The sequence below is a fragment of the Euphorbia lathyris genome, chromosome 4 (genome assembly GCF_963576675.1).
Source record: "Euphorbia lathyris chromosome 4, ddEupLath1.1, whole genome shotgun sequence".
Taxonomy (NCBI): Eukaryota; Viridiplantae; Streptophyta; class Magnoliopsida; order Malpighiales; family Euphorbiaceae; genus Euphorbia; species Euphorbia lathyris.
In genome coordinates this window covers 84420750-84492838 of record NC_088913.1, presented here as the reverse complement: position 1 = coordinate 84492838, position 72089 = coordinate 84420750, and the positions used below count along the sequence as shown (strand labels likewise).

The 72089-nt window shown below is 33.9% G+C and overlaps 2 protein-coding genes and 2 non-coding genes across 8 annotated transcripts; 2 read left to right on the top strand and 2 right to left on the bottom strand.

Annotated features, from left to right (window-relative positions):
* Nucleotides 1–14807: 14807 nt before the first annotated feature.
* LOC136228212 (small nucleolar RNA R71) lies at nt 14808–14914 on the top strand. Its single transcript, XR_010688544.1, has one exon. It is a non-coding gene; the product is annotated as a small nucleolar RNA R71 (small nucleolar RNA).
* Nucleotides 14915–24221: 9307 nt separating this feature from the next.
* On the bottom strand, nt 24222–24328 carry LOC136228400 (small nucleolar RNA R71). Its single transcript, XR_010688716.1, has one exon. It is a non-coding gene; the product is annotated as a small nucleolar RNA R71 (small nucleolar RNA).
* A 19597-nt stretch (nt 24329–43925) lies between these two features.
* LOC136225678 (putative pentatricopeptide repeat-containing protein At3g47840) lies at nt 43926–57605 on the top strand. Of its 5 annotated transcripts, none has more exons than XM_066013784.1 (8): nt 43926–44156; nt 48197–49485; nt 49735–50386; nt 51938–52045; nt 52144–52248; nt 53116–53214; nt 56536–56644; nt 57498–57605. In XM_066013784.1, exons 2-3 carry the CDS (start codon nt 48255–48257, stop codon nt 50379–50381), a joined length of 1878 nt encoding a protein of 625 aa, XP_065869856.1. In that variant the 5' UTR covers nt 43926–44156; nt 48197–48254; the 3' UTR covers nt 50382–50386; nt 51938–52045; nt 52144–52248; nt 53116–53214; nt 56536–56644; nt 57498–57605. The 5 variants fall into 5 exon arrangements, with proteins under 5 accessions (XP_065869856.1, XP_065869852.1, XP_065869855.1 ...); XM_066013780.1 differs by adding an exon at nt 51723–51801 and having other exon boundaries at nt 43927–44156; nt 48197–50386; XM_066013779.1 differs by having other exon boundaries at nt 43928–44156; nt 48197–50386.
* A 1059-nt stretch (nt 57606–58664) lies between these two features.
* LOC136225679 (protein trichome birefringence-like 33) lies at nt 58665–71726 on the bottom strand. The gene is made up of 6 exons (XM_066013785.1): nt 71521–71726; nt 71195–71411; nt 64822–64993; nt 62411–62610; nt 60742–60900; nt 58665–59106 (listed from the first exon to the last, which is right to left on the bottom strand). The coding sequence occupies exons 1-6, from the start codon at nt 71696–71698 to the stop codon at nt 58767–58769; spliced, it is 1266 nt and encodes a 421-aa protein (XP_065869857.1). The 5' UTR covers nt 71699–71726; the 3' UTR covers nt 58665–58766.
* Between the last annotated feature and the right edge of the window lie 363 nt (nt 71727–72089).

Sequence of the window (72089 nt, the reverse complement as noted above, 5' to 3'; positions counted from 1 at the left end):
TTTTAAATACAAACATATTAAATATATTAAGTTCGAGCCCACTAACAGGATATTAAGTTCGAGCTTGTCAATTTTCTGAAACCGGAGCATAAACAGGCCAAAATCCAAATCAACTTGGTTCAATTACAGCTCCAAATATTTACTAATTTTCTTTTGAAAATAATAATCAATCAAGAGATGTTTATGGGTTGTAATCAAATATTTTATATACTATTTACAATAAAAATAAAATCAAACAGTCACTTTATGAGCATTTTAAACAAAACTTTTTAAAAGAAAAGAATTCAATCAATAAATTCTCACATGATTTATAATTCTATCAATTAACTTATTTTCTAAAGGAAATGAGTGAATTGCAACAATTTTATTAATTTTCAAACAAAAAATTTAAGAAAACAGAATTCTAACCCCAACAATGAAAGACAACATTTATAAATTTAAGTTAATTTGATATACTTTATTAATTTTTATGCATAATAAATAAGGAGAAACATAAATTAACTAATTTATATTAGAAAAATTATCCATAATTTGAGATAAATGTAATATTTTACTTCTTTCCGAACTAAAAATAAAATAAAATATTTCAAAATTCATCAAAACAAAAGTTTTGAAATAAAGAATAAACCTAGGATTGGTTTACTGCTGTAGGATTGTAGGGTTATTCTAGCTAATAATCCTTATTTTAAAATTTCATTTGTTTCTCGTTTAGCGAATGAGACTGCTCATTTAGTAGGTAGACATAGCCATTCTAATGCTAGCGATTATTTTTCTTCTGAGTTGCCTCATTGGCTTAGGGGATGTAATCTTTGAGGAGGCTTCCTCCATTATTTAATCTACAGGTTAATTGCTTCAAGAAAAAATAATAATAATAAAACCTAGGTATAACTACACACACGATAATAAAAATTAGAGATGTTATTAATCAAAACAAAATTCATCAAAGCTGATAATGGTATTAATCAACGTGTCTTATGCTCGTACACATAGCATTCGATTTTAATGCAATTCCTCTCTTCCTATCACTTCATATCACTAGTTATGCCGATATGGATTGGGAAATGATCTTGATGACCATAAATTCACATCTAGGTGTTGCCGTTTTTGTTGCGAGTAATTTAGTTTCTTGGCGATTAAGGAAGCAATGCATTGTTTCTCAATCATCCAGTGAAGCAAATTCCTACTTTGGCTTCTCTTACATTTGAGATTATTCGACTTCAAATGCTATTGTCTGGAATTGGGACACAACCATCTATTTCTATTTTGTGGTGTGGCAACTTAGGTACCAATTATTTTACAGCAAATTCAATATTTATGATTGTACCAAACATTTGGGATTTGATTTTCATTTTGTTCGTGACAAGGTTGCCAAGAAACAACTCTGTGTGTGTTGCATCACTACTTTCAACCAAACAACCGATATTTTCACTAAGCTGTTGCCCAAGTCGCGCGCTTTTAACATCTTCAAAACAACTTGATGATTTACTCACTATTAACTTGGAGGGGAATAATAAGGACAATTTCAATTTGCGTGTTATAACTGTTATAGTTTGAACTAGTCTTTGTATAGTTTCTAAATTCAAAATACAATTTGTTGTAATCCTATCTCGTGTACAACTATAAATTTATAGCTTTCTCAATGAAACAATTTTATTGACTCATCATGACTTCAATAGCATGAATTGATATATTACATCTTTAATGATGGTATGCGCATTCATCTTCAATTTCCACAATTTCCACACTGTGCAGAAATTAATATTGTGAAAACACAATTAGTTAACATTTAAAGTTATATACAGGAACTTCAGAGAACATAAGTCTTAAATTGATCACACCGATACTTTTTAACATACACAAACAAATTAAATATATTTTTAAAAAAAATCACAAAGAGATGTTTTGGGTACATGGACAATAATAATAACTCAATATGGCAAAAAGTAGAAAATCGAGGAAAATTGAAAACCGTTATCGTATTGGATTCTTTCATCGGATTTTTCCAGTTGGAGGTTGTGGGTTCAAAGTAAGGACTGAATTTAAAAAATAATAAAATATTAAATTCATTTGACAAAATACAAAAATAAATTCCATTAGTCATTATTTTGCTTGGGTCATCAAATACATAGACGAGTTCTAACATTTGCAATTTCAACAATATAGTTAATATATTCCAATTTTTCACATCTAACTCTCTAAAATTGAACTTTAGAGCCACATTATTAAAAAAATCTTAATGTTTAAGGGCCATGAATATATTTGACCCACTATCATATTAGTTTCCTTCTAAATTTTATGGCATAATCAATCAATAAAAAAAGAGATAGAAAAGGGAAATTCTTTGATTAGGAAACAAATTGTTTATATCTTACAATATTTAGGGAAGCGCAAGCAAGGAATGATGTATTATTATTGTTATTTATTATTAAAACTAAAATTTAGAAAAGGCCAAATTTGATGCATAATATATTTAAAATGCTTATTTCAAATAGGTAAAAATCAGCTTGAAATCCTTAATAATTATGATTATGGTGGATTGATGTTTAATTTCAACATATTAAATCAATCATATTTTTCCAACGCATGTTTTTTGAGACTGTCGATTCAACTTGTACCTCTTATAGCCAATGAGGGTTGGTCTGAGTGGTATAAGGTGTTGAACCTCTGCTTGAAAGGTTTGAGGTTCGATTCCTCACTCTGTCAAAATTTAGCCCTCATTTGTAGGTGATCTGTAAATCCTCATCGAGGTCTGTGATTTGCCCTGAACTTGGGAGTGGGTAGATCCATCCTTACCTAAACTTTATTTCTACCAAAAAAAACTTTTACCTCCTATAAAACAAGTCCAAAACAAGTTAGGAAGAATATAATAAAGGCGTAATACACAAATAACCCCATGAACTTGTTCAAATATTGCAACTGTCCTCTCCAACTTTCAATTGTAACAACTTACCCCTCAAACTTGTTCAATTGTAAAACAGAACCTCAAATTGCTGACACGGACTGCAATTGAAGAAACACGTGAAATACAAAAGCTGCAAACGCTCGTGGAATGTGATAATCAGATCTTTAGATCCAAAAAAATCAGTATTTAAGTAACCAAATCCTCAATTCTTCAACTCCTTTTTCTTTTTCTTTTTGTTATAGCTATTTGATTCAAAGTTTTGAGATATTATATGGGTGAAAATGTGTTTATGTGGAGAGGTTTAATTTTTTATTTTCTGTACGTCGTCCCATGATTCAGAGGTTTAATTTTTTATTTTCTGTACGTAGGCATATAATTTAACCATTCACTCTCTTTCCACTCAATTTGATAGTGGCGACCATTCACTTTTTTCCACACAATTTGACAAATCAGTCGAGCTCACTCTTTACAAATTATATATTATTGAGTTACATGTTATGTTATATATAGGCTAATCATATGGTTCTAACCCTAGCTAAATAGGGCAAAATTGTAAAAGAAATATCATTTTAAAACATTAATTATAATTACAACCGTTTTTTAAATAATGTTCTTACATAAATGTAATTTTTAATTTAATTTATTTTTAAAAATATAATTTTCAAAAATATTCTTATATTGAAAAAATGTAATTTTTTAATTTAATTTATTTCTAAATAATAGCTTTTTTTTAAATCCTCTTCACAGTTTAGTGGTTACCACTGTAAAGGGATTCCACCGAGTCCTTGATTCGTCGTTAAAGCTCACAAAGTGTTGAACGATTTCCGCAAGTGCACGGTATACGCTTGTAGTAATAAAAGATATCGAACCCACAGGGAACGCTTTTTAACTAAAACTTTATTTAACTCGGTTTTAATCACGTGTTTAGGTTTAATAAAAGAAATACGTTTAATTGATGGAATTGGTTTTGGTAAATTAGGATTAGATAGAAGCATTATATCGAGTTTAGAGAACAGTTCTGTCTTGGGATTTTGATTACAAGACAGATACTTCCGTAATTGGAATAAATAGAAGGTGTAAAACTTATTTTCATAAAGCAAAGAAAACAACTTTAACTTTGTAAAGATTATGGACATGTAACAATATAGCGATTTATTCAATTAAATGGCTTTGAACCGTAGAAATCCCTCTGATGTTGAGGTGATTCCTACCTTAATCAAACTAGTATTTTATGTCTGATAAGCCGCGATCAGCGATCATGTCATCCATAAAAACTAAATCTGTCAAGTGTTCAATAAAGTTCTTATATGAATAAGATGGAATAGAACGTTTTAATAAAAACACCAATTTATCATTTTGAAAATCATTTTGTCAGAACAATATCAAAATAATCAATAGTAAGAATATATTGAATAAATAAGTATATCATTAATGAAATGTGAATTTTCACAAGTTAACAGAGAAGTAGAAACTTGGATAGCATTGTAACGAAAACTTTGAGATCCGGGTTGACAATCTTTCTCTCAAACTCCGTAGGTGCGTCAAACCTCATGCGCTTCAGCCGTCAATTCTTCTCGCTGGATCTTCGGAATAGAGACTGATCTCGTCTACTACCAGAATGAAAACTAAACTAATACTGTTTTTATAACTAATCTAATAACAATTCGTGTACATCACGATTGTTTACACAGAAATGAAATCTAACTTTCTGATTCTTTTCTGAATCAGAAACTCGACATAACAACTTTCTTCTCTAATTTCTCTAACTTTTTCCAACCTTTTCAATTCTGAAATGGATCACTTATTTATAGTTGTTGAAGGGTTGTAAATGATGGGTCGTGTCCGCTGGTGAAGGGTCGCTTTTATCCGAACGAACAGACGCGTTTTTCCGATTTAAAACATATGTTTTGTGTGCAGAACAGTTCGCTGTCGCGACTGAGATTCCGAAAATCTCAGTCGCGACAGGGGATACAAGGGCGAGTTGAAGACTTCGTCTTTCTCCCGAGCTGGCTTCCGTAAGTCGCGACTGAGATTATGAAAATCTCAGTCGCGACAGAGAGAATTTTCCCTGTCTCTCGACTGCTTTTCGTCCTTCTTGAGCGTTCTTCTGGCTGTTATGCGTTCTCGGTACATTTTTAGGTTTTTCCTCCATTTTAGCTCCGTTTTAGCTCCGTTTTCGCTCCTATTTGGATTTAACCAAATAATTAAGTACCTTGCATCAAAGAAGTAAATAAAGACGTAAAAGTATTCCAAATGAATATAATTAACACGATTTTAATGTAATTTTAACGTATTTATGTATGATATTTTAGGTATATTTTGTGCTTAACAAACTCCCACACTTAAGCTTTTGCTAGTCCCGAGCAAAATTTCACTGAATTTATCCTTTAATCGATCTCTTTATAAAATAGAACATATATCCATATATTCCTCTTTGAATTAGTTAAACCGAAAGATAAACTTTCCATGGTAAATTTATACGCAAAGCATCAAACTAGCTAGTGTAAAAGAGATATATTACTTGTCTTGTATTTCAATTTTTATATTGAAGTATTCGGGACGGTGTAAGCACGCATGTTTTCGAATCTTTCGTCTCAAGGCATTTCTAAGCACAAAATTTTCTTTCCCAAACCTAAACTATTACAAATATAGATTTAAGGACTTTAGGTTTAATATATTTGCTTAGTTACGCCCAAGATAAGGGTGGTCTCGATCGTAACTTTATACGCATTAATTTGCTTTCGTGTTCGTTTAAGAGGTACCGACCATGCCATGGGTGGACGCAATCGTTACTTAAAACTTTAAACACGTTTAATTTTTGCTTTAATTTTTTTTAACGTTCCTTTCATACCTCGACCGTGATAAGGGTGGTCGCAATCGTGGCCAAAAGTAACGGTACTTAATGTTCTTCTCTTTCATACCTCGATTGTGATAAGGTTGGTCTCAATCGTGGCCAAAAGTTAAGAATACGACTACTTGATTTAATTAACATGAAAATAAAATTGGGAAAGAAAAATAGCACATTCATCCTATATTGACTTGAAATTCAACATGTATTATGGCTAAAGTTTCCTTAAAAACTTCAATTGGTTTTTAATGTAAGACGAAAAATCATATCGAGCGAAAAAGCTAAAGTTGTTAGTTTGATTTATGCCTATAAACCTAATTGAAAATTGAAAATAAGATTTATATTTATCATGAATTCATGATATAAAGTAGAGATTTGAAACTAAAGAAATATTACTTATATACATTTACTCGAGACGTTTTTGATAAAATCGTATCGGAGATTTGTAAAAATATTGCCCGTATATAAATATTATTTCTAACAATAATAATAACCTTAAAATATGTTTAACATTATTTTGAAAAGTAGAATTTATTTGAAACATATGAAATATATACTTTAACAAAAATTATATGTGTATGAAAAATTGCTATTATTAAAATGTTGCATTTGGTTTTGAAAAATGTTGCATATAAAATTGAATAACAATATGCAAAATAAATAGCATTCATTCTTGTTAGTTGCATTCATTCGTACTTAAAAAATAAAATGAATATGAAATACCTCCTCCCACACTTAATTTGGACCATGTCCTCATTGGTGCAAAAAGCGATAAAACACAAAAAAATAGTACGAAATAAACCATACGAATTAGAAATGAAAAAAAAATAGTACGATAACATTCAAACATAATAATAATAATGAAAATTGTATCAAACATAATTAAAAATATTGTACCAAATTGAACAAGACAGAATAAAAAGAACGAAAATGAGTTAAAGATAGAAAGGATAAAACCTATCAAGGCGAAGGTGGTGGAGAAGGCGTAGTCTCAACTCCTTGGCGTCGGAAGAAAGAGAGCAACCGGCGAAGAGTAGATTTGTGCTCACGACTCAACGTAGTGATCCTTGAACTCATTTCGTCATTGTTGGCAACGACTTCATCTAACCGCAAATTCATGTTACGGTTATGCTCGTTCATTTGTGTCAAAACACGTTGCCAACCAACTTGTTCATCAACATTCGGTTCCACATTTGCTTGCTCGGTGGCATTAACATCAACATTCTCCTCCTCCTCTTCTTCTTCATCAAATTCCTCTTCATCGTCCTCATCATCATCTTGGGCACCTAAACCTTGAGAACCCGAGGCTTCACTACCCATGGTAGCAAAAACATGTCTTGTGCGATCCGCATAAGATATAAAAGCGGGCGGTCCCATTTTCTTTAATAAATTGGCCCTTTGAAGTTCCGTGAGATCCAAGAAAGGTAAACCAACATGAGGCATATTTTGATAATCCGCTAATTCACCTCGAGCGTCCAAAACAATGCCGGTAATTAAATTACCCATAGGCACTTGCTTATTGCGGGACTTGGAAGCTCGAACTAAATTAGTAAATATCATCTCAATACTATCAATTGTCAAACCCTTAAAAATAGCATCTAACACAACCAAATCACGAACTTGCACTTTTGAACTTTCAACCCGACCAAATAAGGAGAATAATAAAAACTTGTGAAAGAAGAATATACAATCATCCTTAAGTAGCTTACTAGATGTATTCTTTGGACTAAAAACATCTAAACCGGTTAAGGTATTCCAAACCGTGTGTGAATCAAAAGGCTTTGGCTTTGAATAAAAATTCCGAGTAGGAAAACCAAACCAACGGTTCATGCCCGCATACCCAACATCATAACGGACTCCATCATTCCGAAAAGAGATAACTCCTTTCTTTTTGTCATAGGTTAGAGTAACCAAAAACTCAATAATATGCGATTTAAGACTAGGAAAACGCATACTAGCAAATCGTTTCCAACCAAGAACGGTAAGAAATTCATCAATACGCTCGGTAAAAGAAAGTGTGTTTACCGTGTCGGTGTCAAGAAAAAGCATGTCGACGAACTCTATTAGGCTATTAGAAAATCGGCGATATTTGCGTCCTTCGGCTTCCGTCGTAATATCGAACGGTGCTCCATATTGAACCCGTAATCTAGTGATCTCGGTGGCCTTAGCTTTATTTGCAACGGTCTTTTGTCTAGGCATAGTTTTTTAGTGAAAGGTGGTGAATGGAAAAAAGAAAATATGAAAGGATGAAAGTTAGAATAAAAGATAATGGTGGTGAATTGGGAAAGAAGAAGATGAATATGGTAAATATTTATGGGGAAGGTGAGTGAATCTTGGTATTGGGAAGAGAAAAGATGAGTGAGTGGTGTAAAAAAAAGGTGATTTAAATAGGTGTAAGTAATAGGTATTGATTAGGATAGGTGAATAGAGTAGTAAATAGAGTAGGAATAGGAAAAGAACCAAAATTCGCCCCCAATCCCGTCCCTGTAGGTCGCAAGTCGCGACTGAGATTTTCAAAATCTCAGTCGCGACAGCAAGTAGGTAGGGGGACGAATTTTTGCTGAAAATTTTTTTTCTCTGCTGTCTCAACTGAGAATTCGTAATCTCAACTGAGAATTTGAAAAATCTGGGTAAAATTGGGACTATTTTTGGTGATTTTAACACTTCTAAACCAATTCCTCTTAGAAGTAAGTGACATTAATGTGAATATTAATCCCTGAAACTGAGATAAACAAAACTGAAATATTAAATTAAAGGAAAACCAAAGGTTGTTCCTTAAATAAAAGAAATAAACTAATGAATTAATGCACTTTTATTTATTATAATCTAAAATAGAAACAATACCATAATATATATATTTACATAGAAACATTATAAAAACATAAATTACAAACAAACACTCATATATATTAAAACAACAGACACGCAAATTATATCCCTAAGTAGATGACAGACGACGTGCATTGGCCCTGTTAGCCTTCGTTTGAATGAAGACTTGCCTCTCTGGTGCAGAAAGGAATGTTGGACCAGAACGGAAAACTCGTTTGACAAGTCCCTCGTTCTCCAAGAACTCGTAGTCTAGAATAGGGAATGGTTCCGTATCAGTCCAAGGGATAGAAATAGTTCCCTTGGCTCCTAATATGATTCCACAAATGATGTTGGCGAACCCAATCTTCCGTTTCTTCGAACGGGAAGCAGCAACTAACCCCTCCATTAGAATCTTTGAGGAGTTCACTGAGTTGCCTTGGAAAATGTCGCCCAACACATAGAGATCAGTATCTTCCACAATATTGCTACTGACTCTACTAAAAAGGCTGTGACAGAGGAACTTATGCAGATACAGCATGGAATTAGAATTAATGGATTTGTTGAAGGCAAGACGTGGATTGAATCGCCAAAATCCTGTTAACATCCTCCATATATCTCTAGAAGTCATATCCCTTCCAGGATGGTGTTGAGTTATGTCTCGGGGTGGAAAACCAAACCAATTATGTAGTTATGGATATCCAAAAGTGAATACCTCCCCCTCACAACGAAAACTGAGACGAACACGTCTCTTGTTGACGAACCTAACGGTGGAGAAAAATTCCAGAACCCAATTTCCAATTATAGGAAATTTCATAGAAACAAATTTGGACCAACCCAAATTAGTCAGATAGCGATCAATGTCTTCGCTTATCCCGAGTTCCTCGTTCAGAAACTCGTCCAGATACAACATACCAAAGAATTGAGCATATCTGAATTGTAGAAAGTGTTTCCCCTCGTCATGGTTATAAATGGGAAACCATGCACCATATCGATCGGAGATATCAACTTTCCCTTTTTGAGAAGAAGTGTGTTTTTGAACATTTTTCAAAGACTTAGTCATGTCTGTGAGAGAAAAGAAAATGAAGTCTGTAGGATTTGAGAATTTGAGAAAGAAATTCAGAAAGATGAAATGAAATGGAAGAAGTCTGATCCTACAGGAATATATAAATCCTATAAGTGAAAGGTTGTGTCTGTCAGAAAGAAAAAGGTGCTAAAGTGATACCTCTTTGATTCAACTAATAGAAATTTTAAAGAAGGAAGACTGTAATCCCTTACAGTTATTTCAATTGTAAAAAGACAGAAAATCTCAAATGAGATTTTCGGAATCTCAACTGAGATTTCCAAATCCTGGAATATGAAAAATCTCAACTGAGATTTTGGAATATTTAATTTCTCAATAACACTTAATACTTAATGAAATCATTTTCAAAACATGACTAAATTAAAATTTTAATGCGAACAAAACTCATTTGTACACAAAAATAAATATATAAAAATAAATAAAAATTAAAGTAAATAAAATTAAAAAATAAATAAATTAATTAAAATTACGAACATAAAATAATTAAAAAAAACTATAAATTAAAACATGAAAACTAAAGAAATTAATTTTCATAAAATTTATCCACGGATTCAATTGCTTGAATTGGAGCTCCGTCGAAATAAATCTTGCAACGATTACCATTGACCTTAAATCGTTCGCCATTAGACTTTTCTAGCTCTAATGTTCCGTAATCAAATGTTTTAATAACCAAAAATGGTCCAGCCCATCTAGATTTTAGCTTACCTGGAAATAATTTTAATCTCGAATTAAAAAGTAAGACTTTATCCCCAACATTAAAGTTTTTAATTTTGATTTTTGCATCATGCCACTTTTTAATTTTTTCCTTATAAATTCTTGCATTTTCGTAGGACAAGTAGCGTAATTCATCCAACTCGTTTAAGTCAAACAAACGCTTTTTCCCTGCGCTTTGCAAATCATAATTAAGGGTTTTTATAGCCCAATATGCTTTATGTTCTAATTCAACCGGCAAATGACAAGCTTTACCATAGACTAATCTATAAGGTGTCATTCCGATAGGTATTTTAAATGCAGTACGGTATGCCCATAATGCATCGTTAAGTTTATGTGCCCAGTCTCTTCTAGAAGACGAAACTGTTTTCTCAAGTATCCATTTGAGTTCTCTATTTGAAATTTCTGCTTGACCATTCGTTTGAGGATGGTACGGTGTAGAGATACGGTGGTGTACTCCGTATTTTTTCATAAGTGACTCAAAAGCTCTATTTACGAAATGAGTACCACTGTCGCTTACCATAACTCGAGGAACTCCAAATCGACAGAATATTGAATTTAAAAACTTAACAACTACTTTAGAATCATTTGTCGGGGTTGCAATTGCTTCAACCCACTTTGAAACATAATCTACGGCTACTAATATATAATTTTTGCCAAAAGAAGGAGGAAAAGGACCCATGAAATCAATTCCCCATACGTCGAAGATTTCAACTTCCAATATGTTTGTAAGAGGCATCTCATCTTTCCTTCCTATATTCCCTGTTCTTTGACATTTATCACAGCGGATAATAAATGAACGGACATCTTTAAACAGAGTAGGCCAAAAGAATCCGCATTCAAGTATTCTAGCTGCTGTTTTGCTTACGCTATTATGACCTCCGTAAGCGCTAGCATGACATTCTAACATTATAGAGTCATGTTCAAAGTCACTAACACATCTCCTAAGTATTCCATCGCCGCATGTTTTGAACAAGAATGGATCTTCCCAAAAATATTTCTTAGCTTCTGAAAAGAATTTCTTCTTTTGCTGAGAAGTCAATCCATCTGGCACAACATATGCAGCTAAGTAATTGGCTATATCCGCATACCATGGAGCTATGACACTTTGTACTTGCATGAGATGTTCATCGGGGAAATCATCTCGAATGCCTGATGTTTCACCGATGGGACCGTTTTCATCCTCAAGTCTTAATAGATGATCGGCGACCAGGTTTTCAACTCCCTTTTTGTCTTTAATCTCAATGTCAAATTCTTGCAAAAGTAAAACCCATCTAATAAGACGTGGTTTCGCATCTTTCTTAGCAAATAAATATCGTAAAGCTGCATGATCAGTATAAATGATGACTTTAGATCCTAACAAATAAGATCGGAATTTATCACATGCAAAAACTACTGCTAACATTTCTTTTTCAGTTGTGGTGTAATTTAGCTGTGCACCGGACAAAGTGTGACTCGCATAATATATAACATGAAGTTTCTTATCCTTCCTTTGACCTAATACACATCCTACAGCTAAGTCACTCGCATCACACATAATTTCGAAAGGTAGATTACAATCGGGTTTTGATATTATAGGTGTACTTACTAAAGCCGTTTTCAAGGTATTGAAAGCTTGTAAACAATCCTTATTAAAATCAAAAGTTCAATCCTTCATAAGCAAATTAGTAAGTGGTTTGGAGATTACAGAAAAGTTCTTTATAAACCGTCTGTAAAAACCTGCATGACCCAAAAATGATCTCACTCCCTTAACAGTGGTTGGTGGGGGTAATTTTTCTATAACTGAAGTCTTTGCTCTGTCCACCTCTAAACCTTTTTCAGATATCTTATGACCTAAAACAATTCCTTCGTCTACCATGAAATGACATTTTTACCAATTTAATACTAAATTCGTTTCCTCACATCTAGACAATACTTTATCTAAGTTCTGTAAACATGCATCAAAAGAATCTCCATAAACTGAAAAATCATCCATGAAAACTTCCATTATGTCTTTAATGAAGTCATTAAATATTGCTGTCATACATCGTTGAAATGTTGCTGGTGCATTACATAGACCAAAAGGCATTCTCCTATATGCAAATGTTCCGTAAGGACATGTGAATGTTGTTTTATCTTGGTCATCCGGGTAAATGTAAATTTGAAAGAATCCGGAGTAACCATCTAGGAAACAATAAAATGCATGCCCGGCTATCCTTTCGATCATTTGATCAATGAAAGGTAGAGGAAAATGATCTTTCCTAGTAGCTTTATTTAGGTTCCTATAGTCTATACAAACCCTCCAACCGGTGGTGGTTCGTGTAGGTATCATTTCACCTTCATCATTTCTTACAACAGTTATGCCTCCCTTTTTAGGTACACAATGGATTGGACTAACCCACTCACTATCCGAGATCGGATAAATGATTCCATTGTCTAAAAGTTTAGTAATCTCATTTTTTACTACTTCTTTCATGTTCGGATTTAAGCGTCTTTGCCTATCCGCTTTAGGTGGCTTGTCCTCTTCTAAGTGAATTTTGTGCATTACTATACTAGGATTAATTCATTTTAAGTCTGAAATTTGCCATCCCATACTTCCTATCCTATTTCTAACAACTTCTTTCAATTTTTCTTCTTGATCGTTTGTTAATTTGTTAGAAATAATTATAGGTAGAGAATCGCCTTCGCCTAAGAAAGCGTACCTCAAATGACTGGGTAACTCTTTAAGTTCTAATTTAGGGGGTGTTACAATTGAAGGCGGAACTGGTCCATCTTCTCTAATCAAAGGCTCTGGGTCCTTATCATCTAATTCCTCGCCTATTATAGGTTCAATTATTTCTTCACTTTGAATTACATCATTGACACATTCCTCGACTAAATCAAGTTTCATACAAGCGAATTCCTCCATAGGGTATTTCATCGCTTTGTTCATATTAAACTCGACCTTATCTTCTCCTATCCTTAAAACTACTTTCCCTTCCGACACATCTACTAGAGCGCGTCCCGTGTTCATAAACGGTCTACCAAAAATTAAAGGGCAGTTTACATCATATGCAAAGTCTAATATAACAAAATCGGTAGGAAAAATAAATTTATCGACTTTGACTAAAACATCTTCAATTATACCATATGGCCTTTTAGTGGTTTGATCCGCTAATTGCAAAACCATATTGGTACGTTTGATATCTTCTTCTAAACCTAACTTGTTAAAAATAGACAACGGCATTAAGTTTATACTTGCTCCTAAATCACAAAGACAACTTGGGAATTCAATATCTCCCAATTTACACGGAATGGTAAAACATCCGGGATCCTTGAGTTTTGTGGGCAAATTACTTGATACTATTGAACTACAGTCTTCAGTTAACGAAATGGATGAAATTCCTTCCCAACTGATTTTCTTCGAAATCAAATCCTTTAAAAACTTACCATAGTTAGGAATTTGTGTGACTGCATCCATAAATGTCAAATTGATGTGCAAATTTTTGAGTTTATCCAAAAACGTTAGAAGTTGTTTATCATAGTCCTTATTTCGGACTTTGTGCGGAAAAGGTGGCTTGGGTACAAAAGTTTTGGTACCTGCGTCAAATGGTGAACTATTTGTGTTTAAGATATCTTCTTTGGACTTTGGTAAATCAGTTCCTGGTAATGTTGCATCTTTGGGCATTTCAGGCCCTTGATAATTTTTTCCTGAACGAAGAGTAATAGCTTTCACCTGCTCTTTCGGATTTTCTTCCGTATGGCTGGGAAGACTTCCCTCTTTTCGGGATGGAATTGATTTAGCAAGTTGACCAATTTGAACCTCCAAATTATGGATGCTAGATGAGTGGTTTTTAATAAGCTGATCGAATCTATTTTCGATCCGTTTAAAATCATCGTCGTGATTACTTATTTTTCCACTGATAGCATCTATAAACTTGTCGATTTTAGAAGATAAAGTGCTAATCGTATCTCTTGACTGATTTTGATAATTAGTGGTACGATTTTGATTAGCACTTGTATTATTGTTATTGTTATCTTTCCAGTTAAAGTTAGGATGATTCCTCCATCCAGCATTATAGGTATTAGAATAAGGATTATTAGTTTGGTTTTGCCTTTGGACAAAATTTACCTGTTCGATCTCACTCATATTTTCGTAGTCCACATCCGTTTGGAATGGATTACCATTGGTATCGCGTGGTGCCATAAATTTGTCAATTTTGTGTGATAAAGCAGAAAATTGGGCTTGTAGCATCGCGACTAGATCAAGTTCAACTATACCTTTAACTGATGGTGTGGTTGAGGATGATGGTTTTGCCACCGGCATATGTCCACGTTCCGCGGGCCACATACTGCTGTTGATTGCCATTTCCTCCAAAAGTTCTCTCGCTTGGGCTGATGTTTTCTTCATAAATAGCCCTCCCGACATTGCATCTAATGAACCCCTAGTTGTAGGATTTAGTCCATTGTAAAATGTTTGCATTAAAAGTTCAGCGGGTAATTGGTGGTGTGGGCATAAACGTTGAAGTTCTTTAAAACGTTCCCAAGTTTCATAAAGAGTCTCATTATCATTTTGAGAAAAAGATGTTAACTCCTTTATGACTCTTGCGGTTTTTGCTAAAGGAAAATATTTAGATAAAAACGCTTGGGCTAATTGTTCCCAAGTGGCAAAAGTTGCGGCTGGCATAGAAGTTAACCATTCTTTGGCTCTATCCTTCAAAGTGAAAGGAAAGAGGCGAAGTTTGATTGCTTCTGCAGTCACATCTGGAATTTTAAAAGTATCACAAATTTCAAGGAAATTTGTTAAGTGGGTGTTAGGATTTTCGTTAGGTAACCCGTAAAATGTTACATTATTTTGCAACATATTAAGCAAAGCTGGCTTAATTTCAAATTGATTTGCGGTGATTCTGGGTCTAACGATACTATTGGTCACACCGGCCACACCTGGCCTAGCGTAATCCATAAGTGTTGGTGGGTCTGCCATTTTTTCTGGCTCGGTATATGTTTTTACTGGGGTCTTATTTTTGTTTTTCTTGTTTTTCTTGTTCTTCCTAATGGTTTTCTCAATTTCTGGGTCTATAGGGTCTGGTACAATGCCTGAACTTCGAGAACTGCGCATGAACCTGAAATCTTGCACGAACCGAAACTACCTACAAAACAGAATTTGAAAAATAGATAATTTAGTAAATGAAAATTATTAAATTATAAAAGTTAAAATAAGTATGTTTAAACCTAGATTCGAAATAAAACACGAAAAATTTAAAATTTTGTCAAAAATTTTGGCTTTCCCCGGCAACGGCGCCAAAAACTTGTTGAGCGATTTCCGCAAGTGCACGGTATACGCTTGTAGTAATAAAAGATATCGAACCCACATGGAACGCTTTTTAACTAAAACTTTATTTAACTCGGTTTTAATCACGTGTTTAGGTTTAATAAAAGAAATACGTTTAATTGATGGAATTGGTTTTGGTAAATTAGGATTAGATAGAAGCATTATATCGAGTTTAGAGAACAGTTCTGTCTTGAGATTTTGATTACAAGACAGATACTTCCGTAATTGGAATAAATAGAAGGTGTAAAACTTATTTTCATAAAGCAAAGAAAACAACTTTAACTTTGTAAAGATTATGGACATGTAACAATATAGCGATTTATTCAATTAAATGGCTTTGAACCGTAGAAATCCCCCTGATGTTGAGGTGATTCCTACCTTAATCAAACTAGTATTTTATGTCTGATAAGCCGCGATCAGCGATCATGTCATCCATAAAAACTAAATCTGTCAAGTGTTCAATAAAGTTCTTATATGAATAAGATGGAATAGAACGTTTTAATAAAAACACCAATTTATCATTTTGAAAATCATTTTGTCAGAACAATATCAAAATAATCAATAGTAAGAATATATTGAATAAATAAGTATATCATTAATGAAATGTGAATTTTCACAAGTTAACAGAGAAGTGGAAACTTGGATAGCATTGTAACGAAAACTTTGAGATCCGGGTTGACAATCTTTCTCTCAAACTCCGTAGGTGCGTCAAACCTCATGCGCTTCAGCCGTCAATTCTTCTCGCTGGATCTTCGGAATAGAGACTGATCTCGTCTACTACCAGAATGAAAACTAAATGAATACTGTTTTTATAACTAATCTAATAACAATTCGTGTACAGCACGATTGTTTACACAGAAATGAAATCTAACTTTCTGATTCTTTTCTGAATCAGAAACTCGACATAACAACTTTCTTCTCTAATTTCTCTAACTTTTTCCAACCTTTTCAATTCTGAAATGGATCACTTATTTATAGTTGTTGAAGGGTTGTAAATGATGGGTCGTGTCCGCTGGTGAAGGGTCGCTTTTATCCGAACGAACAGACGCGTTTTTCCGATTTAAAACATATGTTTTGTGTGCAGAACAGTTCGCTGTCGCGACTGAGATTCCGAAAATCTCAGTCGCGACAGGGGATACAAGGGCGAGTTGAAGACTTCGTCTTTCTCCCGAGCTGGCTTCCGTAAGTCGCGACTGAGATTATGAAAATCTCAGTCGCGACAGAGAGAATTTTCCCTGTCTCTCGACTGCTTTTCGTCCTTCTTGAGCGTTCTTCTGGCTGTTATGCGTTCTCGGTACGTTTTTAGGTTTTTCCTCCATTTTAGCTCCGTTTTAGCTCCGTTTTCGCTCCTATTTGGATTTAACCAAATAATTAAGTACCTTGCATCAAAGAAGTAAATAAAGACGTAAAAGTATTCCAAATGAATATAATTAACACGATTTTAATGTAATTTTAACGTATTTATGTATGATATTTTAGGTATATTTTGGGCTTAACACAAAGACAGAATTGTTATTGTTGATTCACCCGAACGAGTTGGTAGACGACAACCGAAGGTGAAGGAGAGTGAATCTCCATTGAAAGATGAGGTTTATAATCTCATTAGGAGTTGAGACTAATGAGCAACATATCCAGTATCCTCCAAAGATGAAAGCATCTGGCTGAAGACACAATAGTCAATATTGTGAGTTCCACAAAAGTGAGGGATATGATACGGAGGACTGCAAGCAACTGGGGGAAGAATTAAACAAAATGGCAAAAGCATAGAAGTTGGACAAGTTCTTAAAGAACGCGGTCAGGTTAAGAGAACCAAAACGAAAGCAACATGAGGAAAAAGCTCCTCGGGGAGTAATCAATGCCATTATTGGATTCCCAAAAGAGGACCGTTCAGCGAAAAAAGAAGAATACAACGAGACCAGGAAAGAATTACTGAATCAAAATCAGAATTTTCTTTTAGAAGTTTTGTTCGACAGGCTCATAACAATGCCTTCGTCATTGAAGTCATGTTGGAGGAATTTAAGGTGAAAAAGGGTCTTTGTAGACACAGAAAGTTCGGTTAATATCATTACACGCAAGGCCTACGAGGCTTTGGGGCTTGAGCACGACAGGTTAATCCCAACATTGTCGCCATTAGTGGGAATTTTGGGACACTCTGTCCATCTCTTAGGCAGTGCTTTATTAAGCATCGTGATTGGTGATGGACTTGTTAAATGGCAGTCAATGGCCGAATTTCTTATAATTGACTCAATCCAACCATTTAACATGATCCTCGGACGATCACTCTTGGCTAAATTGGCATGAGCCTTATCAATTCATCATTTGGCTTGGCAAATTCCTACGAAGTCAGGTATGGCCGTAGCTTAGGGAAATCACGTTGTAGCACAGGAGACTTATTTGGCTTCTTTAAACATGAAACTAATGTAGGGTCCTATGGAGGAGCTGAAGGAGTGTGCTGGGCCTGTGGGAGCATTGTAGAGTGTGTGGCTAGCCGAAGGCAAATCGTTTTAGATTACAGCAGAGCTACCAGCTCAGCCAAAGGAAGACATTATTTCTACTTTAAAATCCAACATCAAGGCTTTCGGTTGGAGTCCTATGGATATTACAGGGATATCTCCCAACTTGATAATGCACTCACTAAACATTCAAAAGGATGCTTCTCCAATTAAGCAAAAGCTCAGGAATCACGGATTGGAGAAGCAGAAAACCATAAAAGCAGAAGCGAAAAACTTGTTTGATTGTAATCACATTAAAGAGGTGGTACATGCAGACTAGATAGCCAATGTTGTCCTCGTCAAAAAGGCTAATGTTAAATGGTGCATGTGTGTGGACTTTACGGATTTGAATAAAGCTTGTCCGAAGGGCTCTTACCCACTACCATGTATTGACATGCTAATTGATTCCATGGTTGGCTTTGCCATATATTCTCTCCTTGATGCGACAACTGGTTATCATCTAAAGGCAAAATTGTAATTTTTTTAGTCAGTTTAGTGTTTTGCCGGTTGATCCCAACACGACCCAAAAATTCTAAAAAATGATAAGGTACAAATTTAGTTCTATGATTATTGGAGATACTGAATTTAGCCTATACATAGAAAACAGTGGATTCTTAACTCTAACATTCACCAGTTTGTGCAATTTCAAACCTAATTGACGAAACATAAGTTTTTCCATTAGCACAAGTTGTAGTGCTGGAGATTGATGGATAATCAGAACATAAAATAGCATATGAAAAGAAACTATTTTCCGTCAATTAGGCTTGAAATTGTACCAAATCATAAATGTTATGCATTAGATTGCATTGTTTTTTACATGAAAACTAAATTCGTTCTACCCAATAACCATAGGGCTAAATTTGTACTTTATCTCTTATAAAAATAAAACTATTACTTGTGGATCGACTGCACCCCCTGCGCGTGAGAAAGTCTTTCCCCTAGTAATTATTTAAAGGCTTGTGAAGACCATTTACTTATAAACTAGTTAATATTCTCATTTCTTTTCTACGTGGGATAAGAATGCTTAGTTTATTTTTATCTTCTAAACCATTTCAAGTGGTTCACTTTAAGCGTCAATTTCTCATTCATTGCTTGTCCGTTTTGAGTTTATAATATACCATTAAAAAGATTGCATGTCATAGAATATGTTTACATATTTCAAATTATTCTAAATTCTATTTATCCGTTATATATTTAAGTCTCAAATTGACAAAAAAAATTGTTTTGGATATATATAATTTATAAAAGTAATTTTAAATTAATTATATATATTTAATATATATATATATTATTTATTACGTCATCTGGTTCTACCAATCCAAACCATCCGGTCCGGTTCTGATAACATTGATTAAATGTGACATACTCAGGGACAAATTTATAGTGGAGGTAATTGAGGCACTTGCCCTCATTAGAGGCGACTTTAGTAGTTTAGAGCAATGTTATCAGAACTGGACAATACATTAAACCAGATTTATAATTGGGTCACGAGTCACTTGATCGGACCAGATGATGTAATAAATAAATAAATAAAATTTATATATATATATATTAAATATATATAATTATTTTTATAAATTATATATATCTAAAACAAATTATAAACAACTTTTGGTTTGTTATTTTTTGTCAATTTAAGGCTTAAATATATAACGGATAAATGGAGTTTAGAATAACTTGAAATATATCAACATATTCTATGCAATGAGATCTTTTAATGGTATATTATAAACTCAAAACATATAAGTGATGAATGAGAAATTGATGCTCAAAGTGAATCACTTGAAACAATTTGGAAGAAGATAAAAAGAAATTAAGCATTATCATCCCACATAGAAAAGAAATGAGAAATTAGCTAGTTTATAAGTAAATGGCATTTACCAGCCTTTAACTAATTACTAGGGGAAAGATTATCTCATGCCCTTGGGGGTAGGGCTGTAAATGAGTCGAGCTGCTCATGAGTGGCTCGGTGGTCGGCTCAGCTCGGTTTGATTTGTAATGGAGCCGCTCGTGAGCATGATTTATTGGCTCGATTCATAAACAAGACAAGCTTGAGCAAGTCAAAGCTCGGCTGGAAAGCTCGCGAGCAAACTCAATTGGAATATTTATGAACAAATTTTAGTTTTGTAGAAAACTATATAGTTTTATGTTAGTTCACAAACATCTAAACTTAATATTATTTCATTTTCTAATAGATGAGTTGGTCCACAAACATAATAAATGAGTAATAAACGAACTATTTGTAAGCATCTTGTTTATTTATTTCACGAACTTTCCTTGTGAGCTTGTTTATGTACACAATTAAAGAGCTATTTATGAGCAAACTTCATAAATATAATTAACGATTTACTCATAAATAATTCATGGTTAGACAAATTTCTTAATGAACCAAGTTTAAAGAGAATTTTGGGCTCGAAGCTCGGCTCGAGCTCGTTTATTTTCTAATAAGCTAAGCTGAGCCTAAATAAGCCAAAGCTCGGTTCGGGCTCAAGCAGGACAAAGCTCGGCTCGATTACAATCCTAGTAGGGGGAGTACAACCAAAGCACCATCAGATTAAGGATGCACAACACGACGTGGACTAACCTCTTTTTGCTAAAATTTATTTTATAAATGAAGATTTTAATTAAAAAAAATCTTAAATTTAATTTTAGTTACATATTTTTTTTTATTTAAAATCATAAAAACCCAAGGTTGCACCGGTTCTCGGTTTGACCTCCGATCATCGGTTCAATCCTGGTTTTTCAAACCTCCATCGAACCAGTGAAGCTCGGAATGGACTCCTTACCCGTTCCCGATCGGATCGATCGGTCTGAGTTTGATAACATTAGTTTAGAGGCCTTATGTATCATTCTCCTTTTTTGTTTTACAAATCTAAATGTACTAAATATAAAATTTAATTAATTTTCTACTCGACAAATAACCAAATAAAAATTAAACTTTGTCGAGTAGAGGGCAGAATAGATTTAGCCTCACTTATAAAACAATATAATTTTAAACTTAACGTTTATCAAACAGATAAATTTCAAGCCTCATTAATAAAAAAAAAATCAAACTCACCATCTCTCTTCTCTCTTCCTCTTCAATATCTCTCTCCTTTAAAGTCTCTCCAATGAAGAAATTGAAATTGAAATTCCTACTATAATGATTCACTTGCATATGATCAAGAAGCCCAATTTTTGCCCTTCTCAACTTCAGGTTATTCAACAAGCCCATTTCCCCCATATTTTAAGTAGGATGAACAAAATAACATCATCAAATCCTTCAATTTCAATTCCTAACCAAATATATTAGAGTTACAAAAACAAAAACAGATGAGTTTTTCTCAACAAATCAACTAGGGTTTCTCATACAGAAGAATAAGATCAAACAGAGGAAAAAGAAGAGAGCCTTGAGGCTTTTGGTTTTCCCTTCTCGAACAAATGGAAGAGTAAAGTACATTTAATAAGATTTGAAGACTTATCTACACGCAAGACAAAGGTTCAGGGGCACATGCGTCTTTTCGCACAAGCCAGGGGCATTTTCGTCATCTCCAGCTTAGTGACACATTCTAGAAGGACTTCATCAAGCCTTTGTGTTTATCACCACACCCAATCACACCTCAATCAAATCACCACCATTCATCTCATCCAATGGCTTAGATCAAGACACTTGTTTCATTATTTTCTTGGTCACTAAGTTTACTTGATGGGCAAACCTAGAATTAACATATAAATGTAATAGTTAGAATCTTTTATTTTTAATGAGAAATTAAGGAGTTCAAGGGAATTTTTACCTCATTCAATTAATATGGTATCAGAGAAAAACTGAATCCTCTCCTTTTGAGCAAGCATCAATGGCTGCTCCTATTATCAACTCCAGCAGCCCCTATCACCTTCCACCAAATGAAACTCCAGCTCTATCCCTAGTTTCATAGGAGCTTTCTGGATCCAACTATCACCAATGGTCTCGGGCCGTGAAAGTTTCCCTCATGTCCAAAAACAAATTCTCATTTGTCGATGGAACTATCATCTCCGGCTTCAGAAGATGTTATGTACAACCAATGGGAAAGGTGCAATAACATGGTTATCTCATGGATACACCATGCCATTTTCCCTTCCATCGCTCGAAGTATTATGTGGTTAGATAAGGCCGATCAGATATGAGCTGACTTAAAGGAGCGTTTTGCTCAGGCAGACTCTTTGTTAAGCCCACAATTCTCGGTCGCGACACGCGTTTTTCAGCAGCTCCTTCCCTTCGTTTGAAGACCAAATAAATGCTCCTCCATTCTTGGCCGAGAATTGCCATTCTCGGTAAGTGCAGAAATTCTGCCAAGTACAATAAACACATGTTAAATTCCAAGAAACGCGTTCGTTCGGGTGGATAAAGACGTCCTTTCACAACGGATACGATCCTTCACAATGGACACGACACTTCAACCACGACTCTTCAACATCTATAAATAAAGAGTTGATGAAGAGTTGGAAAGATATAGAAGAAAGAGATTAGTATAGAACTTATGCAGAAATTCCGAGTCGAGTGATTCAGAATTTAGATTTCATTTTTGTAAAAAGCAATATGATGTACACATATTGTTTATTCAATAATAACAAACACAGTAGCATTTAGACATTATTCATATTTAGTTTACATTTTGGTAGTAGATAGACCAGTCTCTATTCCGAAGATTCAGCGAGAAGATTGAGTAGAGAATCCGCCCCTGAGCTTGACAAACTCTAACGAAACCCAAGGAAAGGATTGACAACCCGTTCACTTGCACGCCGTCGAATGTTTTCATGCTCCTTGTTCTCTGTAAACTTGTATCAATTTATATTTCATCTAATAAAGTCTGTTCTATTCGATAGATTTTTATGCAGCACTTTGGTAAAGGATCCGAAGTGGATGCTGGTGTTTTCATTAAAACGTAGTTTAATTCAAAATCTTTACAAGGAAACTTTGTTGAACACTTAGACAAATTATTATCTCAGTAGAGTTTTAATTTGTCTAAGGTAGCGATCTAACCCGACCATAGGAGGATTGACTACAGTTCAAAGCCTAAAAATTAGAGGTTCCGTCATTTATTTCATCGTTATAATTTATACAAAGTTTAAAGTTGTTTTCTTTGCTTAATGCAAACGAATACATTTTTTTACTTTTCTAAAAAGTACTAAACGTTCCTGTCTTGCAAATTCACTCCTAAATCAGAAGTATTTTCTAAACATCTTCATACTCTAATCTAATTCTCATTCTAGCAATTTCAAAACCAAATCCGATTTAACGAATTTCCTTATTATAAATTTTAAAAGTATATTTAACTAATTCAAAATAAGTTTTTGTTAAAAAACGTTCCCTGTGGGATCGATATCTTTTATTACTACAAGCGTATACCGTGCACTTGCGGAAATCGCTCAACTAGTTTTTTGCGCCGCTGCCGGGGAACGCCAAAATTTTTGACAAAAATTTAGATTTTGTGTATTTTATTTCAAATCTAGGTTTATTTATACTTATTCAAACTTTTATATTTTATTTATTTCAAATTACTAACATATTTATTTTTCAAATTCTGTTTTGTAGGTAGTTTCGGTTCATGCGAAATTTCAGGTTCATGCGCAGTTCTCGAAGTTCAGGCACGTCACCAGATCCTATTGACCCAGAAATTGAAAGAACTCTTAAAAAGAACAAGAAAGAAAAGAAAAACAAAAACAAAACTCCAATAAAAACTAAAATTACCGAGCCAGAAGTTATGGCCACACTCATGGATTACGCTAGGCCAGGAGTGGCCAGTGTAATAAACAGTATAGTTAGACCCCAAATTAATGCAAATCAATTTGAGATTAAGCCAACATTGCTTAATATGTTACAAAATAACGTAACATTTTACGGGTTACCTAACGAAAATCCTAACACCCATTTGACAAATTTCTTAGAAATTTGTGACACTTTTAAAATACCGAATGTGACTACAAAAGCAATCAACCTTCGCCTTTTTCCTTTTACTTTGAATGATCGAGCCAAAGAATGGTTGACTTCTATGCCAGCCGCTACGTTTGAGACTTGGGAGCAATTAGCCCAAGCATTTTTATCAAAAAAATTTCCTTTAGCAAAAACCGCAAGAGTCATTAAAGAGTTAACATCTTTTTCTCAAAATGATAATGAAACCCTTTATGAGGCTTGGGAACGTTTTAAAGAACTTCAACGTTTATGCCCACACCACCAATTGCCCGCTGAACTTTTAATGCAAACATTTTATAATGGACTAAATCCTACAACTAGAGGTTCATTAGTCGCTATGTCTCGAGGGTTATTCATGAAGAAAACATCTGTCCAAGCAAGAGAACTTTTGGAGGAAATGGCAATCAACAGCGGTATGTGGCCCGCGGAACGTGGACACGTACCAATAGCGAAACCATCATCCTCAACTACGTCATCAGTTAAAGGTATAGTGAATCTTGATCCAGTTGCGATGTTGCAAGCCCAATTTTCTGCCTTATCGCACAAAATTGATAGGTTTATGGCACCGTGTGATCCTAATGGTAAGCCAATCCAAACGGATGTGGATTATGAAGGTATGAGCGAAATTGAACAGGTAAATTTTGTCCAAGGGCAAAACCAACCGAATAACCCTTACTCCAATACATATAATCCTGGATGGAGAAATCATCCTAACTTTAACTGGAGAGATAATAATAATAATGCTAATGCTACTCAAAATCGTACCACCAATTATCAAAATCAATCAAGAGATACGATTAGCACTTTATCTTCTAAAATCGACAAATTTATTGATGCTATGAGCGGAAAAATAAGTAATCACGATGATGGTTTTAAATGGATCGAGAATAAATTCGATCAGCTTATTAAAAACCAATCATCTAGCATCCATAATTTGGAGGTTCAAATTGGACAACTCGCTAAATCAATTCCATCCCGCAAAGAGGGAAGTCTTCCAAGCCATACGGAAGAAAATCTGAAAGAGCATGTTAAGGCTATCACTCTTCGTTCAGGGAAAAATTACTTAGGTCCGGAAATGCCCGAAAATTCAACTTTGCCAGGAACTGATTTACCAAAGTCCAAAGAAGATACAATAAACCAAAAAGATGCACAACTTGACTCTAGTACAAAAACTTTTGTACCCAAACCACCTTTTCCACACAAAGTCCGCAACAAAGACTATGACAAACAACTTTTAACATTTTTAGACAAACTTAAAAATTTGCATATTAATTTGACGTTTATGGATGCGATTACGCAAATTCCCAATTATGGTAAATTCCTTAAAGATTTAATTTCAAAGAAAATCAGTTGGGAAGGAATTTCATCCATTTCACTAACTGAAGATTGCAGTTCAATTGTGTCAAGTAATTTGCCCACCAAACTCAAAGATCCCGGATGTTTTACCATTCTGTGTAAATTGGGAGATATTGAATTCCCAAGTTGTCTTTGTGATTTAGGAGCAAGCATAAACTTGATGCCATTATCTATTTTTAATAAGTTAGGCTTAGAAGAAGATATCAAACGTACTAATATGGTTTTGCAATTAGCAGATCAAACCACTAAAAGACCATATGGTATAATTAACGATGTTTTAGTTAAAGTTGACATATTTATTTTTCCTACCGATTTCGTTATATTAGATTTTGCATATGACGTTAATTGTCCGCTAATCTTTGGTAGACCGTTTATGAACACGGGACATGCTCTAGTTGATGGGTCGGAAGGGAAAGTAGTTTTACGAATAGGAGACGATAAGATTGAGTTTGATATGAACCAAGCGATGAAATATCCTATGGAAGATTTCGCTTGTATGAAACTTGATTTAGTTGAAGAATGTGTAAATGACATTGTTCAAAAAGAAGAAATAATAGAACCTATAATGAGTGAGGAACTAGAAGATAAGGACCCAGAGCCTTTGATTCGTGAAGATGGACCAGTTTCGCCTTCAATTATAGTTCCACCTAAATTAGAACTTAAAGAATTACCAAGTCATTTGAGGTACGCTTTCTTAGGCGAAGGCGATTCTCTACCTATAATTATCTCTAACAAATTAACACAAGTTCAAGAAGAGAAATTGAAAGAAGTTGTTAGAAATAGGATAGGAAGTATGGGTTGGCAAATTTCAGACTTAAAAGGTATTAATCCGAGCATTGTAATGCACAGAATTCACTTAGAAGAAGATAAGCCACCTAAAGCGGATAGGCAAAGACGCCTAAATCCGAATATGAAAGAAGTAGTAAAAAATGAGATTACTAAACTTCTAGACAATGGAATCATTTATCCTATTTCGGATAGTGAATGGGTTAGTCCAATCCATTGTGTACCTAAAAAGGGAGGCATAACAGTTGTAAGGAATGACAAAGGTGAATTAATACCTACACGAACCACCACTGGTTGGAGGGTTTGTATAGACTATAGGAACCTTAATAAAGCAACTAGGAAAGATCATTTTCCTCTACCTTTCATTGATCAAATGATCGAAAGAATAGCTGGTCATGCTTTCTACTGTTTTCTAGACGGTTACTCCGGATTCTTTCAAATATATATTTACCCGGATGACCAAGATAAAAACAACCTTCACATGTCCTTATGGAACATTTGCATATAGGAGAATTCCCTTTGGTCTATGTAACGCACCAACAACATTTCAACGTTGTATGACTGCGATTTTTAATGATTTCATTGAAGATATCATGGAAGTTTTTATGGATGATTTTTCAGTTTATGGAGATTCTTTCGATTCATGCCTAAAGAACTTGGATAAAATTTTGTCTAGGTGTGAAGAAACAAATTTAGTATTAAACTGGGAAAAATGTCATTTCATGGTTGACGAGGGAATTGTTTTAGGTCACAAAATATCTGAAAAATGATTAGAAGTGGATAGAGCAAAAACTTCTGTAATAGAAAAATTACCCCCTCCAACTACTGTTAAGGGAGTAGGGTCATTTTTAGGACATGCCGGTTTTTACAGAATATTTATTAAGAATTTCTCTGTAATTTCCAAACCACTTACTAATTTACTCATGAAAGATTCAACTTTTGATTTTAATGAAGATTGCGTTAAAGCTTTCGAAACATTGAAAACAGCTTTAGTCAGTGCACCTATTATTGCTAAACCCGATTGGGATTTACCCTTTGAAATTATGTGTGATGCAAGTGATTTAGCTGTTGGATGTGTTTTAGGTCAAAGGAAGGATAAGAAACTTCATGTCATTTATTATGCAAGTCACACACTTTCTGGTGCACAATTAAACTACACCACAACAGAGAAAGAAATGTTAGCTGTAGTCTTTGCATGCGATAAGTTTAGGTCATACTTGTTAGGTTCAAAAGTTATTATTTATACTGATCATGCAGCTTTAAGGTATTTATTTGCTAAAAAAGATGCAAAACCACGTCTAATTAGATGGGTTTTATTATTACAAGAATTTGATATAGAAATTAAAGACAAAAAGGGAGTCGAAAACCTTGTCGCCGATCATCTATCAAGGCTCGAAGATGAAAACGGTCCTATAGGTGAAACTAACGGTATACGAGATGATTTCCCCGATGAATATCTCTATCAAATTGAAAGTGTCATGTCACCATGGTACGCGGATTTTGCAAACTATCTTGCAGCCAATATTGTTCTGGAAGGATTAACTTTCCAGCAAAAGAAAAAATTCTTCTTTCACATTAAACAATATTTTTGGGAAGATCCTTTCTTGTTCAGAACATGTGGTGAAGGGATAATTAGGAGATGCATTGGTGAAAATGAATATGAATCCATAATGTCGGAATGCCACTCTAGCTCTTATGGAGGACATAATGGAGTTAGTAAGACAGTAGCTAGAATATTTGAATGTGGTTTCTTTTGGCCTACGATGTTTAAAAACGTCCGTTCATTTATTACTCGTTGTGATAAGTGCCAAAGAACAGGAAATTTAGGAAGGAAAGATGAGATGCCCCTCACAACCATGTTAGAAGTTGAAGTCTTCGACATGTGGGGAATAGATTTCATGAGACCTTTTCCTCCTTCTAATGGTAAAACTTACATATTAGTCGCCGTTGATTATGTTTCAAAGTGGATTGAAGCAATTGCAACCCCGACAAACGATTCTAAAGTAGTTGTTAGTTTTCTTGACGATATATTTTGTAGATTTGGTTGTCCAAGAGTCGTCGTTAGTGATGGCGGTACCCATTTTATAAACCGAAGTTTTGATATGCTTATGAAAAAATATGGAGTACGCCACCGCGTGTCAACGCCATACCATCCTCAATCAAATGGTCAGGCGGAGATATCAAATAGAGAACTCAAATGGATTCTAGAGAAAACAGTTTCATCTTCAAGAAAAGATTGGTCTTATAAACTAAACAATGTGTTATGGGCATACCGTACTGCATTTAAAACACCAATAGGAATGACTCCATACCGTTTAGTGTATGGGAAGGCATGTCATTTGCCAGTCGAATTAGAACACAAAGCATATTGGGCTATTAGGGAACTTAACTTTGATTTACGACAAGCAGGTAAGAAACGTTTGCTCGACTTAAATGAGTTAGATGAGTTACGTCATCTATCTTACGAAAATGCGAAGATATATAAAGAAAAAGTGAAAAAAATGGCATGATGCCAAGATTAAAGTCAAACACTTTAATATTGGGGATAAGGTGCTGTTATTTAATTCACGACTTCGTCTATTTCCAGGAAAACTTAAGTCCAAATGGATAGGACCATATTTAGTCGTCAAAACATTCGATTATGGTTCTTTAGAACTTGAAGGACCTAACGGAGTTCGTTTCAAAGTTAATGGTAATCGATGCAAAATTTATTACGAAAATATTTCGAGTATAAGAATTGAGTTCGTAACATGATTATCTGAATTATAATTTGTTTAGCTTTTCTAACACAGTTTATTTTGTTTTATTTTCTTTTAAATTTTTGTTCATTTCCATTTTTTTTATTCTTAATTAGTTAATTATTTAATTTTTTTGTTTTACACATGAAATTTTTATGATTAGATGACTTTATGTTATGATTTAGATGCATAAAATATGTTTATTTCATGATTTTAGATTTGATTTTAGGCAATTAGTTCGAAATTGAAGTTTCAGGCGATTCTCTGCCGAGAACTTGGAATTCTCGGTCGAGAATTCTCCTTTTCAAAATTGTCCAAATAGGTTAAGTTTTTTCTGAACTTACCGAGAATATTTAATTCTCGGCCGAGAATCGGAAAATGAGTTTCGACGCCTGATTTCCGTAAGGAAATCAACGTGTCGCGATCGCGAATTTGGCATTCTCGGTCGCGACACACGTTATTTCTGCACCATCAGACCTGAATCATCTTCAACCTGCAGACAAAACCTTTCATAAACGAAAAATTAAGTTTCTTCAATTCAGAAAGGTATAATTTTATGCCTTTTCGCATCAAAACAACACCTCATTTCATCCTAAAATCTTATAAATAAAGTCCTTGAGGATCATGGTTTTGTTACATTCTTTTCATCTTTGTCAGATCAATTCTCTGATTTTCTTCAAACAACCATTTTTCCCTAAGTTACAGACACCTTGTTTCTTAAGTTCTTTACCATGCCTACTAAACACAAAACCTCAAAGAAAAATGATGCTTCAAGCAACAAACGTCCAGACTTGTCCAAATGATATGGTGCGCCATTTCCTATCTTCAATCACGATGAAGGAAGGCGCTACTGGAGGCTCCGTTATACATTCTTTGTTGGAATGTTATATATGGATGACTTTTTGAATGATCAACTTGGAATAAGCGATGACTTGAGTCGCTATTTGGAACGTTTAGGGTGGACAAAATTCGCCAAAATGCGATTTCCAATCATTGGCGATTGGATTCTGGAATTTTTCTGTACCGTTCGTTTCATTAACAAACGACGAGTCCGTCTTAGTTTTCGTCGAGATGGCGAAATCTTTACTTTTGGCTATCCAGAGTTGCAGGCCTGGTTTGGTTTTCCCCCGAGGGATATAATCAAACGTCATCCTGGCAAAGACATGACATCCACAGACATATGGAGAATGCTTACTGGTTTTTGGCGTTTCAATCCTAGACTCGCCTACAATCATTCCTTTCACTCCAACTCCATGCTGTATTTACACAAATTCTTGTGTCACAGTTTGTTCGGTCGCACGTTTAGTAGTGTGGTCCGTGACACCGATTTATATGTTCTTGGAGATATATTCCAGGGAAATACAGTGGATTCTTCAAAAATTCTGATGGAGGGTCTTGTCGCCGCTTCTCGATCCAAGGATAAAAAGATTGGGTTCGGCAATATAATCTGTGGAATAATTCTCGGTACCAAGGGTACCATTGATGTTCCTTGGAGTGATGACGAATTCTTCCCGACGATAGATTATGAGTTTTTAGAGTTCGAAGGACTCGTAAAACGTGTCTTTCGTGCATGCCCGCATTTTCTTTCTGCACCGGAATGTCAAGCTTTCGTGCAGTTAAAAATTGACCACTATAGGGCCACAGAAATTCCGCTTGATAGGGATGAATATATAGAATAGTTTAGGTTTTTCAATTTTATTTTGTACATATTTTTCTTATTTTGTTGTAATTGAATTGTTTATTTTTGTATTTGTACATATGTGTTCTATTAATAAATTAACTTTTCTATTCATCTTAGTTCATTTATTTTCTAATAGTTAAATATATTGGTTAAATGACGATAATAAAATGTTTAGATTAATCTAATATGATTTCTTATTCAACACATAATCCCACTTCAAAAACTTAATTCATTGGATTCAATACATTAAGTTTTCATTCAAATTCATTCAATTCATTCAATTCATATCTTTAATATGTATTAATATGAACTTAATATGCATTTAATCTGATTCTTTTAACTTGTATGCATTGATAAGCATTAAAGTTTCATTAATTCTTCATATACCATTTATTTCCCTTTAGTTCAAATTACTAAGGCTAAACCTTTGGTTTTCCTTGCAATTAATGCCATTTATTTTAGTTTTTAAGTGCAGGTACAGTTTATATTAAGTTCAGGACACAAATTACCAACAAAATTGCACAAACCAAGTCAAAAGGCACCTAAAAAGCCATTTTTGACCAATTCTCGGTAAGTCCAGCAAAAAAGGCCGAATTCAGAGCAATTTTTTCTCTAAAATTCGCGTGCCGCGACCGCGGATCCGCATTCTCGGTCGCGACACGCGACCTGCAGGCAACATTAATTCCGATTTTTGCCCTATTTCAAGCCTATTCCTATTCCTATTCTACCTCTACATCTACCTATTTCACCCTATATAAACCTACCCCTTACACAAACCTCACATCACCTCACTTTTTACCCAATCCCTTACTCTAACCTCTTCCCCATAAATCACTTTTACTCTTCCCAATTTATTATTTACCCTCTCTTCTCTCTTCTCAATTCATTACCTCATTTTACAACTTTCACTTCATCTTCATCCTTTGCTCTTCTCTCTTTTACTTCTTCTTTTTCTTCTTTACACAACCCTAGCCAATACCATTACCATGCCTAGACAAAAGCGTGCTGGTCAAAAACCTCCAGTTACGGAAGCTAATCGCCTTCGTATTCGTTGCAGAGCCTATTTCGATATCGAAACGGAGGAGGAAGCCGCTCGATTTCTTCACTTTTCCAATTCCAAGCGAGAGTTTGTGGATATGCACTTCCTTGACTTCGATTCGGTAAGAGCATTAAACTTCACCACTAGAATTGATGCTTTTATTGAAACTTTGGGTTGGCAAGAGTTCGTTTCTATGCGTTTTCCCCGTATTTATGAATACGTGGTGGAGTTTTTGGTCACTTTGACCATGAACAAGAAGAAGACATCAATTTCTTTTAGGAACAATAGTGTGACTTACACCATAGATTATGAAGCAATGGGAAACATGTTTGGTTTCCCTACTACTGATTTTTATGATAAGCCTAAAGATTTTGATAATGATTCTGTTTGGCAAACTCTTTCGGATCAAGACTATTTTAACTCCAAAAACACTTCAAGCAAGTTGATTAAGGACAATTGTGTGTTCTTCTTTCATAAGTATTTGAGTTTTTCCTTGTTTGGTCGTGTTGAGAGTTCGAAGATTCAAGTTCGGGATTTGTTTGTTTTGGATAGTTTGTTTAAAGGTTTGAGGGTTGATAGCATTGGTATGTTGTTTGATAATTTGTTCCGTGCTTCGAGGGCTCACACAAATCAAGTCCCTCTCTGTAATTTTATCACGGCTATTGTTTTGGGCGCACGGGGTGAATTGGCCGATTATGACATGACCACCTACCATGGGTATGTTCTAATTTTGGACATCTCGGCGCTTGAGCGGGCTCACTTATTGCTTACTTCGGTTCCTCCCGTCTTTATATCATATGCTTCCCGTATTGCCCATCTTCGTGGCACTATGGGTGGAGGAGCTTCAAGTTCTCAATTTGTAGGTACCGAAGAAGGAGGCGAGGCAGAAGGCGAGGAGGATGCACCGCAAGCTCAACCACAACCCCAAGAACCTCAAGAGGATGATCCGGTGGATTTGCGGAGGATTTTGAACCAAATCAATTCCAATAATCTTCAAATGAATTTAAGAATTGATGATTTGGTGGAGAATAATATGATGATGAATGACAACCTCAATACTTTGAGGCGCGAGCATAGGTCTACTCGGTATCGGATGCTTTCCTTCTTCCGTCGTCGAAATGTGGAAACTTCACCAACACCTCCAGATTCCCCGCCTCATGCTTAGGTTGTCTTCTTTATTTTTATCTTTATCTTGTTAAGTTTGGTACAATATTTCTTTTTATTATGTTTCGTACAATTTTTAATTTTATGTTGAATGGTTTTTATTTGCTAATATTCTATCTTTATTTCGTATGCTTTATTTCGTGCTTATTTTTCATGATATCTCGATTTTTGCACCAATGAGGACATGGTCCAATTTAAGTGTGGGAGGAGATATACATATATCATTTTCGTTTTTAGCACAAATAGTAAATGCAACGAATAATTTTTATGCAAATATATTGCAACACAATGTATTTAACACTATTTTTATTAACTTTACATTTCATATGTTTAAAATAAGTTAATATGATTATTATTTTTAGGTTATCATTATCTATAGAAATAATATTTCTATACGGGTAATATTTTTCAAAAAATTTCACAAATCTCCGATACGATTTTAAGTATAAAAATTGTCTCGAGTGAATGTATTTAAGTAAAAAATTCTTTATTTCAATCTCTATTTTATATCATGAAATTCATGAAACAATAAATCTCATTTTAAATTTTCAATTAGGTTTATAGGCATTAAATTGAACTAACAATTTTAGCTCGGTTTGATTTCGTCTTACATTAACACCAATTGAATATTTAAGGAAACTTTAGCCATAATACATGTTGAATTTTAAGTCAATATAGGATGAATGTGCTATCTTTCTTTTTCCCAAGTTACAATTTTAAATTTTATATTTCATATTAATTAATCAATTAGTTGAATTCTTAACTTTTGGCCACGATTGAGACCAACCTTATCACAATCGAGGTATGAAAGGGAAGAAAATTAAGTACCGTTTACTTTTGGCCACGGTTGCGACCACCCTTATCACAATTGAGGTATGGAAGGAACGTTTAAAAATAAAAAAATAAGCGTGTTTAAGTTTAAAGTAATGATTGCGTCCACCCATGGCATGGTCGGTACCTCTTAAGCGAACACAAAACAATAAAAATACGTATAAGGTTACGATCAAGACCACCCTTATCTCGGGCGTAACCAAGTTAATAAATTAACCCAAATACTTATTCATTTAATATATTTCATATATTAGTTTAGGTTTGGGAAATGAAATTTTGTGCTTTGAAATACATTGAGACGAAATACTCAATAACATGTGTGCTTATATCGTCCCGAATACTTCAATTCAAAATTGAAAATACAAGACGAATGATATATCGTATTTATACTAAGTTAGTTTGATATTTTGCGTATAAATTTGCCATGCGAAGCTAGTCTTTTTGGCTTAACTAATTTAAAAGGTGATACAAAGATATATGTTTTATTTTCATAAACGAGATTAGTTAAAGAATAAATTCAGTGAAATTTTGCTCGGGACTAGCAAAAGATTAAGTGTGGAGATTTGTTAAGCCCAAAATATACCTAATATATCATCAATAATTACATCAATATTGCTACGAATTTGTGCTATTTATACCTGTTTAGAATACTTTTACGTTCGAATATGTTTCTTTCTTGCAATGTACCTAAATATTTGGTAAAATCCAAATAGGAACGAAAAGAGCTTAAAAACAGGATAAAAATCCTACAAAAGGAGTTAAAAACGACGAAGATCAAATTACACCAAAACGAGGATAAAGACAAGGTCAGAAACAGAAGAAATGTCACATTCTCGGTTGAGGAAACAGAATTCTCGGTAGAGAATTTTATGAAAGTCGCGACCGAGAATCCACAATTCTCGGTCGCGACACGCGTTTTTCAGCAGCTCATTCCCTTCGTTTGAAGACCAAATAAATGCTCCTCCATTCTTGGCCGAGAATTGCCATTCTCGGTAAGTGCAGAAATTCTGCCAAGTACAATGAACACATGTTAAATTCCAAGAAACGCGTTCGTTCGGGTGGATAAAGACGTCATTTCACAACGGATACGATCCTTCACAACGGACACGACACTTCAACCACGACTCTTCAACATCTATAAATAAAGAGTTGATGAAGAGTTGGAAAGATATAGAAGAAAGAGATTAGTATAGAACTTATGCAGAAATTTCGAGTCGAGTGATTCAGAATTTAGATTTCATTTTTGTAAAAAGCAATATGATGTACACACATTGTTTATTCAATAATAACAAACACAGCAGCATTTAGACATTATTCATATTTAGTTTACATTTTGGTAGTAGATAGACCAGTCTCTATTCCGAAGATTCAGCGAGAAGATTGAGTAGAGAATCCGCCCCTGAGCCTGACAAACTCTAACGAAACCCAAGGAAAGGATTGACAACCCGTTCACTTGCACGCCGTCGAATGTTTTCATGCTCCTTGTTCTCTGTAAACTTGTATCAATTTATATTTCATCTAATAAAGTCCGTTCTATTCGATAGATTTTTATGCAGCACTTTGGTAAAGGATCCGAAGTGGATGCTGGTATTTTCATTAAAACGTAGTTTAATTCAAAATCTTTACAAGGAAACTTTGTTGAACACTTAGACAAATTATTATCTCGGTAGAGTTTTAATTTGTCTAAGGTAGCGATCTAACCTGACCATAGGAGGATTGACTACAGTTCAAAGCCTAAAAATTAGAGGTTCCGTCATTTATTTCATCGTTATAATTTATACAAAGTTTAAAGTTGTTTTCTTTGCTTAATGAAAACGAATACATTTGTTTACTTTTCTAAAAAGTACTAAACGTTCATGTCTTGCAAATTCACTCCTAAATCAGAAGTATTTTCTAAACATCTTCATACTCTAATCTAATTCTCATTCTAGCAATTTCAAAACCAAATCTGATTTAACGAATTTCCTTATTATAAATTTTAAAAGTATATTTAACCAATTCAAAATAAGTTTTTGTTAAAAAACGTTCCCTGTGGGATCGATATCTTTTATTACTACAAGCGTATACCGTGCACTTGCGGAAATCGCTCAACACTCGTTGAGGATTCTGGAGCTCAGGCGAGAGATCCACGGCCTGAAACAAGGTAACGGAAACGTTACAGAGTATTGCACTAGCCTCAAAATACTCTACAACGAACCGTTAAATCTACGACCCATGCCCAAATGTACCTGCCGGACATCGTGCAGTTGCGAAGCCTTCAAGATCTTGCGAGATCAGCAGGACGCAGATCAAGTGATCACCTTTCTGCAGGGACTAAATGAGTCTTATTCCACTGTATGCTCCCAGATTCTCCTCATGGAACCGCTGCCATCACTCAACAAGGTTTACGCCTTGTCTATGCAACACGAACGGCAGATTGGATTTGCACCTGCCAAACAAGGAGAGGCAAATGAAAGCAATCCATTTGCAGGTTTCATAAACACACAAGGCAGGCAAAACAACAATCGTAATAACTCGAGGTATGCAAATCGAAAAACAAACAGCAAAAATACATCTTTGTGCACTTATTGTGGGAATACAGGACATACTGAAGATATCTGCTTCAAGAAACACGGCTATCCACCGAACTATGGAAATAGAAACAAAGGGAATCCTTTCAGAACTAATCAACCCAAGGCCAACTCATCAGTAAATCAGGGCAGAGACAACGGGGATTCGGGTGAAGAGGATAATAGGCAGGCAAACGCAGAACCGTTCACTCTAACCAAAGACCAGTATCAGACGCTAGTCGCCTTATTGCCACTGAGCCATTCAGGAAAGGCCCTAGCCTCAGGCAGCAGCGTCAACACCTTTGTCAAGGGAGACAGTTCTGGTAAAAGCCTAAACCCTAATTCTGTTCCATCATGTTGGATAATAGACACTGGAGCCACAGACCACATCATTTGTGACACAAAACTATATACCTCGTACACAAAAATAGACAAATGTTGGGTAAATCTGCCTAATGGAGAAAGGGTTAAGGCAGAACATGTTGGTACTGTAACTCTAAGTCTATAACTCACTTTGCATAATGTCTTATGCATACATGCTTTCGATTACAACCTCATATCAACTAGCAAATTACTTGATACTGGTGAATTGTGCATCGTGATAACTGGGTCCATGTGTGTAATACATGACACAATAAGTGGGAAGAGGATTGGCTTGGCTAGGGAGCATGAATGCCTTTACTATTTAGAGTATCCATTGCCTAGTAGTCATGGTTCTGTTTTTTCAATTAAAGCAAATGTATGGCACCAACGTTTTGGCCATCCCTCTTACGAAAGGATGAAAGGCCTCAACTTACCTTGTAATGATTTTGATTCATCTAAAAGAATGCCATGTGACATTTGCCAAAAAGCTAAACAGAAAAAGACTTCATTCTCAAACAGCCATAGCATAACAAAGGAGTGCTTTGACCTAATACATGTAGACATATGGGGTCCAGCTATAGAATCACACTCTAACAAGCGTTATTTCCTAACCATACTTGATGACCATAGCATGTATACATGGGTAACATTAATGCAAACGAAAGGGGAAGCAAGCACAGCATTACAACAGTTCTGCATATATGCCAAACGACAGTTCAACAAAGATATAAAGGTGATTAGAACGGACAATGGCCATGAGTTCATCATGAAGGATTTCTATGTCGCAAATGGAATCATACATCAAACATCATGCCCAGAAACACCACAACAGAACGGCAGAGTAGAAAGAAAACATCTAGACATTATGAATACCACAAGGGCACTCATGTTTCAAAGTTCCTTGCCCAAGGAATTCTGGCCAGAGGCCGTCAGTCGCGCGGTCTATCTCATAAATAGATTGCCTTCGGCACCAATCCTAGGGCAGACACCTTATCAAAGAGTGTATGGAGAGAAAAGTAACATAGAAGACCTCAAGGTATTCGGGTGCTTAGCCTATGCATCATCACTGGATAGACACAAGAGCAAATTTATAGAAAGGGCAATCAGATGTGCATTCATGGGACACAAACATGGCACAAAGGGTTTCAGACTCTTAAACTTAAGCTCTAACATATTTTTATTTTCCAGGCATGTCAAGTTTTTTGAGCAATGCTTTCCTTTTTCGGAAATCAACCAAGGAGCAGAGAATTTTTGCAGCGAAGAAGAGTTAGACTCTTTGCACATTGCAACCATGATAGATGATGAGGATGAGACCCTAGACACAAAAATACAAACAGGGATACCAGATACCATGTAGCATGTAGACGCAATACAGACGGACAATCATGAGCCCATAGAAATATAATTCACAAATGATCAGTCAACCAGTGAAAGGCCACAGAGAACCAAAAAGACACCAACTTATCTCAGGGATTATCACTTAGCTTTAATACAAGGTTCGCCATTGCCTTGTCTTACAAATTCTCCGCATGCCCTTTCAAAGCACCTCTCATACGAGAAACTTTCCCCAACCAAAAGAATTTTCTCTCTTAACCTTGTCTGTCACAAAGAGCCTGCAACATACCAAGAAGCTAAGTCAGATCAGAATTAGACCAAAGCTATGGAAAACGAGCTAGCAGCCCTAAAAGCAAATCAAACATGGCACTTGGTCACCTTACCCGAGGGAAAACGACCCATAGGGTGCAGATGGGTCTATAAGGTCAAACATAAAGCAGAGGGAAGCATCTCGAGGTACAAGGCCAGGCTCGTGGACAAAGGGTATACTCAGCAAGAGGGAGTTGATTTCACGGCCACCTTCGCTCCTGTTGCAAAGTTTACAATGATTAGGATGCTCCTAACTCTGGCTATAAACAAACATTGGTACATACACCAGCTAGATATTGACAACGCTTACCTACACGGGGATCTAAGCGAAGATGTTTACATGGCTCTGCCTCCAGGGATTGAACCACAACACAGCAAGCAAGTTTGTAAGCTCAACAAAGCCCTCTACGAGCTCCGACAAGCTGGACGACAGTGGAATGCCAAGCTTACAGCAACCATCAAACGGATGGGTTTCACTCAGTCCATAGCCAACCCTTCCTTATTTACCAAAATGGAGGCAAGACACACGACCGCCATCTTGGTGTATGTTGATGACGTTATACTGGCAGGAAGCGACATGCATGCCATCTCCGCGGTCAAAAGGCATCTAAATGACACCTTCAACATCAAGGATATGGGCACCATTCATTACTTCCTTGGCTTCGAGTTTTCTCGCAGCAAGCATGGTCTCCACATGTCATAAAGGAAATACACGTTAGAACTGTTACAAGAGATGGGGTTCGTCGACTGTAAACCAGCCTCGTCCCCGGCATTACCAAACTACAAGCCCAGTCAAAATGAAACATTGTTGCCAGACAATACACTATACAGACAACTTATTGGCAAATTACGCTATCTTACGCATACAAGACCAGACCTTTCTTTCATAGTAAACCAATTATCACACACCTTGTGCAGCCAACGACAGAAGACCAAAGTAGAGCTCAAAGGGTGTTACGTTACCTTAAGGGGACGATTGGCCTAGGTTTGTTCTTTCCCGTCACCAACGATCTTCAACTACAAGCCTTTATGGATTCTGACTGGGGAAATTGCACAGAAACACGAAGATCGGTGACTGGGTATGCGGTTTTCCTCAGATCCGCCTTGATCTCATGGAGATCGAAGAAGCAAAACACAGTATCACGCTCCTCGTCGGAAGTAGAGTACCATGCCATGGCTTCCACCTCTTGCGAGCTCCATTGGCTCACGAATCTCCTTCGAGACCTTCACTCACCGCCGGCCACTGCCTCTCTTCTCTTTTGTGATAACATATCAGCCATGCATATCGCCCAGAACCCCATTTTCCATGAAAGAACGAAACATATAAACATTGATTGTCACGTCGTCCGTGAAAGAGTCCAAGCCGGCCTCATCTGTCTCATGCCAATCCCGTCCGCCTTGCAACTCGCCGATTTATTCACCAAAGCACAACACTCGCCGCAGTTAAGGTTCCTTTTGAGCAAACTAGGCTTGAAAAACCAGTATCAAGTCTAGTTTGAGGGAGGATATTAGAGTTACAAACACAAAAATGGATGAGTTTTTCTCAACAGATCAACTAGGGTTTCTCATCCAGAATAAGAAGATCGAACAGAGGAAGAAGAAGAGAGCCTTGAGGCTTTTGGTTTTCCCTTCTCGAACAAATGGAAGAGTAAAGTACATTTAATAAGATTTGAAGACTTATCTACACGCAAGACAAAGGTTCAGGGGCACATGCGTCTTTTCGCACAAGCCAGGGGCATTTTCGTCATCTCCAGCTTAGTACACATTCTAGAAGGACTTCATCAAGCCTTTGTGTTTATCACCACATCCAATCACACCTCAATCAAATCACCACCATTCATCTCATCCAAGGGCTTAGATCAAGACACTTGTTTCATTATTTTCTTGGTCACTAAGTTTACTTGATCGGCAAACCTAGAATTAACATATAAATGTAATAGTTAGAATCTTTTATTTTTAATGAGAAATTAAGGAGTTCAAGGGAATTTTTACCTCATTCAATTAATAAAATATCCTCCACCATAACCATGTAAAGACACAAGTCATAAAAGACAACCAATAGAGAAAACAAACATGAAAATTCAAAGGAGAACACAAGTAAATGAAATGGTTAAGCTTCTTCCGGCAATGAACTAGAATAGGATGCAATGAATTGAGGAAATTAGATAATTTGGGACAAGGAATGGCGCGAGCGGCCATGCATGTATCAGTTGGATAAAAAAGTAGGAAAAATTACATACAAAGAACAATCAAATTATGGGCTGAGAAACCTGAGATACCATAGATAGAACGGGCAGGGGCGGAGCCAGCCCAGGGCTCGAGGGGGGGGGGGAAGGGGGGCGGCGAAGCCCCCTGGCCACCGGCTCCGCCCTTGAGTACTTATCGATTTAGTCCCTGTAGCTCCTCCTAAAATTAGTATATATTAACTCTATGTGGTCTCATTTCAATATTTGAAGGTAGATGATATGGTTAAGAATGCATGCTTCTTTTTTAGAGGTCCTATGTTCAAATCCCCCCAATCTCATTTTCTTTTAGCAAGTTTTTATTTATTTTAATTTATGTTTCAATAATTATAAGGGTAATTAATTTATTAGTCCCTATATTTTGATAAAACACACTGTTTAGTCCCTGTATTTTCAAAAACACATGGTAAGGTTCCTAACCTTTTTCTCAGTGAACTGTTTAATCATTCCGTCTGTTTGTTAGATTTTTTACCGTTTATGACTGCGAAAATGACTAAATTACCCTTTAATATTTACCTTCAAACTTCAGAAGATGAAATCAAATTTAGAAGAAGAAGCTATTTGTATGGAGAACAAGAAAAAGAACAGACTAAATGCTTACGAATTTGAACGATTAAGAAGAAAATCAAGAAGAAGAACACTCAAAGTTGATTTCAGATGCATTAGAGTTTAAAGGAAAGGAAAATAAAGGAAAAGAAGAACGCAAATCCAAATTGACTAACAGAATCTTCATGAAAGTCTAACGGCAGGGACTAAAGAGTTCACCGAGAAAAACGTTAGGGACTTTACCGTGTGTTTTTGAAAATATACGGACTAAACAGTGTGTTTTATCAAAATATAGAGACTAATAAATTAATTACCCTAATTATAAAAACATGTTACCATTATTAATTAATTTAAATGGACTCTTTATTTTGATAACACTTTTGAATTCATTTTTATTATATCTTTACTAACTAAAATAAAGTAAATATATTTAATTTTCTATTAGTTCAATGCTAATTTCTAAAAAATGATAAGATTTTTGCAGCTTTAACGTGTTAGAGGCTAAAAATTTTTTATCCAATCCTAACGAGCTAGACTTTAAAAATTTATCTTTAACCGCACGATTAAAATTGGTCCTCCCAAATCTGAATTCATGGCTCCGCCCCTGAAAACGGAAGACCATAATTTATGTTGGTTTGTGCCGGTGAAAGCTGCAAAGCAATTTTGGAGATAAACGCGTGAAATTCGCGCCAAACATCAATCACAACATTTGTCAAAACACAAAAAGTTTCAAAACGGTACTTATAAAGGTAAAAATGAGTTAACTGGGACTAATTACAATGTGATTTGTATAAAAAGAATAAATTAGACGCTCTTGTTGCATTAAATTTTAATTATTTATTATGATCAAATAGCATAAATTATTAGAATAAATAATAAAAATAAAAATTGTTTACACAGTACTGAATTAGTAGATTGAGTATTAACCTAAATAATTTGAAAAGTACAATAAACAATTAGAAATAATACTAAAGGGCAAAGTAAAATGTTAAATATAATAAAATAAATATAGCATTTTTTATATAAGGATGGGCCGAATCGGATTGGGTCTGTCGAGACAAATTCCAAACCCAAATCATTTTATATTCGGACTTTTACGGGTTGAGATTGGACTGAGCTAAATGTTAAATGGGTGAATTATATGAATATCATAATTAAATACAAAATTACAACTAAATCATATCACCAAACTTAATTCTTAATCTATCATTATTTTTTGGGTTAATTATAAAAATGGGTCAAATGGGAGGCTCATTTACATATTTAACCCATTTACTCAACCTACTACATATCTAGACTGATTTTGTGTGACTTTCCCATAATACCCTCAATATTTACGCGCGTATGTCTTCCTCCCGTCTGACTTCGCAGAGGTTAGCATAATGCGAACCCAGGTTAGCATAATGCGAAGTCTGCGAAGCTAATGTTTGGTTTAGTTGATGATTTTAGTTAGCATATGCGAAGTCTGCGAAGCTAATGTTTGGTTTAGTTGATGATTTTAGTTAGCATATGCGAATGTTTGGTTTAGTTGATGATTTTAGTTAGCATATGCGAAGTCTGCGAAGCTAATGTTTGGTTTAGTTGATGATTTTAGTTAGTATATGCGAAGTCTGCGAAGCTAATGTTTGGTTTAGTTGATGATTTTAGTTAGCATATGCGAAGTCTGCGAAGCTAATGTTTGGTTTAGTTGATGATTTTAGTTAGCATAAGCGAAGCTTGCGAAGCTAATGTTTGGTTTAGTTGATGATTTTAGTTAGCATATGCGAAGACTGAATGTGTTTTTAACAAAATTCGCTAAGTGGTATATAACAAAAAATGGCAAACAACAACGGATTCTAACATTATTTAACAACAAAATCAGAACATAAATGAATTGGGCATTTTCTCTGCGTTTCCCAATCTTTCGCCTCACGGAACGAGGTTGCTGTTCGCTCTAAAATCGCCATCCTTCTTCCCTTTTCTCTGTTGTTCGCCTTCTTCCTCGTCTTTTCTCTCACTGTTCACATTCTTCTACCGTCTGTTCGCATTCTTCCTCTTCTTTGCTCTCACTGTTCACCTTCTTCTACCGTCGTTCACATTCTCTCACCGTCATTCGTCCTAAAATCACCCACCTTCTCTCACCGTCGTTCGGCCTAAAATCGTCCTCTCGTTTTTCTTCTACCGCCGTTCGCTTCCATTTTCTCTCACCGGAGTAGGAGTTTTGAAGAACGTCGTCAAACAACAACGAATTTTGCAGGTTAGATCCTTGTGGAAGGAGGAGGAGCCATTTTTGGTGAAGAGGAAACCGTAAGGAAGAGGAAGAAGAAGAGGAAGAGGAAGATGAAAGATTGGGGGTATTATGGGAAAGTCACACAAAACAGTCTAGATATGTAATAGGTTGAGTAAATTGGTTAAATATGTAAATGGGCTTCCCATTTGACCTAGTTTTATAATTTTCCCTTATTTTTTATATATTATGATTTTACATTATAATTTAAAAAATTTAAACTTCAATTTATAAATCATAAACCCTAAAAAATATATTGTAGACTTCTAATTATAAATTTTAATCCTTAAAATATAGTAAAAGTACTGATTTTACTAGTTTAACATAATCTAAAGGGATAAGGTACCAAAATAGGTCTAAGGTTTTTGGGGAAGTATCAATTTAAGCCTAAATTGATGCTATATAATGTTAAGTCTAAATTGATAATATGTTGTAAACGTTAAACCTACACTGGTGCTATTTTGAACGTTGGATCTAAATTGGTATTTCTCCAAAAACTTTAAACCTATTTTGGTCCAATCTAAAATTATAACTTGATATAGTTATAAATATTTCTAAAAAAATCCATTTATGTAAATATACATTTTCAAGCCCATTCCATGAATATCGGGTTTGGATGAGCTGGGAGGGTCAACGGGCTCATGAAGAGATAGTGCGGTCTCTCACCCAACTAGAGATCCAATTTGGTCTGATGTCATGTATTGTTCTGCTCGTAAAACCTCATTTCTTTCTCTATGACTATCTGACACGGTTCCATTGTCTGTTCCCGCCACCTTTCTCGACGGCGCCGATTTGAATGCTGCCGCGGTCATCTGCTCCGCCCTATCGTCTGCTTCCTCTCTCCCATCGACTCTGCTTCTGAACCTTGCGCTCTCGTCCACAGATACAGGTAAAAATCGATATTAACTAATGACTGATTTCTCCTCCTATAATGGCGTTACATTCATATGCTTCTCTGTTTCCTATTCACCTATCTGTTGATACGCTGATTAAATGCTGCTACTTTCTGATTTCAGTTTGGATTCGATTATGATTGTTCATAAGCACATGTTCTTTATGCCTCTAAGGATTCAATAATTAAATGCTGCCATTGTCCCATTTGTCTTGTTCTCCATAGCTGATCTGTTCATGTCTTATGTTTCCTATTCTGCTCCTATCTCAAGTTCTCGATTTTTCACCTTTTGTTTGTCATCTTTTAGTTATTATTCATTTAGTTTGGATGTCATTCTGATCCACATATTGTGTTTTTCATCTTTACTTGGTTTTTCTTAGAGAAAAAGAATTAGGTTTTATCATAAATAAAAATAAAAAGAAAAACAGAAATTGGGAAAGGATTCAGGGAACGGGGAGAAAATTTTCCCCATTAAATTTTGGGATGGGGACGGGAAATCCCTGCCCCTTTTACACCCCTAGATCCAGGATTCACTTTATCATTTGGGAATATGAGTTTTTATGGTCAAGGGTTTATAAGGTCTGATAAGGGGTTGATTTCTTTCCAAATTTTAACTTTCTAAATTGGAGTGTTAAGAATGGTTAAAAGTCATTTTCATATACAAACCCATCAAAGCATTTCCCTTACCTTCTTTTAATAGCCTCCATATACCCCCACCCAAACAAAACATAGGAATCAACTTGCCACAAGTGAAACAATGAACTGGAATAATCATTCGCCTCTTGTTTCCGACTATAATTTTGCCTGCCGTCTATCACATTTTGCCTGCCGTCTATCACCTCCAATGAGAAGGAAGTGAATTCATAAATATGGCAAACAAAATCCTTTCTAATATAATTTTGTATGGTTAATAAGGTTTCATAAGAAGTTAATTTTGTTTCAAATCTTAACACTCCAGTTTGGAGTGTTGAGAAAGGTTAAACATTTTCATGTACAAACCCACCAAAACATTTCTCTTACCTCCTTTTAATAACTCTCCATATACCTCCACCCAAACAAAACATAAGAATCACCTTGCCACTAGGAATCTTGTTCTCCATCAATTTGGAAGAGTTTTATGTAGATGAAATCGTATTGGTTACACAATTCCTATGTAATTGGTTTCCTAACCCAACATATAGTGTATGACTTATTAATGTTTTTTCTACTAGAAATCTATTATATATCATGATCTTAAAACCTTCAGTTGTGGTATATTTCCCTTACTCTATTGTGGACTTGAAAGAGGCAAATCAGAATATTTTAACACGAAGAACCAATAAAAACCTTTCACACCAAGACATAATTTTGATAACTGGCCATATGATTATGACAATCAAATGATCTTAATACACAGAATTCAAACATATTAGAGCATATAAACAAAGAAAATTAGAACCCATAGATGCATCAGGAGGCAGAATTTTTGCAGCAACTGAACATGTGATCAGAATAAGAAGAGACATTGTTGTTTCTTATAAACACTAATCTGAGCATATAAAAAATGTGAACTAAAGAGTAAGCAACTTGGATTACATATAGAATAAAGATGAGAAATCACTGTTTTGAAACCTTAAATCATCAAAGAGAAAAGATGCATGTTTTAAGAATCATAGGGTTTGACTAGAATTAAGTAAAAATGATGTTATGAACATATAAAAACTGTTTGTAACCTTAAAGCATCAAAGAGAAGACATGTATGTTTCAAGAATCTTCCGTGGCACTTCAAGCTACTAAGAAATATGAGCTTATTCATTTTGCCTATCTACTAGCTGAAGGAAAGGTTCTAATTGGTGTTGGATAGAACACCAAATTAAGGTGAAAATTGGATCATAAGATCAACTCCAATTTTAAAAATTCCAGAAATTTAAAGAAACGAGTTGGTAATAGATTGATTGATACGTACCAGGGCTAACAAGTAGAGTAGCACGACACCAAAAGTTTCACCTTCACTATTTGAGCTCAAGAGAAACAGAAAAAAGATATGGAGATTTTTCTTTGTTTATGTTGAAGGATAAATAAGGGAAAGAAAAAGTAAATTGTAGATTTGGTTGGAGAAGGGAGTATTTTATTGCTGATAGAAACTAGAGTTAATTCCTACTAAAACAAAAAGGGTTAAGGTGCAAAAATACCCCTAACGTTTTGGGGCAGGAGCAATTTTACCCCTAACGTCTAAAATGGTGCAATTTTACCCCTAACGTTGGAAGCCAAGAGCAATTTTACCCCTAACGTTAATAAATTGGATCAATTTGAGAAATAATTCATCAAACTGTCTTATCGGTCATGAATCTCGTTATCTACACTTAATACTGTGTCATTTTAGTAGTAACAAATCACAAACATTCGTTGGGATGTGAAAAAAAATAAAAAAATAAAAAAATATACTGTCATTTTGTACGGATTAGAAAAATAATCAAAAAATCCACCGAATTTATAAATATCAATCTCAAATTCTATTATTAAATTATAAAAAACATGAAATCCTTTTTTTAGAACGAATTATTATGCAATTGGCGCAGAATAATGAACAAAAATATATGTGTTTTATAATAATGTCTGAAATTGACCCAATTTATCAACGTTAGGGGTAAAATTGCTCTTGGCTTCCAACGTTAGGGGTAAAATTGCACCATTTTAGACGTTAAGGGTAAAATTGCTCCTGACCCAAAACGTTAGGGGTATTTTTGCAACTTAACCCAAAACAAAAAGGATAAGGCATAAATTTAGTCCTATGGAAGAGCGGATTTAGGTTTCACATACAAACTAGTGCGATCTTAAGCCTAAAGTTTACTAGATGGTGCAATTTCAAGTCTTATTTAAAGAGGATGAGTTTGTTTTATTAACAGAAAATGTGCAATTTTCAATGGATGACCAGAATGCTGGAGGGTGGTCAGAACATGAAATCGCACATTGATCTATCTCTTTTACTGTATGCTACTCTATTGTCATATGGGTTGTATATTCGACAATCGTATTATCCTAACTAACACATTCCATTATATTTTTTTACTTCACTAATATGATTTTCATTTACTGAGCTTCTGAAAGGTTTTTGGTATCTCTAAAATCTCTTGATGTGTAGTTCTTGGTATCTCTAATAAGTTACTTTTGTCATACAAGATAATGTTTTATTCGAGTTTGTTATAGGTCAAAATCTGATGCTTCATTTATACGTATGTTATTAGCTCATTGATTAAACGAGATGAATCTTTGGTTATTTGAAATGCCCTTACAACTTGATAATTCTTTTTGGCCATTCTGATCTAGGTTTTATATATGTGTTCCTGCACATTTGACAGTTTTGGTCATAGTTGTCAGCTATGCTCCTATATTAGTCAGTTTCTGATATCTTTCTAGCCACACTTACATCAACTTCTAGTGCTAAATAGCGTGATTTCTTGTCTCAAGTGATGAATGTGTCTCAAATCTACAGTTTATGCTGCTCTGTATCTTATCTATTCTATTGTGCAATTCAGAATACTCTTGAGTTAGGATTCTTAGCTTCTAGGTCCACAACTGTCCAAATTTCTTAAGTAATAAATAATTCTGTTATAAGGTAAGATCTAATGTACATTATTGATATTATGGTTATTGGTTTGATCAAGTTAATGATATTTCAGCTCATACTTATGTCAGACAGAGCATCTAATAATTTGGGTCATTTTGTTATTTATTTATTTATTTTTGTTTGTTTTCTTGAGTTATTTTTCTGCCTTTTTGGTTTACACTTGTGCAATTATGGTTAATTTATGTGTTTGCGTCATTTTGAGCTTTCTGTGTTTTCTTTTAAAAAGCCCATTTCATTTTGTTTTCCTCTTTTACAGATATGTGAAAGATCTAGGTCCAAAAAACTGGTCACTTTTATTATTATAATTTTATAAAAGAAATAGATATATCTGATCTCTGTGTGAGGGTTGTTTGTGGTTCTGGAATTTTTGTCAATTTTTACCCTTATTCTACTAACTGATCTGTTCATTTCTTGTGTTATGTTCTCCCAGGGAAAATCCTATTTATGGAGTAAGTCAGAAAATCTACGTTAGCATTCCTGATAGAACAATGGTTTTCTCTTTAAGACCTTATATCAGAAGATTATGCACAGCATCAGCCTCGGTTTCTGCTGAATTCACTGACCATGTTGGATATTCAGCACCGAACAAGTTCTTGCAAAAAACCCAACTCCCTAATCTCACAGACATGCTTGAAATTAACAGTAAATTGAAATATCTAGTAAAGACCGGCTGCTTGCAATGTGCTCGCCAAATGTTTGATAAAATGCATTACAGAGACGAAATTTCGTGGACCATAATCATATCCGGATATGCCAATGTTAATGCCACCGAGGCATTAACATTGTTTTCAAAAATGTGGGTTCAGCCTGGTCTCCAAATGGACCCCTTTGTACTTAGCCTTGCACTAAAAGTTTGCGGGCTCAATTTGAATATGAGTTTTGGAGAATCAATGCATGCATATTCGGTAAAAACTGATTTTGTTGACTCGGTTTTTGTAGGAAGTGCCCTTCTGGATATGTACATGAAGGTTGGTAAAATTAAACAAGGCTGTATGGTGTTCGATGAGATGAGCACAAGAAATGTAGTGTCATGGACTGCTGTTATTACAGGGCTTGTTCATGCTGGTTATGGTAAGTTGGGGTTGGAGTATTTCTCTGAGATGTGGAGATCAAAGGTGGCTTGTGATTCTCATACCTTTGCTATTGCACTAAAGGCATGTGCTAACTTGGGTTCTTTGAATCATGGGAGAGAGATCCATTGTCAAACATTAAAGAGGAGCCTTGAAGAAAGCTCATTCGTGGCTAACACTCTTGCAACCATGTATAACAAATGTGGGAAGTTAGAGTACGGTTTGCATTTGTTTGAAAAGATGACTATAAGGGATGTGGTTTCGTGGACAATGATCATAGCAACATATGCTCAAACGGGCAAAGATGAAAATGCTCTAAGAGCATTTATAAGGATGCAGGAATTAGGTGTGAGTCCTAATGAATTCACTTTTGCAGCTGTCATTTCCAGTTGTGCCAATCTTGGGCGAATTGAGTGGGGTGAGCAATTACATGGGTATGTGTTATGTCTAGGTCTGATAAGTTATTTGCCGGTTTCTAATTCCGTAATGACTATGTATTCAAAATGTGGACTGGTAACTTCAGCTTCTTTGCTGTTCCAAGAATTGAATAGCAGAGATGTTGTTTCATGGAGCACAATAATTGCAGGTTATTCTCAGGAAGGGCGTGGGGAGGAAGCATTTGAGTATCTATCACGGATGGCAAAGGAAGGTACTAGACTGAATGAGTTTACTCTTTCTAGCTTACTGAGTGTTTGTGGAAATATGGTAACTCTTGAGCAAGGAAAGCAACTCCATGCCCATGCCTTTCTTGTTGGGTTAGAGAAAACTGAAATGGTTCAAAGTGCATTAATTAATATGTATTCGAAATGTGGTAGCATCAAGGAAGCTTCAAAAGTTTTAGATGAGGCAGAGATTAATGATGTCATATCTTTGACAGCCATGGTAAATGGATATGCAGAAAATGGATGTAGCCAAGAAGCTATTGACTTGTTCGAGAAGATTCCCCTGATGGGTTTGAGACCTGATCCCGTGGCATTTATTGGTGTTCTTACTGCTTGCTGCCATGCTGGACTAGTTGATATTGGATTCCACTACTTCGATTTAATGACTAAGGAATACCAAATATTTCCTTCAAAGGAGCATTATGGCTGCATGATTGATCTCCTTTGTCGCGCTGGGCGATTAAATGATGCAGAGAGTATGATCAAAAGCATGCCATTTCAACGTGATGATGTTGTTTGGTCTTCTCTTCTCAGAGCATGCAGGGAACATGGTGATGTTGAATGCGGAAGACGTGCTGCTGAAAAGATTCTTGAGTTAGACCCGAATTGTGCATCAACTCACATTACACTGGCCAACATGTATGCTGCCAAAGGAAGGTGGAAGGAAGCAGCAAATGCAAGAAAGATGATGAGAATAAAAGGGATAGTTAAGGAGCCTGGATGGTCTTGGATTAAAATTAAGGATCTAGTTTCTGCATTTGTTTCCCATGATAAGACTCATCCACAGGGTGAAAATATATATAGCATGCTTAAATTGTTAGTCTCTGAGGTAGAAATGTCTGTTCTGGAACTGGATTCTCTGGTAAACGATGTCCAGGGGTAGCAAAGGTAAATAGTGCTTCATTGTTCGTTTTATGCTATATATCACTATTCTGTCTTCTTTCTAGCTATAAACTGTTTCTTTTTATTTTTTCATGGTTATCCACTTGTTTTCCATGTTTTCTATCATTGCCATGACTAACGAAGAAGAATTCAAGTCCATTTAAAAGGGAATCTGTGTAATTGTTTCTTTTCAAGTTTCCACTTCTTCCTGCAGATTCCTGTTTTCTGTTTGTTCTCTTGACAGCTGCATTAGTTTTTTCAAATAATTTCAGCTGTAAGAAGTGGTTAAATGCACAGATAGTTATTGAACTTATTGAAATGCTTCACTATGATCACGTAAGATCAATTCGTGCCACAAAACTCATAATTCCTCTACGTCATTAAAGTCATAAACTTCACATTCCGGCCAATAAAAGCCGGAAAAGCTGAGCTCACTCGTCATCTCTCACACTAGCCACATCAAGTTAACAAGAATATCATCCGTAAGTCAACCTCGTTAGGCAATATTTTTAGGAGAGAAAATAGGCCCTAACTACAGTAATACAATTCGTAAAATTGAATCCAATTCAAAATCACTCTCCCATTTTTGGATTGTATGTTGTATTTCGATAGTGGCAAATTCAAATAAACAAACTCAATTGTAATTTCCTATTGGCCGGAGCAGGTAGTTAATGATATTGCAATTGCAGAATTATGAGTTCTTTTGGCACGAATGTGCTTGCATTAGCATTAGTTGCTTGCTTCTTTCTTTGTTCTTTTCTTTCTTTTTCTTTTTAGTTGTTGCTATAGTTGATTGATTGGACTATTGGGTTTGGACATTTTTACAAGACATCTTTTTCCTTTGGACATACTTTATGCACGGGACACAAGAATCAGCAACTGTACTATGTGGTGATTTGGGAAGTATAATTTTGAAAATTAATGTGAACAATGCATTTATACAGGGTATCGTATTTGGGTGCCTGTTGTCTTGGCTGATTTCGCTACTGTTGAGCAGCTTGTATGCAAATCTGATAATACTTGGTTACTCCTTTTCAGAAAGAATTATTTTATAGAATAGACATCCCTTTTTCTAGCATATGATGTCCATCTCAGTATTCAAGTTGATTTGATTGGTTGAGTGACTGTGTGGATCATTATTGTTATTTCAAATATGGTTTTGGGTCATCTATCCATCCAGTCTTTTTTTTTTCTTTTTTGATAAAATACTGAGCACTGCTTCTTTGGAGCAGTGAGGATTGAACCAGTTATTTAGTATCTGTAAATAGCTTGCTTATGGACATTCTTTCTTGAAGTTTTACTTGTGACTGGTAATTTTAAATCTGTATTTGTCAATTTTCAGGCTTATATGAAATTCATGCTGGTAGAATGCTGGAATATCTGAATTTAACCTGAAGAGTGTTGTTCAGCATTATACTTGTGTAATTAGAACATCTACTATTCATATGCTTTCCGTACATGTGTTTTGTGATGTTGCCTCTATCTTTTCTTTGTCAAAATTTATTAACTTGCTACTGTGCAAAGTTATAATTACTAACCCTATATTGTGATTGTCAGCTTATTGTTCGGGTATCTGAAACTCTGAATTCTGCGAAAGAAATTCTTGATGCAGATGGAGAAACTCAGTTCCCCTCTTCTCCTGGCTTGAAAAGAAGATTTGTGTAGGTGAATCTCGTAATATTTCTTGCTTTCCTTTTCCTCCTTTGCCTTTCTTTTCTGTTTGTAACTTTGTTTCTTTTGAATTGTCTGGTTCATCAAAACAGGGCAGTACCAAATGTTGAAGACAGAATCCATGAGATAACTCATGTTGATTCATCAGCACCTGTCAAACTGGATACTGCCGCAAAGGCACACATTGAAAAGCACAGGTTGTTATGCACTATTCAACTATATGCACATCCAACCAATATGAATTACTGAACTGAAATAACGAATATTATAAATCGGTGTGCTCTTGGACATGTGATGTTTTCAAATAAATATGATATGTTACAAGTTTTACATTGTTCTGGTTGAGTACCTCATCACCACTTACAGTATGTTGTTTGCTGTCTACCTATATATGGTGCAAGCTTTCTTATTTGATAAAAAGAGCAGTACGGATGGGATCCATTGCATCTCTGCCTTTAATAAATAGTCTGTGATGCTAGTTTGAGCTCATGCTTTAACCCAGGAAGCACTGGTACGAGTGTTGGACACTCCGACACTCCAGGGACACTCGGGGATATGCACCTGACACTCCAAATAAGTGTCCCATCTTTTTTTAATATGGGTTTGGACACGGCTTCTGAGTTAATTTAGTAGAATATAGGTTTTTTTTATATATAATTTTACAAAAAAGAGGGGTTGATATATATAAAAAACCCTAATAAAAACAAAAAGAAATCAAAATCTAAATAAAAGAATATAGCAGCTCCCCTTTTTTGTTAGTTTAAATAGTTTGAATTATTAAATGTTTCTTTTTGATGAATTAATGACTTATTATGGATGTTATTTATGGTTTATAATGATTTATGAATGATATTTGTAATATATATATAAATTTGGCGTGTCCCCTCCGTATTTGTCTCTCATATTTTTTAAAAGATTCGTTTTCCGCACCGTATGAGTACCTGTGTCGGTGCTTCCCAGGCTTTAACATATTTTAGTGATTTTTGTGGTTTGTAAACAAAATTAGCCTGTTATATATATTTTATTGCTGAAAGTTCTTATAATCTTCTTTTTTCCTGTAACAGAAAGCTTCAAGATGGCTTGACTGATGAAATGGTTGGTTTTGCACAACAACTCGAAGAAAGTAGTCTCTTGATGAGCCAATCCCTGCAAATGCGGAAAAGGTGATTGTATTTAATGCCCTGTGGGGCTTGCTTAATTTCTTGGATTATGTTTGGCATAGTTCTGTGAAGATTTGCAATATTAGTCATGATGAAAAGTATGTAGAATACATATCAAATTTTTGGAGGTGGCAGAGTTGGAAAATACAGTAGTCCATAACATGTTGGTAGAATTAGGGTGTTCAACATTTTACCCAATCCAAGAATCCAACCCAGTCCAAAACTAAAATAGCTAGTTTATTGGTTTATTTACTCTATTGGATTGGTTATATAACCAAACCAATATAATTTTAATAGATGGATAAATTATTTAACTGGTTAATTAACCAATCCATAAAAAAAACCCAATAATTAGAAAATGGACCAGCCCGAACTATTTTTCCTAATTAGAATCTGAAACCTAAAAACAAATGGTATCCTTTGGACATGTTTTTTATGTGAACTTTTAAATTATTGTTGGAATTGAATCTTGGTTTTTTCATCCAATAACTATTGGATTGATCCATGAACACCCCTAGATAGAATTACACAAATCTATATATAATATAAAACAGTAACGATGGAGCTGATGTGTCACTTTCTCCTTTTTTACTGCTAAAAAATAAAATAAAGGCCTAATGCATACCCAGCCCCCTAAAGTTGTCCGTTTTGTTCATTTAACCCCCTCACCTTACGGGACAACTCTTTAACCCCCTAAACTCCAAAAAAACGCTACTTTTAACCCCATATCGTCCGACGTGGCATTGACCTAGTCAACGTTTGTGTCTCAAACACAGGAGGCGCGTGGGAGGATTTTGTTCTTGCCTCCAACGGTAAAAAAAAATGCATACCCAGCCCCCTAAAGTTGTCCATTTTGTTCATTTAACCCCCTCACCTCACGGGACAACCCTTTAACCCCCTAAACTCCAAAAAAACTCCTAGTTCCAACTTAAGTACGGGCATTGGAGATAAAGAAGATTTAATTGGTGTCTTTCTAATTTTTAATTGGTGCTTTTTTTGGTCTCAATCCACGTTGGAATTGAAAAAAATGTTTTAACTTTGTATGAATTATGACCACAGTGTATATAGATACAGTGGAAGGCAATACAAAGGAAGAGTTAAAATCTGATTTGACATAAAGTATAGAATACAGTGGAAGAGAAGTGATGACTAAATGATATTTATAGCAATTTTTCAATATTAAGGACTTTCAAAAGAAAAAAGTAGGAAAGAAAAGAGCAAATCAAGTTTATTTCATCATATTAAAAAAAGGTAGCCATTACACAATATAATGCATACAAGAAAGGTAGCTATTACACAAGATAATGCATACACAAGCTAAGAACAGCAGCAAACAAGAAAGGTAGCCATTACACAATATAATGCATACAAGAAAGGTAGCTCTTGCTCGCCGAGCACATATGCTCTTGCTCGCCGAGCAGAAGTCCTAATTCGCTTGGTCGATGCCCTGAGTGCCTGATGAAGTGGGGAAATCAATTTCCCCAAGGTGCTCGCCGAGCACACCCATTCTTGCTCGCCGAGCATGTGAGGGAATATCCCGTTACACACGGACAATATTATATCTCGGCAGTCTAAAATATGGGGTTAAAAGTAGCGTTTTTTGGAGTTTAGGGGGTTAAAGGGTTGTCCCGTGAGGTGAGGGGGTTAAATGAACAAAATGGACAACTTTAGGGGGCTGGGTAATGCGGGATACACACGGACAACATTATATCTCGGCAGTCTAAAATATGGGGTTAAAAGTAGCGTTTTTTTTGGAGTTTAAGGGGTTAAAGGGTTGTCCCGTGAGGTGAGGGGGTTAAATGAACAAAATGGACAACTTTAGGGGGCTGTGTATGCATTAGGCCTAAAATAAAATATATAATATATTAATTTTAATTATATTATTATATTTATCTATAAAAAGATAGATTTTATTTATACTACATCTAAGAGTTTTACAGAATTTAAATTAATCCCTAAAATCTCTCTAATTCTCTGCATATCTATCTATATATAATATAAAACAGTAACGATGGAGCTGAGGTGTCACTTCCTCCTTTTTTACTGATAAAAATATATAATATATATTAATTTTTAATTATATTATTATATTTATCTATAAAAAGATAGATTTCATCTGTACTACATCTAAGAGTTTTACAGAATTTAAATTAATCCGTAAAATCTCGATGGAGCTGAGCTGTCACTTCCTCCTTTTTTACTAATAAAATATATAATATATTAATTTTTAATTATATTATTATATTTATCTATAAAAAAAGATTATTTAAAGTAAATGTGAAAATAAAATAATAATATTTAATTTATATAGCATCTTTATATCATTAATTGTAATTATTATATTATATTTTTGAATTTTAAGATGAATCCGTGCATCGCACGGGTCAAAAACTAGTGATTCTTTAATATGCTCCTTCAGTAGAATTTCAAGATTGGCGAAGAAATTAGAGAAACTCTATAGGGTTTTAAGTTTTTTATTCCAAAATATGCTAGCTCAAGCATATCAGATAAGTGTCCTTACATCCACTGGTGAATACAGGATTGGTCTGTTGGGGGGGCAATTTTACACGGCGTGCCTAAAATTTGTCTTTTTTGCTAAATGGAACTTGCTCAAATTTTTTCATATATATACGTCTTATAATTTGAGTGGTCCAGAACCAGTTTTTACGTATCAATATAAAACTTCTCAAAACTAAGCTAGATTTAGACTGCAAAAGTAAGATTGACTCGTTTTGAACAAACTTAGAGAAATTTATCGTCTATCATATATTAATCAATCAAGTTGTATTTTGTAACTAAATACAAACTTAATATGTCAATTAACCACTACGAACCTTAATTTGTTGGAAACATGGGAGACGAAACCATCCACATAAGGGGTAGTTCCAACGGCCGGGGGAGGAACCATCCATGGTAGGGGTGGTTCCGGCGGCCGGTGGAGGATCTATAGATGTAATAATTAGCTTCGTAGATAGTTACTTCTTTGATTTCAGCTGAAATTCATCCTTTTGTGGTGCTGATTCAGGAATTCTATATATATATATATATATATATATATATATATATATATATATATATATATTTATATAACCTTGGGAGTACTGAAACTGGATCAATATGAAAATTTAGTGAAATTTCTAAAAGATCGTGTTTACTTCTTGTGCATGGTATATACTATTGTTTGTAACGAACGGGCAATCATTTCTACAATTATTTAAGGAACTGCAACAATCATTATCTTCCAAGAATTTAAATGTTCATATTCTTTAGTAGAGGATGCTGTCTGATGCTTGAGGATTTTTGTTTTTTTTTTGGTAAACAAAGAAAGAACAAAACAAGCACAACTTAACCTGGAATCAGCCTAGGAAAGCTGACCCCGACCCTATCTTCAAGAAGAAGGGAAGAAAGAAAAGAAGGAGGACTAGACAGAATGGTAACTCCCAGCATCCTCTCATGACCAGCAGCAGCCAGGCGGTCAGCAATACGGTTTTGCTCTCTGTAGATATGTCTGAAATCAACAGACTCAAAGACGGAGACAAGCCTCCTAATGGCTTTAATGAGGTTTTGGCTATTAAAACAAATAGCATGATTATCGGAGATCATATCAATGGCCTCCTTATTATCAGACTCCACCGAGAGCCTCTTGACACCCAGACTCTTGGCAAGCTTGATACCAGAGAGGAAGGAGTCCTAGCTTGATGCTGTCTGATGCGAGCCTTGGCACAACGGTAAACGTTGTTGTCGTGTGAACGGGAGGTCATGGGTTCGAGTCTTAGGAGCGGCCTCTTGCTAAAAAAAAATTGGTAGGGGAACACTTGCCCCCAATACACCCTTGTGGTAGGACCCTTCCCGGACCCTCGCTTAGCAGGGACGCGTAGTGCACCGGGCCGCCCTTTATTGAGAATCATAACAGTGTGTTAGCCTTTGGCTGTTTAGTCAGTTCATGGGGCTTCTATGCACAAATTATGTCTGCCTGTATGCTCATCCATAAAATAGGTAACTGTCTATCAGCTGGCCTATATCTGGACAAAGGGGTCGTCACGGAGGGTCCGTCGACCCCTCGACTCCAGGGAAAAATGAAAAGAAAAATTAGAATTACGGATAGAAATTCCGTCCCTAAACATATAATTTCTTTCAGAACTTTCATATACTCAGAATCTATCACGGATTTGACACCTTTTTCGGTACCTATTCTCTTAATAGGCAGCAAAGCCGAAATGGATAGATATTTTGTTAGTATGCTTGTACTTTCATCAATGGAGTCTGATAATTATGTTTTAGTGCAGATACTTTATTCGACGGAGAAGGCTGTCGAGCAGAGGTTGTCTAGAACAGGTTGAGCCAATCTTCGGCCATGGAGATATACTCAAAAACTTCCAAGACCAAATGCTTCACTTGGCTCGTGATTTTTCTAATGACGGGCATTTTCGTAATGGTTCTCCTTCTGATTGTATGACCTGAAATGCCTACTGGATGAACAAATCTATTTATTGCAGAATTAGAACTCACATGTCATAATAATAAAAAAAAAGATATCATTACTTTTATGTATAAATGAGTATATACCCGAAAAGCATTAGACTTTCTCATGGGTTTGGATACTTATCTAGACTCGCATCAAATAGGTCGGGTGCTGATCTAGACTTGCAGTAAATAGGTTGGGTGTGGACAAGAGAGAATGGTATTACACTCAACATAAATCTACTTAAGCCCTTCTTTTTTGTCGGGTTTAAGATATATAATGAATAGGACGGATGAACCTGGTTCTGTTTCGGTTTATATATATATAGGATAAATTACACAATAGTCAGGATTAACAAATTATTTATAAATGTCTCATGCTCTTAAACAAATTTATTTAAATGTCAAATCTGGTGGGTTTTTTTAAAACTGTTTTTTTTCTTGCAATTGAGTAACTGAAAATTTGACAAAAACGATCAAATTTTCAATTACTCATGATACTTTGATATTTTAAGATTTAAAATCATATAATGATAAAATACATAGAAATGATTTTTATAATTGTAGATAAAAATTAAAATCTGATTTTTAATGTAATTTCTTCTTATATATACATAATTTATATAATATAATTTAAAAATGAAAATTTTATATAAGGAGATGGGCTTATTTGGTTGAATCCCAATTTTACTTTAAGGCTAAGTCCAATCCAATCTGAGCTTATTTAAATTAATAGCAAACTAGTTTGGATTTGAATGGAATATTTCTAAATGTAAATCCGTGAGGTCGATTTATGCAACTCATGAACAGCTCTAAATATCATTGTAGAATTGAATTCTTGATAAAAGGAGACTCCAATATATGTAAAGGGGTGTCAAAATGAATTATCGTGTCATAATCGTGTGATCCATATATATATATATATATATAAAATAAAAGAAATATGATAATCATGTTCCGCAGATGCCTCAGTAAATGAGTAAATGGTGTAAGAAATTAATGATATATTTGCAGGTAGCAAAATGGGGTATGCTTCACAAACTAAAATCAATCGAATTGATTAAAAAAACATGAAAAAATCATTAATATAGTAATTAAGGATAAAATAGTTTAGCAAAAAGAAGCTCATTCCAAGTATCTTGGAGACCAGGTAAACACCAATGAACACAATCAGCATAACTAACAGGATTAGCTAATTGCTCAGGAGTTAATGGATTCCATTGCTTCTTATAAATTGAAGTGTGTGCATCTTTACGAATTATCGATAATTGTGTTATGTTCAAAAATGTTATCGGAAATTTTGATTCTCCGAACACCTCTCCGATCACTTTCATTATACTTTTCCGGCAATCGGAACCCCAATATGTTGCGTTGTTAATCAATGTTGTTTCGTTGTAACAGTTTCCGCCTGGTTCGCCTCCCCAATATGTGCTCCTGTTCACAAAACTTTCAAAAATTACTTCACAATAGTTTTTAAATATTTTTTTTAGATAAAGTTGCCAAAATAAATACTCTCGACATTAGCCGCTTAAAGTAAGGGACAAGATATTAAAATAGTCTCAAGGTTTTTTTTTGAGTTTTTTTTTTTTTTTTTTTTTGAGGAAGAGCCAATTTAATTTTACGTGTAAAATAACACAATTTGAATTTCAATATTTGTCAAAAAGTACAATTAAAATTCCAACAGAAATTGACACATTAGATAGTACACCGTTTATCAATTCGTATGCTGAAAGATGAAAGTTATATTTAAAATGAAATATGTGGCGCTTAGATGTAGAGAGGTTAATGAAAAAAAAATCATCTAATGTGTCAATCGTTTTTAGTTAGGGCTTTAATTGCAATTTGACAATCATTGAGATTGAAATTGTATTGTTTTGTAATTGACTATTCCCCATAAAAATTGAGCCTATTTTGGTACTTTGCCTACAGAAAATTTATATAATGGGTTGAACCAGTACTAGTTCTTTACATTCAGATGATGTCATGTCAATCCAGCTGCTGATGTGACATTATTTGAGTGGATGGACCAGTACTATTAGAGCACCCACAATGGGTGATACAATTTTTTTGAATTATATCACAAAAAACTCACTTTTTTCAAAAAAATCTAATACACTCAACCACATCTCCATTACACTCATTTGTATCACTTTTTATGTAGGACACACTTGTCATAAAACTCTTACACATTTCAAATAAATTATTTCTATCAATCAAACAATTAATCTAATTATTTCATCATTCAATTTAAATAATTTAATTAATCTATAAATTAGTTAAAAAAATAAATACAATTAAATCTATAATTATTTTCTACCGAAACAATACATAAAAGCACGAAACAGTGGATGGTAAAAAAAACAATGACATATTTTGGAAAATACAATTAATACTAAAATACAATTTAAAAAAAATACAATTGAAAAATACAATTAAAAAAATAATTCAACAGGTTCAAAAAAAAAAATAATTCAATAAATGTCCAACGGTAATAATGTGGACTCAATTTATAAAATATTATACAAATGAATATGGACTCAATTAATTAAGCATCGTTTGTTTCAATTTAAAATAAAACAAATAAAAGTAACTGCCCACAGCAGGGCATCAGTAGCTTAAACGCGCCTCTTAGGAGTGTGTATCACACTCGACTGCTGAGGCGCGATCTCAGCCACTGATGTGCGCGTGTATAAAAGTGCCAAATAGATAATTATCTCATGGCCTCTTGTATCACTTTTGTGATACAATTTTCCTCTCTCTTCAATTGAGACCCTCTCTTCCAATGCAATGATTCAACAAATTGAATCACTTTTACCAAGTGAGACACTCCATTGTGGGTGCTCTTAAGAAAACTCTTTTTTCAATCATTTTATTTCAAATGCACGTATATGTCATGTTATTACTCGTCAGTGACAACAGATCTTAGATATATGTATATTCATGAAAAAAATTTATCTCATATTCTGCACGTGTCGGAATAAAATTGAAATATTTTATCGAGTTTAAGGATATTCTAAATAAAATTTGTGATGAGAAAAAAAAAAAAAAAAAAAAGAAGGAAAAACATACTTATCATGAGTAGGAGACATGCTGGTGAAGAAAACTCTAGTTTTTTTAGGATTCATATTCTTTTTAACCCATCTCATCATGCTTTTCATTCCCATCCGGTAAGCATCCTCTGTGCTCAACTCCACTATATCTTTCACTTCATCATCAAATGACCCTTGCCTGTTCCCACATCATTTTCATACTCTTCATTAATAATCAAAATAAAAATAAAGTTCAAATTAACCCTAAAATTATTAGAAAATTTACCAATCATTATATAAACCAGTGCAATTTTGTCTTCATTGCAGAAGATTGAGTTCAATTTTACTATTTTCTAATTAATATAGACAAAAATTGGAAGTAAATTACATACGTGATGTATAATATTTGTCATATTTTATAATTTGGTGTACAACTTTTAGTTTTGCATATAAAATTGTACATCCTTTTAATAATCTCTCACTAAAGTGTATAGCCGGTAATTATGACCGATCAACGCGAAGTCAACACATCACATCAGTAAATTGACCTCTCTAAAAATCTTGTATAGTTTTATGTGCAAAATTAAAGGTTGTATAACAAAATATGAAAAAATAACAAAGATTGTATACCACATATATAATTTACTTCAAAATTTGGTAATAAAATTCTTTGAAATTTGGTAAAATGAACTAATGCTTTTTTTTTTTTTTTTTAATACCGTAGAGACAAAATTGGATCGTTTTGTGGGAAATTTCTCACAAATCAATCCAATTTTATCTCCAAGACAAAAATTTAGTTTAATTTACCATTTTCTAAGTAAATACAGATTAAAACTATTGCCACAATTCTTTGAAAAATGGTAAAATTGAACTAATATTTTTGCCAAAGCCAAATTGGTTTTTTTAGGAAAAAATTAAGTTTACCTTCATCATAAAAAATAATTCAATTTTGCCTCCATGCTGTAAAATATAATTAAATTTTAATAAGTTTTACCATTTTTTAAGTACATACCGATGATGAAAAATAGTGACAGGATTATTTGAAAAATGGTAAAATTGAACTAAGATTTTTAGTATAGAGGCAAAATCCGATTGTTTTAATTTTACCCTCATTGTAAAAAAAATCCATCTTTACTCTCATGGTATGAAACTTAGTTCAATTTTGTCATTTCTAATACAACAAAAAATTAGTGTCGGAATTAGAAAATGGTAAAACCGCACTAAATTTTTTTGCATAGAGGTAAAATCGGACTATTTTGTTTTAAGGTTAGGCTATGCTTACTTTATTTTTTTATAAAGTAAGGCTTACTTGGTTTTTTCCACCATTTGATGATGATGAACTTTGACAAAGTAAGCTCATCCAATGGTAGAAAAAACAAAATAAAACTTACTTTATCAAAAACAAAATAAATATAAAAATCACATTTTTTAAAGTACAATTTTACCCTTTTTAAATAAAAGAATTCAATTTTGCTTTCATGGTAAAAAAATTAGTTCAAGTTTACCCTTTTATAAATAAATGCCAACACGATAATTTTGTTTAAAATGGTAAAATTGAGCTAATTTTTTTTTATCACGGAATCAAAGTTGGATTGCTTTGTAAAATTTAATTTTTTCAATAAATTTAAGGGTGAATATGTTTCTTGTCTTTTTTTTAAAAAAATAAATAAATAAAAATAATGGGATATTGAAGGGAATGAAGGAATTACAAGATCTTCATCTTGAGGCCAGTCATCCACCATAGATATGTGTTGAAAACTAAAATATCAACTCCTTTCCAATTTTTGCCATGTTTAGTGATTGAACCTTTTCTTACTATTCTGTCTGATATTCTATGGATCACTGCATCATCTGAGTTTGATTCTAGAAGAAATGGTGCCCAGTAGAATTCTATTGTTGCATTGTACTCCTGTTATATATACATATGCATCCAAATAAAATTCATAAACGTACAATTTTATCCTAACGTTTCTTCTAAATAAGATCGATTTTATTTATAATTAACAGAAAATTTAAACAAACTAATTTACTGTTATTTGAATTGTTATTTAACTGTCAGATTAGACCTTTTAAACATCAATATTAATTTTGTCTAAAATATTTATTTATTACTAACATGATTACAAACAATCAGCTAAAATAAGTTTTTTTTTTTAAAAAAAAAAAAGTTGTGCGCAATGCACTTATATTAAACAAATGAAGATTACATTAAAGAGAAAAGAAAACCCTCATCCATGTGATTCGAACCCATGATCCTAGAGGATCATAGGTAAGCTCTCAACCAACAGGCTAAGAGTTTCACCACAATTGATTAAAAAAAAGAGTTAATTGTATGGATGACTTAGTTTAGAGTTAGTTTTAAAAAGTTCACCAAATTTTATTTTATTTCAAACTCCTTTGTATGATAATCATGTTAAAAATAATTGATTTTCACGTATAATATAAAAGTCAGACGACAACAACAAAAAAAAATAAAAATTATATTTATTATTTACTTTTATTTAATGATTTATTATTTACTTAATTCAACCGCTTGAAGCTATCACTTGACAACAAAAACCAAATATTTTAGTTTTTTAGTCGTCACATGTCATACATATGGTTGCCACATGACTGTCAGAGTTATTTTCACCATGGTGGTTGTGACACTATTCAAATGATTTTTTCCGTCTGAATTTATTGCAATAACTTTATTGAAACAAAACGAAGTTTAAAAAACCACGGGTGCAATTTATCTCTTTTTTTTGTCTAAAATGTTTATTATGTTATTAAAACAATTATAAACAACTTACCAAAATACAAAACCATTTCAACTTATTTGAAAAATCAAATCGACATGATAGCTAAATAACTGTCAAATCATTCCGATAAAATTTTCTATTAACTAAATATAAAATTTATCTGGTTAAATATTATTATTATTTTTAAATAGATTTAAGGGTAAAGTACAAAAAAAAACCTTGTGGTTTCCGACTTTTGCAAACAAGGTCCCGTGTTTTAAAAGCGTACAAACGAGGGTCTGTGGTACCAGCCGTTAACAAAGAATGTATTTTTTATGGATGCCGTTAAGTTGGGCTGACCTGTCACTTTGACTGAAAATTGCACCAAGGGCAATTATCATGCTTGGAAAATTTTACTTGACAAATTTAGTTCAGTGCACAGAAAATTGAGAAAGAACTTTCCCAAGCATCAATAGCAATCCAACAAAGCCTACCAACTCAATACTTAAAACCATTATAAATACTTAAAGACATACCACAATGAACTGCAATCCTGGAAATTTTGAACCAAAAGCTGTATGGACCAAACAAGAAGAGGAAAAGCGAATTTGGGGGATGGAATTTCTTAAGCCTTTTATACCACAATTGGGATGCGAAAGGATGAAATTGCCCTTGGTGCAATTTTCAGTCAAAGTGTCAGGTCAACCCAACTTAACGGCATCCATAAAAAATCTCTTCTTTGTTATGGCTGGTACCACAGACCCCGTTTGTACGCTTTTAAAACACGGGACTTTGTTTGCAAAAGTCGGAAACCACAGGGTTTTTTTTTGTACTTTACCCTAGATTTAATTAGGGCCCGTTTGTTTTACCTACTGTTTGTTGTTTGCTGTTACGGTTTGCTGTTTGTTGTTACGGTTTGTTGTTGCTGGTACGGTTTGCTGTTTGCTGTTGGAAAAAGCATTTTTTTCAAAAAGCAGAGATTCTCTGCTTTTGTAAAAGACTGCTTTTCGGGTGTAAAAGGCAAACAGAAGATCACTAACCAAACACTCCATACTGCTTTTTCAGATGTAAAACGCAAACAGGAGGTCACTAACCAAACACCAAAAACTCTCCCTTTTGAAGTGAAAAGACAAAAAGTAGTATGAAAAGGAGCAACCAAACACCCCCTTAATCATTTCGAAGTTAGATTTTTGAAGTAGTATTTTCTCTCATTGAATTAAAAGAAAGTGCGCGGAAACTCTTCTTCATTAGCGTTTCCGCGTTTCTTATCCATTTCCGTTTCTGTTTCCATTACTGTTTCCTAACTAATTTTTCTTAGAAATAACGTTTTCCGATATCTGTTTATGTTTTCATTTCAATTCCCGTTTCTGTGCAACATAGGAAGAAAGAGAGAGAAATACCTTGGCAGTGAAGACAGTGAGAGAACCAGAAGTATGGATGGATTTAGATTCATCAGGAAGAAGACGATGGAGAAGACAAATCATTGATACATATTGTCCTCTGTTTAATGAATCTCCTACGTACATCATCCTCTTTCCTCTTAGTGTTTCCAGCATTAAGCTTGCATTAAATCTGCATTTATTAATTAATTAATTTACACCAACATAATTTACACCAACATTAATATTAATAACAAATTCAAAAGTACTAATATAAATAAAAATTCGATTCCGCAAATTTGAAAATGACGGAATAACTTCTTATCAAACTTGTTAAAAGTTTTATATTAATTGGTTGAATTTATTTAAAGTGATTTATTCGCTTTGCATTAGTTTAAAGTAATCGTATATTTTAATTTGATTAAATCTATAATTGCTATATAGGATTTAAGAGGTGTTATTTTAAACAACTTTAAAAAATTAGGAAGCTCATTTAATAATTTTTAATTTATTAATAATAGATATTTTTATAGTAAAATGTTAATTTTGTATGAAAGCGATGTAAAGTAATTGCAATAATATTTAAAAGTGAAATTAAAATTATAGTGAAAGGATAACAGCGACCAAATTCTATCAGAATTAATTACATCCATCGTCCTCCAACTATAAAAAATGACACTAACACCTTACAATTTCATTCTAAACATCAATCCAATTTTGCATGTGATTGAATTGCGGTAATAACAGTCATCGAAAACGATACATACACGAAACTTCATACAAATTTTCTATGTGGATATTATTTTTAAATGACATGTCATTCAATCTGAGCAAATACGTTAAACATCAATCCGGACCCATTCTTTTTTAACCTAGGTCAGATCGGTTTAATCGGATTGGATTTGATAACATATATTTCAAAATATGCATGTATGTGTAATCTATGTGTCAATTTTAGTGATTATTAATCTATTATTGTCAGAAGAATTCGGTTAAAATGACTAGGAAAGAAATCAGGATGAATTTCATGTTAATAAATGAAATTTCAGGGTGTATGAATGTAATATGTCAATTATTTAGTGTTTACGTGAGAAGTTGGTTGTAGGCCCACTTGAACTCATAGGTGGTCCCAACTAACTCACAAAATAGAGCATATGTCAACTCTCTCTCATGCACATGAACTTCGCACGTTCACCGCCATTACGTGGTGGTTAACGGCCGGCAATGAGGCGGAGAATCCAAATTAAACAACCGGCTAAGCATTTCCTAAGGTATTATTATTATTATTATTATTATTATTATTATTATTATTATTATTATTATTATCGGGGGCGGAGCCAGCCCAGAGTCCGGGGGCCATAAGCTCTCGGCCACCGGTTCCGCCCTTAATATCGTTAGTTTATAGCCCTCTGAATATTGGTTTTTATTTAACCGGGTTTTGTTTTAAAGTGAAGGGTCATGGGTTCAATTCTCACCAAACTCATTGTGTTTAATAAAGCTTTATTTATTTGAAATTTATTTTTCTAAATGGGTTAATTTTTTATATCTCTTTTTCATTGAAAAAAATATCAAATTCTTACTTTCGAGATTCAAATAACTTAAAATCTGAATTAAATTTACCTACCTTTACCTAAACTTTTTCCTATCAAAAAAATCTGAATTAAGTTTTATGAAAATTATAAATAATTTATAGCTACAAATAAAAAAAAAGCGTAAAAATATTATAATTTTTAGCCAACATACTAAAACCACAAAGTTTTAATGTACTGGAGGCTAAAAAAATTTGTCCAGCTCTCACGGGTTGGATTTCGAAAAATTACTCCTAACAATAAACCTAAAATTAGATCTCTCAAATATAGATTTCTGGATCCGCCACTAATTATTATTATTAGTTACGGACTCGTGAAATATTTTGTAGATGGATTTTTTTCGATTAATATTTTCCAGAAACATTATCACTTGAACTTGAACTCTCTAATTAAAGCGAGTTGGCGTCTTTAAATACTCAAATCAAATTTTAAATTTCTTTCAAAGAAACAATATCTTTTTTATTTTTTTATTATATAACTTTGTAGATGGTAATTTATTTATTTTTATGTGAAGATTTCTAATTAAGCTATAATAATTAAAAAAATGTTAGCATGAAAATGGACTTTTATGAAAAAATATATTAAATAAACGTTTTAATTCGTTTAAAAAGTAGCTCGGAATGAGTGTATTGTTCCACATATATAAAAAAAAAAGTCATATAACTCTCTCATTAACCAGTTTAAGATATTTAAGACTCACTTCTCATCCTCAATTCATTTAAAGTATGACACTAATCAAACCGTCTTAAACATTTTTAAGATTCTGCGTTAAATATAAAATTTGATCCTTAATATTTTTAAAAATATAAATATAATTTTAATCTGGTAAAAAAGAAGTTACTATAAAAAAAATTTAAGATATCTCAAAATGAAAAAATTGACTCGCACATAAGGAGTCATACTACTCTATCATTCACCCATGCATATATAAGGATTAAATCCTAATTTGGGACTGTTTAAAAAAATAATTATTTAAATGGTATCAGTTAAAAATTAATTCCATCTAAGGGGCTGTTTTATAAACTATGGTTAAAAAAATTCAATTTCGGTGCATGGCACACCGTAATGGTTAAAAAGAAAAAGCAAAGGGACTCTGCTCAGAGTCCCTTAATTAATGTTGCAGGAATCCCGTAGGATTCCTGCAACATTTGGGCAGTGGCTTTGTGAAGCCACTGCCCAACTCTCCTCCCTTTTTAGGGAGGAGAGAATTATTATTATTTTTTTAAATAATAAAAAAATATATATGTATACTTTTTTTTAATTAAATATAAATAATAATAATAGATAAAAAAAATTACTAATAATAATATTTATTGGTATAATGGTCAAATTCAATCATATGGACAGAGATAGGGAGTCTGTGCCCTTCTGACTGTATGGACTATTATAATCACGAGTAGTTTTAGCCCTCATGTTTCCACGAAATTTGAGACTGTGGTCGTTCCGATCCACTGTTTCCAAAAAATAATGATCAGGTGCTAAATTAGCATTCCAAAATTGGCTCTAAATCCAAAATTTCAATTTTTTTCGGTGAAATGCATATTTGATTTAACGTACAAAATAGTTTAAATTTAACCTAATATTTATAAGATCAAATTTAATCTTGTGTTACCAAAATTTTGAAAAAACTGGTTTAACTGTCACATTCGACTTTCCAAATATCAATTACGGTTAAGATATTTAATGTATTACCAATATATTTATAAAAAAATCAGTTAAAATGCTAAAAAATTATAAGTCAGCCAGTTATAAGTTAATCACATTTTTTTGTCAAATGTGTCTAAAATATATTGTGTTACTAATATAGTTACAAATAACTAACGAAAAATATTACGAAACAGGTTCAATTTATCAACAAATTTGTCTATAAAGTCTAATATGATAGCTAAATAATAATCAAACTAGCTTTACATTTTCGATAACACAGAGCTAAATTGATGTTACTTGGGAGTTAAATTTTTAGTAGGTCAATTTTAACCTAACATTTACAAGCAAGATCAATGTTATCGAAATTTTGAAACTAATTTGACTGTTACTTAGTTGTCACATCAGACTTTCCAAATATCAATTACGGCTAAGATATTTAATGTATCACCAATACAGTTATAAAATTTAACATATTTTTTATAACTGTACTGGTAATAAATTAAATATCTTAACTGTAATTGATATTTGGAAAGTCTAATGTGACAATTAAATAACAGTTAAATCAGATTTTTCAAATTTCGGTAACGCTATATTAAAATTGATCTTGCTTGTAAATGTTAGGTTAAATTTAAACTATTTTATGTGTTAAACAAAATCTATCATTCACTGAAAATATCAGGATCAACCAATGGTGAATATATGATTGTTCGGTTGTGAGACGATTTTACACGTGAACATAGTGGTTCCGACGGTCGAAGAAACAGGGACCCCTATCTCATTCTTTAGATTTGAATTTGAAACTTATCTCAATAAAAATTATTATATCTATTATTATTATTTATATTTAATTAAAAAAGTATATATATATTTTTTTTTATTATTTAAAAAAAAAAAAAATTCTCTCCTCCCTAAGAAGGGAGGAGAGTTGGGCAGTGGCTTCACAAAGCCACTGCCCAAATGTTGCAGGAATCCCGTAGGATTCCTGCAACATTAATTAAGGGACCAGAGTTCCTTTGTTTTTTCTTTTTAACCATTACGGTGTGCCATGCGCCGGAATGGAATTCTTTTAACCATAGTTTATAAAACAGCCCCTTAAATGGAATTAATTTTTAACCGATACTATTTAAATAATTATTTTTTTAAACAGTCCCAAATTAGGGTTTAATTCCATATATAAAGACATACTGCTCTCTCATTAATTAATATAAGATATTCAATAATATAAAAATATTAAAAATAAATCAGTTATTTTAATAATTTAATTAGTATTTTATTGCTCTTTATAAACAAATTTAAATGATATAAAAAAAATGAAAAAAAAAATAAAAAATATCTACTTTTTTATTCATCTTAATTACCATATAAAAATTAATACTCTAATGACTTGATTAGTTGAGAGGTTTGGAAGGGTTAGTAAACAAAGGGTTAGTAAGGGTTTGTGGAAATCCTTGTTTGGGAGAAATAAATTTAGAAGGGTAAGGAATTTGAGGGGTTTGACAAGGGTTTGGAAGGGTTAGATTTCTTCAATTTTCTTTCAATTTTCAAACCCACCAAATTGGAGAGTTTAAAAGGGTTCAAACTTTTATTTCCAATATTGCCCTTATTAAAATTACTTAATACCCAAACCATATTTTATTTATGATCTATGTTCTCACTTCCTCCTCCCCTCTTTCCCGATTTCTCTTCCTCACCGGTGGAACTCCGTCAACGTTGATTTAAGTCAATTTTCTTCTATTTTTTTAGAGTTCATGTTGTGCTTTCTCTCTTCATGATTGCTATGTACATTTTAGTCATTTTATAATGTTTCATTCCCTTACAAACCCTTCATTCCAAACAAGGGAAGGGTACAAACCTTTATAAACCCTTATCATCCAACCAAACAAGGGTAAGGTTAATGTTTCCCTTCCCCTTCCCTCCTCTTACTCTCCCTTCCCTTCCCTTCCCTTCCTTTATTTACCCTTCACAACCTCCCATCCAATCAAGCCCTAACGATATAATGGGAAAGGGCCTAGAAGCTTTAATCACTTTTTCTTGTTGAAATAATTATAAATTAATTAACTACGTATAAATTCTAATTAAACATCAAAAATCTTAAATAAGTTGTTCACCAACTCAAAATCCGACACAAAAATTTTATAAAAAAACTACTAAATATATATTATCACAAAATGCATTTTCATCAAACAATAATATATATAACCCATCATTAATTTCATATATATAAATCTCTAATTTCCTTTTTTTAAAAATCTCTACAATTTCTTTTTTAGAATAATTTGGAAACTTTTAGTTCGAATGGTTCAATTTTGTCCCATTAAAAAATTATAACTTTCTTCGTATTTACTTAAAAAATGATATTGAACAAAGCATCCTACGAATCAATTAAAAGAGCCGAAAACAAACTCAAAAAAGACGAGATTGTTAATACCATAAGATATTGGATTAGCAAAAAAAAAATTATGTAAGGAATAAAGTCGACAAGGTGAGCGTTTAGTTGAACTGAACTAAGCCCGCATCTATCTCTTATTAGAATTTAGGGCCTCTCCTAGATTTTCTATTAAGTTAAAGTTTTTACTGTAAAAGTAAAATTACGTTAAAATTTCGTATTTACTTAAAAAATGATATTAAATTAGATTTTTTATTAAGTAAAAGTTTCTACTGTAAAAATAAAATTAGATTAAAATTTCATATTTACTTAAAAAAAGATATTGAATTAGATTTTCTATTAAGTTAAAGTTTCTAATGTAAAAGTAAAATTAGGTTATTTTGTACGATAAGGATATCATTCTTGATAATTTCAAATACAAATTTAACGATTATGACTTTTTTTTTAAGAGATAGGGATAATGGTTAAATCTACAAGAAAAATATTCATTTTATTCTTATCAAATAAAATAGCTAATTTTTTTCAATTTTACTTTTATAGTAGAAAATTTGATTCAATTTTATCATTTTAAGTAAATAGTAATGAAATTAATGAAAAATATAGTTGGGATATCGGTCGGATTCTCTGCCCAATTATGAGCTTTTAATAAAAAAAAAAAAAAAAAAAATTAACGAAGAAATTCATTGAAATTTTATGAATTCGGGTTGAATGTAACGATAAAATACGATAAAAACCGAATTAAACTTCTCTTAATCTAAAGGAAGGAACTAACCTTGGAAGATCACAGCCATAAGGTTGCCATTTCCAATATTGATAATCTTTATCAGGCCTGCCTTGTGCTTGGCAAGTCAATTGCGGCTGAATGTACGGACACTCCCACTCTTCATAAATCGGCCGAGTTAACTCGTCCTTCACCCACCTTCCGTTGAACACATCACAACTTTCCGGTGTCTTTCCGACCGCGAACGGCAGTTTCTCCCACTTCTTTTCTATCCCAAAAAATACACAAATATCATTTGCATTGCTCACTCCATATGTTCCAATTGAGCTACATACATGATTCAATTAATTATAAATCGAGTTGAGTTATAAACTCACCGGTTTTTGAGATCCTAGCCGAGTTGCCGGCGTCGAGTTGACCGAGAAGGCACATGAAATCTTCTCCATAGAGAATAGCGACGAAGACGATGAAAGCTAAAAGAGTGAATAGATATGGAGAAAAACGAGCTTTTCTGATAAGAAGTGAGGAAGATGAAGCAGGAAGAGGAGATTTCATTTTTGAAAAAAAAAATCTAAAATAAAAATTTGGGGATTGGAGAAGAAGATGGGATTAATGATGTGAATATATATATAATGATGTTTATGTTTTATTTTTTAATTAATGTATTAATTAGAGATGTTGATGTTTATGTTTTATTTTGCTTAAATATATGATAATTAAGATATAATTTTACATTTTAATATAATAATTGTGTATTAAACAATAATTTTTTGGGTAATTAATTTATTAGTCCATATATTTTGACAAAACACACTGTTTAGTCCCTGTATTTTTAAAAACACACGGTAAGGTCCTTAACCTTTTTCTCGATGAACTGTTTAGTCCCTAACGTTTTTCTCGGTGAACTGTTTAGTCCCTGCCGTTAGATTTTCATGAAGATTCTGTT

Excerpts from the sequence above, each read along its gene's own strand:
- LOC136225679 (XM_066013785.1), bottom strand. The coding sequence starts at position 71,698 with ATGAAATCTCCTCTTCCTGCTTCATCTTCCTCACTTCTTATCAGAAAA. Across the intron at positions 71,412-71,520 it reads GGCTAGGATCTCAAAAACCG|AAAAGAAGTGGGAGAAACTG; the intron begins GTGAGTTTATAA and ends TTTTTGGGATAG. Across the intron at positions 60,901-62,410 it reads GGCCTCAAGATGAAGATCTT|GCAAGGGTCATTTGATGATG; the intron begins GTAATTCCTTCA and ends ATGTGGGAACAG.
- LOC136225678 (XM_066013780.1), top strand. The coding sequence starts at position 48,255 with ATGGTTTTCTCTTTAAGACCTTATATCAGAAGATTATGCACAGCATCA.